General features: G+C 35.0%; 4 protein-coding genes and 1 non-coding gene across 14 annotated transcripts; 3 read left to right on the top strand and 2 right to left on the bottom strand.

Annotated features, from left to right (window-relative positions):
• The first annotated feature begins 11956 nt into the window (after nucleotides 1-11956).
• On the top strand, nucleotides 11957-12062 carry LOC130965009 (small nucleolar RNA R71). The gene has a single exon (XR_009081069.1). It is a non-coding gene; the product is annotated as a small nucleolar RNA R71 (small nucleolar RNA).
• Nucleotides 12063-35537: 23475 nt separating this feature from the next.
• Nucleotides 35538-41631, top strand: LOC130960344 (hydroxyethylthiazole kinase). 2 transcript variants are annotated; one of them, XM_057885728.1, is made up of 5 exons: nucleotides 35538-35879; nucleotides 36017-36135; nucleotides 36730-36814; nucleotides 36950-37489; nucleotides 40971-41631. In XM_057885728.1, exons 4-5 carry the CDS (start codon nucleotides 37001-37003, stop codon nucleotides 41376-41378), a joined length of 897 nt encoding a protein of 298 aa, XP_057741711.1. In that variant the 5' UTR covers nucleotides 35538-35879; nucleotides 36017-36135; nucleotides 36730-36814; nucleotides 36950-37000; the 3' UTR covers nucleotides 41379-41631. The 2 variants fall into 2 exon arrangements, with proteins under 2 accessions (XP_057741711.1, XP_057741712.1); XM_057885729.1 differs by lacking the exon at nucleotides 36017-36135.
• Nucleotides 41632-49761: 8130 nt separating this feature from the next.
• Nucleotides 49762-50146, bottom strand: LOC130957869 (60S acidic ribosomal protein P3-like). Its single transcript, XM_057884710.1, has one exon. It carries the CDS (start codon nucleotides 50140-50142, stop codon nucleotides 49783-49785), a length of 360 nt encoding a protein of 119 aa, XP_057740693.1. The 5' UTR covers nucleotides 50143-50146; the 3' UTR covers nucleotides 49762-49782.
• A 954-nt stretch (nucleotides 50147-51100) lies between these two features.
• Nucleotides 51101-61084, bottom strand: LOC130960968 (dirigent protein 16-like). Of its 9 annotated transcripts, none has more exons than XR_009079314.1 (11): nucleotides 61029-61077; nucleotides 60830-60935; nucleotides 59922-60009; nucleotides 59603-59736; nucleotides 58841-59103; nucleotides 57632-57757; nucleotides 57282-57402; nucleotides 57068-57168; nucleotides 56912-56972; nucleotides 52785-52946; nucleotides 51101-52689 (listed from the first exon to the last, which is right to left on the bottom strand). XR_009079314.1 is itself a non-coding variant. In XM_057886543.1 (11 exons), the coding sequence occupies exon 11, from the start codon at nucleotides 54806-54808 to the stop codon at nucleotides 54044-54046; it is 765 nt and encodes a 254-aa protein (XP_057742526.1). In that variant the 5' UTR covers nucleotides 54809-55871; nucleotides 56912-56972; nucleotides 57068-57168; nucleotides 57282-57402; nucleotides 57632-57757; nucleotides 58841-59103; nucleotides 59603-59736; nucleotides 59922-60009; nucleotides 60322-60442; nucleotides 60830-60935; nucleotides 61029-61077; the 3' UTR covers nucleotides 53890-54043. The 9 variants fall into 9 exon arrangements, 6 of the variants coding, with proteins under 6 accessions (XP_057742526.1, XP_057742528.1, XP_057742525.1 ...); XM_057886543.1 differs by lacking the exons at nucleotides 51101-52689; nucleotides 52785-52946 and adding exons at nucleotides 53890-55871; nucleotides 60322-60442; XM_057886545.1 differs by lacking the exons at nucleotides 51101-52689; nucleotides 52785-52946 and adding exons at nucleotides 53890-55871; nucleotides 60322-60378 and having other exon boundaries at nucleotides 59603-59768.
• A 9545-nt stretch (nucleotides 61085-70629) lies between these two features.
• LOC130963003 (uncharacterized) lies at nucleotides 70630-71499 on the top strand. Its single transcript, XM_057889153.1, has one exon. The coding sequence runs from the start codon at nucleotides 70630-70632 to the stop codon at nucleotides 71497-71499; it is 870 nt and encodes a 289-aa protein (XP_057745136.1).
• Nucleotides 71500-72089: the final 590 nt, after the last annotated feature.

Genomic DNA, 72089 nt, shown 5'->3' with positions numbered 1-72089 from the left:
TCTAGAGGTTTCTCTGGCCTTAGATGCCATAAATGGTTATGGAAAACAAAAAGCAATGCTTTTACCACACCAAACTTAGAAGGTTTGCTTGTCCTTGAGTAAAAGAAGAAAGAAGAGAGTAGAAGAAGAAGAAATAGAAGAGATGGAGGTGGCTTTGTGGTTCGGCCAAGGGGGAGAAGTAGTGTTTAGGTTGTGTGAAAATGAAGGAGTGAAGATGGGTTTATATAGGAGTGGAGAGAGGGGTATGGTTTGGTCATGTAAGGGTGGGTTTGGGAGAGAAAGTGGTTTGAATTTGAATGGTGAGGAAGGTGAGGTTTTATGAAGGATGGATGTGAGTGGTGAAGAGAAAGATGGGATTTGATAGGTGAGGGGTTTTTGGGGAAGAGGTGTTGAGGTGATTGGTGAATGGGTGAAGAAGAGAGAGAGTGGTGGGGTAGGTGGGGATCCTGTGGGGTCCACAGATCCTGAGGTGTCAAGGAAAATTCATCCCTGCACCAAGTGGCGAGCAAAAATGCTCTTTATGCCAATTCTGGCATTAAACGCCGGGCTGGTGCCCATTTCTGGCATTTAACGCCAGCTTCTTGCTCTTTCCTGGTGTTTAACGCCAGTCTGGTGCCCCTTTCTGGCGTTAAACGCCCAGAATGGTGCCAGACTGGGCGTTAAACGCCCATTTGCTGCCCTTACTGGCGTTTAAACGCCAGCAAGGTTTTCCTCCAGGGTGTGCTATTTTTCTTTCTGTTTTTCATTCTATTTTTGCTTTTGCAATTGAATTTGTGACTTCCCATGATCATCAACCTATAGAAAACATAAAATAACGAAGGAAAATAGATAAATATAACATTGGGTTGCCTCCCAACAAGCGCTTCTTTAATGTCAGTAGCTTGACAGTGGGCTCTCATGGAGCCTCACAGATACTCAAAGCAATGTTGGAACCTCCCAACACCAGACTTAGAGTTTGAATGTGGAGGTTCAACACCAAACTTAGAAGTTGGTTGTGGCCTCCCAACATCAAACTTAGAGTTTGACTGTGGGGGCTCTGTTTGGCTCTGTTTTGAGAGAAGCTCTTCATGCTTCCTCTCCATGGTGACAGAGGGATATCCTTGAGCCTTAAACACAAAGGATTCTTCATTCACTTGAATGATCAATTCTCCTCTGTCAACATCAATCACAGCCTTTGCTGTGGTTAGGAAGGGTCTGCCAAGGATGACAGATTTATCCATGCACTTCCCAGTCTCTAGGACTATGAAATCAGCAGGGATGTAATAATCTTCAACCTTTACCAGAACATCCTCTACAAGTCCATAAGCTTGTTTTCTTGAATTGTCTGCCATCTCTAGTGAGATTCTTGCAGCTTGTACCTCAAAGATCCCTAGCTTCTCCATTACAGAGAGAGGCATGAGGTATATGCTTGACCCTAAGTCACACAGAGCCTTCTTAAAGGTCATGGTGCCCGTGGTACAAGGTATTGAAAACCTCCCAGGATCTTGTCTCTTTTGAGGTAATCTCTGCCTAGTCAAGTCATTCAGTTCTTTGGTGAGCAAAGGGGGTTCATCCTCCCAAGTCTCATTACCAAATAACTTGTCATTTAGCTTCATGATTGCTCCAAGGTACTTGGCAACTTGCTCTTCAGTGACATATTCATCCTCTTCAGAGGAAGAATACTCATCAGAGCTCATGAATGGCAGAAGTAAATCCAATGGAATCTCTATGGTCTCAGTGTGAGCCTCAGATTCCCATGGTTCCTCATTAGGGAACTCATTGGAGGCCAGCGGACATCCATTGAGGTCTTCCTCAGTGGTGATCACTGCCTCTTCCTCCTCTCCAAGTTCGGCCATGTGGGTCATGTTAATGGCCTTGCATTCTCCTTTTGGATTCTCTTCTGTATTGCTTGGAAGAGTACTAGGAGGGAGTTCAGTAATTTTCTTGCTCAGCTGTCCCACTTGCGCATCCAAATTCCTAATGGAGGACCTTGTTTCAGTCATGAAACTTTGAGTGGTTTTGATTAGATCAGAGACCATGGTTGCTAAGTCAGAGTGGCTCTGCTTAGAATTCTCTGTCTGTTGCTGAGAAGATGATGGAAAAGGCTTGCCATTGCTAAACCTGTTTCTTCCACCATTATTGTTGTTGAAACCTTGTTGAGGTCTTTATTGATCCTTCCATGAGAGATTTGGATGATTTCTCCATGAAGGATTATAGGTGTTTCCATAGGGTTCTCCCATGTAGTTCACCTCTTCCATTGAAGGGTTCTCAGGATCATAAGCTTCTTCTTCAGATGAAGCATCCTTAGTACTGCCTGGTGCAGCTTGCATTCCAAACAGACTTTGAGAAATCATATTGACTTGTTGAGTCAATATTTTATTCTGTGCCAATATGGCATTCAGAGTATCAATCTCAAGAACTCCTTTCTTCTGATTCGTCCCGTTGTTCACAGGATTCCTTTCAGAAGTGTACATGAATTGGTTATTTGCAACCATTTCAATCAGTTCTTGAGCTTCTGCAGGCGTCTTCTTCAGATGAAGTGATCCTCCAGTAGAGCTATCCAATGACATCTTGGACAGTTCAGACAGACCATCATAGAAGATACCTATGATGCTCCATTCAGAAAGCATGTCAGAAGGACACTTTCTGATCAATAGTTTGTATCTTTCCCAAGCTTCATAGAGGGATTCACCTTCCTTCTATCTGAAAGTTTGGACTTCCACTCTAAGCTTACTCAATTTTTGAGGTGGAAAGAACTTTGCCAAGAAGGCATTGACTAGCTTTTCCCAAGAGTTCAGGGCTTTCTTTAAGTTGTGAGTCCAACCAAATCCTAGCTCTGTCTCTTACAGCAAAAGGGAATAGCATAAGTCTGTAGACCTCAGGGTAAACCCCATTGGTCTTGACAGTGTCACAGATTTGCAAGAATTCAGCTAAAAACTGATGAGGATCTTCCAATGAAAGTCCATGGAACTTGCAATTCTGTTGCATTAGAGAAACTAATTGAGGCTTAAGCTCAAAGTTGTTTGCTCCAATGGCAGGGATAGAGATGCTTCTCCCATAGAAGTCGGGAGTAGGTGCAGTAAAGTCACCCAGCACCTTCCTTGCATTGTTGGCATTGTTGTTGTTTTCGGCTGCCATGGGTTCTTCTTCTTTGAAGATTTCTGTTAGGTCCTCTACAGAGAGTTGTGCCTTAGCTTCTCTTAGCTTTCGCTTCAAGGTCCTTTCAGGTTCAGGGTCAGCCTCAACAAGAATGCTTTTGTCTTTGCTCCTGCTCATATGAAAGAGAAGAGAACAAGAAAATATGGAATCCTCTATGTCACAGTATAGAGATTCCTTGAGGTGTCAGAGGAAAAGAAAAATAGAAGGAAGAGGTAGAAGAATTCGAACTTATCAAGAAAGATGGAGTTCGAATTATGCATTGAGGAGGAGTGTTAGTCCATAAATAGAAGGATGTGAGAAGAAGGGAAGAAATTTTCGAAAATTAAGTAAAAGATTTTAAAATCATTTTGAAAAATACTAATTGATTTTCGAAAACTAAGAGTGGAAAAGAAATCAAGTGATTTTTGAAAAAGATTTTGAAATTAGAAAGTAAAAAGATATGATTGAAAACTATTTTGAAAAAGATGTGATTAATAAGGTATGATTGAAAAGTTATGGTTTTAAGAAAAAAAGGATGTGATTGAGAAGATATGATTTGAAAAACAATTTAAAAAGATTTGATTTTGAAAATTAATGACTTGGCTAACAAGAAAAGATATGATTCAAACATTAAACCTTTCTCAACAGAAAAGGCAACATACTTGAATTGTTGAATCAAATCATTAATTGTTAGCAAGTATCTTTGAAAAAGAAAGAAATTGATTTTGAAAATATATGATTGAAAAGATATGATTTGAAAAAGATTTGATTTTGAAAAATTTTGAAAACTTGAAAAAAAATTTGAATTGAAAACAAAATCTTCCCTCTTGTGCCATCCTGGCGTTAAACACCCAGAATGGTATACATTCTGGCGTTTAACGCCCAAAACACTACCCTTTTGGGCATTAAACGCCCAGCCAGGCACCCTGGCTGGCGTTTAAACGCCAGTTTTCCTTCCTCACTAGGCGTTTTGAACGCCCTGCTTTTTCTGCGTAATTCCTCTGCTGAATGTTCTGAATCTTCAATTCTCTGTATTATTGACTTGAAAAGACACAAAGAAAATTTTTTTTTTGGATTTTTAAAAATGAGACTAAGATCAAATAAACAATGCATGCAAGACACCAAACTTAGCAGTTTGTATACTATTGACACTAACAAAATGAGAATGCATATGAGAAACAACAAAACACTCAGGTCAAGAGAATTTAAAGATCATAACAAGGAAATCATCAAGAACAACTTGAAGATCAATTAAGACACATGAATGATTTCGAAAAAATGCAAGAAGAACAGAAACATGCAATTGACACCAAACTTACAATTAGACACTAGACTCAACAAGAAACATACAAAATATTTTTGGTTTTTATGATTTTGTAATTTTTTTGTGCTTTTTCGAAAATTAAGTGGAAAAGAAAATAAAGATATCAAAATTCTTAATGAGAATTCCAGGAATCATGCAATGTTAGTCTAAAGCTTTAGTCTAAAGGAATTAGACATGGCTAGCCAAGCTTCAGCAAGACATTGCATTCAAGAGCTAAATTGATGAGAATCAATCAGCTTTGGTGATGATAAGAACATCACCTTGAAACACTAGAATTCATTCTTAAGAACTCTGAAGAATACCTAATCTAAGCAACAAGATGAACCGTCAGTTGTCTAAACTCGAAACAATCCCCGGCAATGGCGCCAAAAACTTGGTGCACGAAATTGTGATCTCTAGTTTTCACAACTCAAACAATCCCCGATAATGGCTCCAAAAACTTGGTGCTCAATACCATGGTCTAAACATAATTTCACAACTTCGCACAACTAACCAGCAAGTGCACTGGGTCGTCCAAGTAATAAACCTTACGCGAGTAAGGGTCGATCCCACGGAGATTGTTGGTATGAAGCAAGCTATGGTCATCTTGTAAATCTCAGTCAGGCAGATTCAAATGGTTATGGATGATTTATGAATAAAGCATAAAATAAAGATAGAGATACTTATGTAATTCATTGGTGAGAATTTCAAATAAGCATATGGAGATGCTTTGTCCCTTCCGTCTCTCTACTTTCCTACTGTCTTCATCCAATCCTTCTTACTCCTTTCCATGGCAAGCTGTATGTTGGGCATCACCGTTGTCAATGGCTACAGTCCCGTCCTCTCAGTGAAAATGTTCAACACGCTCTGTCACAGCACGGCTAATCATCTGTCGGTTCTCAAGCAGGTTGGAATAGAATCCAGCGATTCTTTTACGTCTGTCACTAACGCCCAGCCTTCAGGAGTTTGAAGCTCGTCATAGTCATTCAATCATTGAATCCTACTCAGAATACCACAGACAAGGTTTAGACCTTCCAGATTCTCTTGAATGCCGCCATCAATTCTAACTTATACCACGAAGATTCTGATTAAGGAATCCAAGAGATAAACATTCAAGCCTTGTTTGCTTGTAGAACGGCAATGGTTGTCAGGCACGCGTTCATAAGTGAGAATGATGATGAGCGTCACATAATCATCACATTCATCATGTTCTTGGGTGCGAATGAATATCGTAGAACAAGAATAAGCTGAATTGAATAGAAGAACAATAGTAATTGCATTAATACTCGAGGTATAGCAAAGCTCCACACCTTAATCTATGGTGTGTAGAAACTCCACCGTTGAAAATACATAAGAACAAGGTCTAGGCATGGCCGTGAGGCCAGCCCCCATGATCTAAGAACTAGACGTCCAAAGATGATCCTAAGATCTAAAGTGATCAAAAGATGATAATACAATAGCAAAAGGTCCTATTTGTAGAGAACTAGTAGCCTAGGGTTTACAGAAATGAGTAAATGACATAAAAATCCACTTCCGGGCCCACTTGGTGTGTGCTTGGGCTGAGCATTGAAGCTTTCATGTGTAGAGACTTTTCTTGGAGTTAAACGCCAGTTTTTGTGCCAGTTTGGGCGTTTAACTCCCATTCTTGTGCCAGTTCCGGCGTTTAACGCCGGGCAGTTTTGAGCTGATTTGGAACGCCGGTTTGGGCCATCAAATCTCGGAAAAAGTATGGACTATTATATATTGCTGGAAAGGCCAAGATGTCTACTTTCCAACGCAGTTGAGAGCGCGCCAATTAGGCTTCTGTAGCTCCAAAAAATCCACTTCGAGTGCAGGGAGGTCAGAATCCAACAGCATCTGCAGTCCTTTTCAGCCTCTGAATCAGATTTTTGCTCAGGTCCCTCAATTTCAACCAGAAAATACCTGAAATCACAGAAAAACACACAAACTCATAGTAAAGTCCAGAAAATTGAATTTTAACTGAAAACTAATGAAAATATAGTAAAAACTAACTAAAACATACTAAAAACAATGCCAAAAAGCGTATAAATTATCCGCTCATCAGGTGCCTAACTTATTTACTTGTTTCTTTTCTTTTTGTTTGCCCATGTTGGAGCTGGCCATTGGTGGCCCAACTTTTCCACCAATGTTGGCTTTTCTTTTCTTCTTTCTTGTTCTTTCTTTCTTCCAAGGATTGTTATTCACAAAGGTTTCACAACAGTAACTAAGTTCATACTATATAGGGCATTCCCCCCTTTGTTTTTATTGGTTGACTTGCCAAATAATCAAACATGTACCACCACTTATCCTTATTCTATTTCCTACCAACTTGGGTTATTGCTCTCTCTGTTTCAAAACATTTTCTTTCATTTATGAAAAAAGGGAACAAGACATACATTCAAGCAAGGTGAAAGTGAAATAGACACTTAGACTAGCACACTTATAACAATTAAAGAAACAAAGAGACATATTGTAAAAGACTTAAAGACTAACTATACAACTATGAATGAAAACATGTTCTTTCTTATTTAGATGTGATAAACAAGGAGTAATTCCACCTTTCATTCTTTAGCTTGCTTGCCCTTCTTCTTCTTTTCCTCTTCTTGATGATTGCTGGTCTCTTCCTTGCCCTTTTGTTTCCCCTTTTGCTTCTTCCAGAATCCGGCTTTCTTCATTTTCTTTTTCACTGCTTCTTCATGGCGTAATGCTCTTTCTATTTCAAACTCACTTATCTTCTCAAAGTCTTCATCATACCTCCGAATTGCAGGGTTTAGATCAGGCATATGTTATAGTATGTAGTTGAGCTTGGTTTGAACATTCATGTCATAATCACGTTGATTTTCATATCTTGCATTGTGAAGAGTAGTAAATTCTTTGAATGCTCTCATGCCATCAATGTGATGTTGGGCAAGCTCTTGCATTTGTTTCTCTAAACGATCCTACCTCTCTGTTACTTGGTTGATGGACTGAGAGAGTTGAGAGTATTACTCATTGTGTTGTTCCATTAATTTCATCTTCAAATCTTTTTGTTGATTTATGAGATGGAATTGGAAGTGCCTCTGTTGCTCTAGGCTTTGCAAAAATTGTCTTGATAGATTATCAATGGCTTCTTTCATTCCACTCATATCCATAGCGGCAGGTGCTGGAGCCTGAGCGTGTTGTTCCTCTTGTTGCTCCCTTTCTTGATGTTGCTCTTCTTCTTGCGATTCCTCCACTTGTTGTTCCTCCCTCCTTTTTCCATTTTGTGGTCTTCTTTGTTGTTGAGCTGTAGTGACATATGTCATTCGTTCAAGAGTGATTGGCCTGCCCGGGTGTAACCAAATGGGATTTGCATCTTTTAAGGGCACCTTAGCCTTCATGAATAGGCGAATGATGGTGCTCGGGTAGTGGAGCCAAGCTTCAGGAGAGCTCTTCTCATAAATCTTTTCTATGTCCTTGGCAATGAGCTCATGAACTTTAATCTCTCCTCCTACCATAATGCAGTGCACCATAGTGGCTTTCTTGATGTTAACCTCTGAAGTGTTGACATTATCGAAGATGGATCTCTTTACAGGCTCATACATCCCTTGGCTTTTGGGATGAGATCTCCTCTCTTAAGGAACTTTGGTGCTCCATTAGCATCTCTCACCCAGTCAGCTCCGACCACACAAATATCATTGGCAATCTCATCACAATCCGGGTTGCCACTCACTCTCTCATGGTAACTAGCTTTATCAAAGTGTGCTGCCTTTAGGTCGAGAGCCTTCATGATGGATTTTGGACTAAAGTCAACCTCTACACCTCTTACATAACTTTTGTAAGAGGTGCCAACTTTTGTGTCTTTCCTCATTGTATTGGCATAAAACTCCTTAACCATGTTGGTGTTGATTTTTGTGATTGGAGTGGTGAAGGCCTCCTATCTCCTTTTTCTAATCTTTTCTCTTATCTCTTGGCACTTATTTTTAGGAAGTAGGAATGGGATTTCTGAAAGTATTTTCTTGGGTCTCATCCATTCATATTGTACTTCATGGAAGGCCGATTTTAATCTCCATTTATCATAGGGAATTTCTTCTTCAATGGGCTCTTTCCCTTTCCTTCGTTTGGAGCTTGATGAGGTTGCCATGGTTGCTTTTGAGTTTGGCCGACTAGAAAGTAGAGAAGTGGTGGGAAGGAGTGGCTAGTGTACTTGGTAAGATGAGAGTGTGCCATGAGGGTGAAGTAAGGTGCTTAACCAAGTGGGAACAAAAACAAATTTGAATCAAAGAAGGGCATGGTTATGACTTGAAGTTTAAAGGAGTTGCAAGAGATGAAATATGTAGCTTGGGGGTGTGAAATTTGGTCTCATGGAGGCTATTTATAGCAAGGTTTGATGAAGACTGAATGGTAAAGATGCTTTTGTGATGATGAGAATGGATGGCGTGCATGTAAGCTTGAGTGAAGACAAGGATTGCTTCCTTGTTGGGGAGGTAGATTTGGTCATTAAGGTGACACCTAACCAACCAATGTGTAGAATTTTGCTTCCCAAGGAGCAACTTCCAAAGGCATATGACTTTCTTTTTAGCTCTAGGTTAGCCGTGCCTTCCCTTGCCTTGTCCCCTCCATCAATCTCCTCTTCCATGTGCGTATTCACCATAACAAAACAAAAATTATTAAAGTATTATACTTGGCGGCAATAGAAATAAAAAATATGATAACTAATTTTTGAATTTTTGAAAATTTTAACTAGGTGTTCCTTATGCAACAATGAGTAGCCGTGATTCTTGTGATCATATGTACAATCTTGGTGGACACCAAACTTGGTGTTTGGCAATGTGATTCAATGAATTAAATTCACTTCCTAGGATGTACATCTCATGAATCTTATGCATCATCCTAGGTAGTTTTTCACATTAACTTTTTATCCACCAATGATGCAAGTGAAAGCTCAAAAAAAACATCTTATCACTTTTTGACTTAATCATCATAAGAAACACTTTATTCTCTATTGGCATAAACTTAAAAGGAATGCAGAACATGGTTTACTGTCATGAAATTCTTTGCTTAAGATAAATTTGACTCTCTTTAAACTTATATCATTTGCAGAATACCAAACTTAATGTTTGGCTATATACTTTCAAGAAAATGAATAATTATATATCCTAAGATGGCTATATGATCATCATGCTCAGAAAACCATCTTAGAGGGCTTCTAGGCACACCAAACTTAGAAATCAAACATATGCTTCAAGATGCTATATGTATCTGTCAAATTTGTCTATGAAAGCCTAAATTCATGATAGAAAACCATTAATTATTGACATTAAAGCAATAAATGCAAGAAAGCTAAAACATGGGCTGCCTCCCATGGAGTGCTCTTTTATTATCATTAGCTTGACAATGATTCTCTTTTAGGGTGGTTGATGGTAACGTCTTAGGTCCTCTCCTCTCATAGTGAATTTATCTCCGCTTGTTTCCTTGAGAATTTCTACATGCTCCAAGGATAAGATTCTACTGATTGTGTACACTTGAGGCAACTAAGATGGAATGGTAGGAAGATGAGGCGGGATTAGTGGCTGGTGGATTGATATCACCTTGTCCCCAGGGGAAAATCCTCTGTAGGGATCTTCTTGTTTTTCCATCCTCTTGGCACTTTCTTCTCAACTCTCTTTTCTCCTTCAAGTGGTGCTGTAGAGATTCTTGTGTTAGGAGGGTTCTCATTGTCTTCCCCTTTTGAATCTTGTGGCTTCAACTCCTCATTGAGCTTCTTTGCTAGTTGTATTACTTTCACTTCTTGTTTTTTCTATCAATAAGGTCTTTGGAGACTTTGCTTGTGATTCGTTGCTTACTTCCTCCAAGGATGGCTTCTGGTGCTTACCCTTCGGTTCTTTGTTCTCTTGTCTAGATTCATGTGAGGGCTTGAAAACACAAAAGATGAGCTGTTCATCATGTATTCTCAATATCAACTCCCCTTACTCAACATCAATGAGGCTCTGGCTGTAGCCAAGAATGGTCTCTCCAGAATGATAGGATGAAAGCTTTCTTCCATTTCAAGAACAACAAAGTCTGTGGGGAGGAAGTACCTTCCTACCTTTACTAGTACATTTTTCACTACACCTATTGCTTGTTTCTGGGTCTTGTTAGCCAATTGGATGATTACATCTGTGGATTTTAACTCATTGATTTGTAGCTTCTTCATGAGCGACAGAGGCATTAGATTGATGCTTTCTCCCAAGTCACAGAACCCTCTATCAATCATTGTATCCCTATAGCACAAGGGATGTGAAAGCTCCCTATATCTTTTTTCTTTGTAAGCAAGTCCTTCTGGATGAGGGCACTACATTCCTTATTCATCACTACTGTTTGTCCACCTTTCAATGGATTTTTCTTGGTTAGCAACTCCTTCATGCATTTGATATATGAAGGCATCTGTTGGAGGGCTTCAATGAAGGGAATGTTGACATGGAGAGACTTGAATATATCCATAAATCTAAAGTATGTCTTCTCTTTCTCACCACCTGAGTCTCTGAGGAAATGGTGCCTTTGGCATATAAGGTTTTAGGATTTCCCTTTTTTTTGGTTCCTTCCCTTGTGCAGGGTTGATTCCTTGTTCCATACCTTCCAACCTCTCCTTCATAACCCCTTAGTTGTGCTCTGTTGAGCTGCTGATTTCTTCCTCTAACGTCTCCTCATTTCTTAGAGTAATTACCTTGCATTCTTTCCACCTTACACTCCTTGTTTCTCCTCAAGGATTTTTCTCAGTGTCACTTGGAAAGCTGTCAGTAGGTTTAGGGATTTGTTGAGAAAGGAATCCTACTTGGGACTCAAGCTTCTAGATGACATCTCCTTGGTTCTTTATCCTAGACCTTACTTCATCCTTGAATACTTTATTGTCTTGCGACTTCTTACAAAGTTCTCCAAGCATGGCCTCAATCCAGGATATTCTGTCCTTAGATGGTGATGGTAGATTGGAATTAGAGGGTTGAGTATGGCTATTTTGTGCTTGATATGAAGGCTGAGAAGAAGTGTTTTGTGGGGCTTGATATGGTCTGTGGTTGGAGTGTTGGTAAGTGGAGTTATTGTACTCGTTGGAGTTGTGAGGTCTATGATCTTGGTTCTAGGTTAGTTGGTTTTCCCACCCAAAGTTTGGGTGGTTCTTCCAACCAGGATTGTAGGTTTTGGAGTGTGGATCATAGGGTTGTCTTGATGAGTTTCCAACATAATTGACTTGCTCCCAATCATTTCCTTCCTCTACATTCACTCTTTCTTAAGCTGGTGGTTGATTATTGATTGCTGCAACTTGGTTCCTCTCCATCTGCTTGGTGAGCTCTGTTAGTTGATTAGTGATCAACTTGTTTTGGGCCAGCAATGTATCCATGTGATTCAACTCCATCACCCCTCTGGTGGTGCTCTGATCTGAGGCATAGAAATATTCATTATTAGCCACTGTTTCCATAACATCAATGGCTTCCTCTATGGTCTTCTTCTTATTGAGAGAGCCTCCTGAAGAGTGATCTAAAGCCTTATTTGATTCGTGTGACAATCCTTCATGGAAAATGTGCAGCTGTACCCATTCATTAAACATGTCCAGAGGACACCTTCTTGTCAACTCTTTGTATCTCTCCCATGCTTCATAGAGAGTTTCACCATCTTGTTGTTTGAATGTTTGAATCTCAGCCCTCAATCTGTTAACTCTTTGGGGAATGTAGAATCTTGCCAAGAACTTATTCACCACATCTTTCCAAGTTGTCAAACTCTCCTTAGGAAAGGACTCTAACAACTTTACTGCTTTATCCCTAAGAGAAAAAGGAAACAACAACAGCTTATAGGTATCCGGGTGGACCCCATTGGACTTCACAGTATCGCATATTCTCAAGAATGTGGTTAGATGTTGATTGGGGTCTTCTTGGGCACTTCCTCTAAATGAGCAATTGTTTTGAACAAGGGTGATGAGTTGAGGCTTTAACTCAAAATTATTGGCATGAATGGTTGGTAAGGATGCTACTTCCGTAATTTCCTGGGTTTGGGTTGATGTAAGAACCTAGAACTCTTCTCTCCTGCCCAGCATGATTGGCTGCACCCTCTCTGGCATGATTATGCACCTTTTCCTCATGATGATTCTCTATATCTTCCTCCATATTCATATCCAAGTCCTCCTCTTCTTCCTCTAGGCCAATAACATTCTTTCCTCTTGATTTCCTCCTTAATCTAAGGAAGGTCCTCTCAGGTTCACTATCAAAGGAGGTTGAAGTTTCTCCTCTTCTACCTGTCATACACTCAGCAAACACACACAAATAGCAAGTGGAGAAATCTCTAAATTTATGGTTAGAGTGGTTAGTGCAATTGATCAAATAATTAGTGGATTAGTGTGCTAAAGAGTAAATAAATAGGGAAAAGATACTTAAATTGCAGAGAATAACAGTAAACAACTGGAATCAAAACTAATTATCAAAAGAAAAGAAAAGTGTTCAATCTAGTTATCCTCCAATTTAATCATTGTCAATGCAAAATCAATCCCCGGCAACGGCGCCATAAATTTGATGCACGAAAACTTGTCTCTCAATAAATTTCCCTCGGCAAGTATAACAAATTGTCGTCAAGTAAAAACTCACAATAGAGTGAGGTTGAATCCCATAGGGAATGATTGGTTGAGCAACCTTAATTAGAGGAGTGTTCTAGTTGAACTAAACAGATTTGAATTTGGAATTGCAAAAAATTAAATGGAGGGAAAAGTAAATAGCAAGGAATGTAAATGACAGAAAGTAAATGGCTGAATATAAATGGAAAAAAGTAAATTGCAGGAAAATAAATGGGAATGGGGTAATTAAGCATAAAAGTAAACAGCAGAAATTAAAGAGAATGGAAAGATCAGAGATGGGAGTTCATTGGGTTCAGGAGATATTGTGTTCTCCGGATCAAGTTCATTCTCATCTCTTCCTCAATCCATGCAACTCATTGATCTCTTGGCAATCTTAGGTGATTGAATCCTAATTCCTTGGCAATTCATTCTCTCTAAGTTTGAACAATTGCCCAATTCCTTGATCTAATTACTCATGGGAAGAGATGAAGTATGGTCACTGATTATGCCACATGTATTTCCAAGTCAAAGTATTGGTAGGATTATATGTCACTATATCCATCAAACCCACAATTCGGTCCAACATGAGAAAGCATTTCTAGCATGATTTCCTTATTCCTCTTCCAATGTTCAAAGGAAATCCAAGTATGAGTAGCTTTTTTTCCAAGACAACTACTCAATTTGATGAAGATCAAAAGCTTTTAAGTAAATCAAATAGAAAGGAAAGAAGAAGAAGAATGAAAACTATAATTGATCCATTGAATTACAATAGAGCTCCCTAACCTAATAAAGATGGGTTTAGCTATTCATAGCTCAATTCAAATAGAAAATTGCAAAAAGAAGAAAGTACATGAACTAGAAAGAAAAGTACAGAGAAAAGTAATTCAGCGTTTCCCCTTTCAGTGTTCCCAAAAGTTGAAAATAAAAAAGTCCCTAACTAACTTCGATTTTATCTATTTATACACTTTCTTCATTCAAGCTTGAAGTCTTTGGATGTGGGCCTTGGCCTTTGTTGAAGCTAGTTGAGAGTGTCTTCTTAGTGACGTTGATGAGGACGTTTGCAACTGACGTTCATAGTCTGCATGGATTCCATTTTGGTATTGAAGTTGGACTTAACGTTTGAGTGGAACGTTAGGTCAAAGGTTGCATTTTAACACTTGGGCGTTTGCCACTACCATTTGACCCAACGTTGGTGCACTAACATTTGTTCGCCCACACGTGCACGTCGCCCACGCATGCGCGTCAAAACAACATTTTGCGCGTGCGCGTCGCTCATGCGGGTGCGCAATTGGCTAAAATGCTTGTCCACACGTACATGTCATCAACGCGTCCGTGTCACTACAAAATTTTCCAACTTCAAAACTTGAAACTTATCGAGAACGTTGGGGGTAACGTTGGTGAGCCAACTTGGCCACCAACGTTGCACCTTGAGAGCCAACTTTGGCTCCAACTTTGCACCTTTGAGTTAGGAACGTTTGAGGCAAAGTTGGAGGCCAACTTTGGCTGCAACGTTGCCCTCTTGAGCATGGAACGTTTTAGGCAAAGTTGGAGGCCAACTTTGGCTCCAACTTTGGCCTCTTCTCCTTTTCACCAACATTGGAGGCAACGTTGGAGGCCAGCTTTGGCTCCAACGTTGGCCTCTTTTCCTCTTCACGAACGTTTGAGGTAATGTTTGTAAGCCAGCTTTGGCTCAAACATTGTCTTGTTTGCTTCTTCCTTGCCATTCCTCTGCTTCTCTTCACCTATCATCAATCAAACACATGCATCAAAGTCTTGCCAAAATCACAAGATCTTGCATCATTCATAGCATCAAGTAAATTTTTGCACAAATCTCATGAAAATGTACATAAATAACCATGTTTGATTGAATCAAGATATGTATGAACTTCTCATCCAAATGCTTACTTAATGCTCAAGAAAGTGCATGAAACCTAATGAAAACAAATGAAAAAGGCTTGTGAAACTAGCCTAAGATGCCTTGGCATCAATAACATACCTATATCCTAATTTAACAGATACTTTCTTTGAATAGAAACTAAGAAAAATAAAAGGTCAGCTCCTGCAATAAATTGAATTGAACACATACACTTATTTCATTCTATTTATCTATGGAAATTGAAAGAAAAACTCATGACGAAGCAGCAAATTAAGCAATCAACAGTACATATTCAGCTTAAAAGTAGAAATAAGGCAGGAAACTTGCCATGGCAAACAAATAGATGAGAAGATAAAGCATAGAAAAAATTATAGTTAACCAATCAACAGTACATATTCAGCCAATAGTACACTACAAGAAAATTCAACAACCAATAATACGAGGTTAGGACATAAATCAACAGTACATATTTAGCCAACAACATAAATTCAACATGAAAAACAAAATTCTATAATCTAAATCAAGGGAATGACAATAATACGAGGTTATGCACACATTTAAATTTCAATTAAATTAAACAACAATTCTTCACTGACAAGTGGGGTTGACTATATTAGGTCTATAATTTAGGTTTAATTCTTGAATTCTCAACTGATTCCAGAACATTGAATAATGACTTAATTACCTTTTTCTATATAATAAAATAAATTTGTGACTCACTCAATTTCAATATGACTGCATTAGTGCATTACATACAAACAGATGTAGTAGTAATTGCATTTAACTGAGTTGTTATGGCTAACACATAGATCAGACCCTATTATAACTAATCAACCTAGGACTCATCATAATTAAAATTTCACAAGAGTTCAAGACCTCTTACCTTGTCCAACAGTTTTGGAAGCCAAACCCAATGTTAATCAAGTGCTAGAGTGTACCTAAACACTTAAAATCACAATATTTTACTTAGTCAAAAGCCCTAAAATTTCAAAATTTTGGAGAGAAGAACCGAGAAGGATTTCGTGATTTTCTTACCAATTTCTTAGGTGGATTTTGTAGAGCTCTTAACGAGAATCACGTGGCTACAAACGGTGCGGCGATCGGAGCTTCGTAGCTTAAGTTATGAGCTTGGGAAGATGAGGATGAATAGTGTTAATGGGGTTTCTCTTCTTCCCCTTTTCAGCTGGTGTGTGTGTGTTTAAGTGTGTGGTGTGTTGAATGGATTCACTTATGAACCTATATACATGTTGGGTTGGGCCCAACTTGGGCCTGGTCCAACCCATTAGCGTTTTTAGCCCGTTTGGCCTAACTTTGGGCCAAACCTTTAAAACTAACGCCCGGTTTTTCATTTCTAATATTTTTTCTAAGGTTTTCGACTATTTTTAATTTTTCTATCACAGTACCGGACAGACTTAAACTGGTTCGACGGGTTCGGCTTCCAGTTCACGATTTTTCTCGGTTTTTTTACAGAAAATACATTTTTTGACTTAAAAAAATCTACTAAGTCCAAAAATCACATTTAAATCCTCAAATTCTCATTCTAAATTTTTAGATCCTATTTTGGGCCATATTAATTATCTAATTAGACGGTTAATTAGTCTCAGTTCTTACAGGTGTCCATTTACGCTAGTTTTCACTAATTCAATTAGTGAGTGGCTAGGACTTATGGATTTGGATTGATGAAGCTCATTTGACTTTCCTTCAATTGTTAGAGGATGAATAAATGGGATTGATCCTTGCAATTATCATGTTGTGGTTAGTAACAAAGATAGTGATCCTTAACCATCAACCCTTACCAAGGACTTTTCACCATTTGAATTTCCTTCTCTTTGTTAGTTAATTGCCATTTACTTTCTTGTTCTTTACATTTCTTGTCTCTTATTAAAAAAACCCTAAAATATTTCCTAGCCAATAATATGCACACTTCTTTGCAATTCCTTGAGAGACGACCCGAGATTTGAATACTTCAGTTTATTTTTATTGGGGTTCGTACTTGTGATAACCTTCTAAACTTTGATTGGTGGATAAATTGTTGGTTTGGACTATGCTTGCAATGAAATTCCTTTGGTAAATTCTAGACTGACATTTATCCTCACGTCAAACTCTCTTAAGAATAAAATATAGAGCTCTGGTTTTTTTCTCTCTCTACTAGTCCTAAACCCATTACAACCCAGCACTCATAATTAAGCCGGTAAAACCTCCGAATGTTAGAAAATAAATAATAAATGATTTGTATTGTGATTTATTATAGTTATTCATGGTTTTATTTTCAAAAAATTATTTACCAAAAAGTAATTAAAACAAAGTTATGAGATTTTGAGTTTAAAATTAATTATAACTCATATAAATTTCATAAATATTTAAATATTTTCTTATTTAGAATTTAAAACTTTAGTAATTTTATTACTCCTAATTTTATTAGAAATACCTACTCTATACCCTAATTTTATTAAAATTCTCAAATAAAAACCTAATTTACACACACTCTTCAAAATAATTTAAACTAAAAATATATTTATTTTTGAAAAACCTGAAACGGCCTCATTTCAGGTTCTCCCACCCCCCCTTGATGAGAGTGAAACCCTAATCTAATAAGTGAAACCCCCCCCCCCTAAGCCCTCGTCTGAGTCATTTCTCTTCTCTCTCATCAATTTCTCACGGCCTCACCTCGTCACTCGTTGCTCTCAGTGTCTCACCTCTCGTCTCCGGTCTCTCACTTTTTCTCTCTTGGTCTCGCGCTTATCTAAGACTCAGGCTCGTTGTCGCGGTCTCGTGTCCCTGCACTCGCTTCATCGGCGGTAGAAGCAGACAGAACCAACATCTGCTCCCTTGAGTGGTGGTGGTGGTCTTCTTGTTTCGACCATTAGTTCAGTTGGTCAGCTTCCCAGGTGAGCTCCCTTCGACCCAGTTCTTTCAGACTTTCAGTGTTAATTTCGATGTACTTAGGGTTTGAAATTAGAATTTTATGATGGTGGACTGGTGGTTGTTGTTGTTGTTGTTGTAGTATTTGGTATTTTAGAATTATTGCTGAACCTGAGCAAATTTTTTTTGTTGCTGGATAACATCATTGAGTTTAATTTTTGTTGTTGGATAACATCACTGGGTTGAATTTTATTGCTGGATAACATCACTGGGTTGAGTTTGATACTTGAATAGTTGAATTTGTTGTTGTGTTGCTTAAAAAATCACTTAGCTAAATTTTTTGTTGCTGTAAATTTTTTTGTTCCTTTGCCAAGAATATTGATTTTTTTGTTGAGTGGAAAATTTAGGATGGGTGTATAGTTCCTATGATGAGGATATTGATGCTTTGATAAGCATGTGCTTATGCCTTTGGTTGGTAATGCAATAGGATTTTGAATTTCAGCAAATTGTTGATATTGGCAAAACTCTGCCATTGTTCATGGAGCTTCAAAACTTAGGTGATAGGATGTGAAGAACCATGCTCTGCAAAGTGTCTTGTTTTCAATGTTGCAGGTCTCATTTAATTTGAGTTGAACCATTTGGTTATGTTGGCAGTGTGATTTCCTCACATGTTTATGCTAACTGAACAATTTGAAACTATAGGTACTAGAGAAAGTAAAGCTCAAATTTTTTAGACAAAATTTTTTAGAATTGCATTAATTGACATCATATTGTTATTGATCTTGTCCTAGATATTAATTGATAATTTCATTTTATAAATATCTTTTGATCTTATAGGTACTTTACATCAATAAAGTGTTGGTGCTGAAGGTTTGAAAAATATTTTAAAGCTTAGGAGGAATGGATCTGTTGTATCTAATACAAGTAGTGTTGCTTCTTATTGTGTTGCAATATTATGCTTACTATTTCAGATTTTGTTTGTAGCTCCTTTAAAGCGCATGAGTATCTTGTGTTTCGATAAAAAGCTATTTGTTCAATCACTTTACAAGGTGATTTAATTTTCTTAAACTTCTATTATCTCATATTTGATAACAACCTACTCTCTTACATAGATTTTGGAAAAAAAAGTTCTAAAAATATTTTCTTTGTGCAGGTCTTGGTTTCTATCTCAGAAACAACTCCCATCATTTTATACATTAGAGATGTTGAGAGGCCTGTTCTACAATCACCAAGGTTATACAACTTGATATATAATACTTCACTATTTTTGAAAATTGGTAGGCATTTATCCTTTTTCATGCTCTTATTGACAAAGAATCTAAGTTATAATTAGTGTTATATTTTGTTTCTAATTTTTGTTTTGGTTTTTTATATCTTATTTTTTATATCTTGTTTCTTATGTTAAACAGTGACAAGTGATTTGTGCAAAAATATTCTATCATAATCTAGAAACAGTTAGTATAAATGATCATAATTATTATGATTATTTAAGTTAATAGTGTGAGATTATGCAAATTTTTTTTAATCAATTGCTTTGTCAAGGTCTAAACTCTACTCTTCAATTGTTACATCGATAGGTGGAAGCCATCAAAAGAATTGCTGAGTATGTTGCTCAACTGAAAAAGAGTTGGGAAAGGACATGGTATGAATTTTAGAGTTTGTATTCATTGTTGAATATTACGAGTATAGTTTGTTATTTTTTCTGCGCATTTTTAAAGGAAGAACAAATCTTGTTTCTTAAGCTAGTATTTTTTGGTTGGTGGTCTTTTCAGGTGTGTGGCACTTATTAGAAGCTTCTCCATGAAAAAAGAGCTGTATGAACATGATGGAGTTTGTAATTTGTAGTTTATATTTTGGATATTTATAATTCCCTGTTTTTTTTGTCCTATGTATCTATCTAGTTCATTAGGGTTCTTCAATGTGTCTTGTTAGTTTGTACTTTAAAGTTTATATGTTGAAGATTTATAAAACAATCTTAGTTAAATGAAAGACATTTCAACTATCTATGTTATTATATATTATATAAATGTTAACTTGCTGAGTAAATTAGTTAATATATTAATTAATTAAAAAATAATATAATTTGGCAAATTATACGTGTAATTTGTATTAAAAAAATTATTACAAAATAAATAGTGTTTTGTAACTAAAGAAAAAAAATGTTACAAAATTAAGTTACATTTTGTAACAAAATTTTATGATAAGAAAAAATATAGTCACAAAAAATATTTTGAAGATCAAAATTTGTTACGACTTTTGTAATGACTTTTGATTTTTTGTATCAGAAAAATTTGTTACAAAATATTACTTTAAATTGTAACAGTTCCATTTTTTGTTACAAAAATTTTTTGTAACGGGAGATACTGCAACGGTCCTTTTTTGTTACAAATATTGCTTTTTTTTGTAGTGAGTCACAGTCAACAGTTGGAGCCTCAGGAGGTGCCCCATCTACACACCCTAATAAACAGTAGCTAGTGAGGGATGGAGGTTACTAGTATGTTTTATATTTACGAGCTTATTTAATTTTATAGTATAACTTGCATATATAGTGAGAATTATTTTCTTAATAATACTTGGCACCCTCCGAGATCGAGGAGAGAGAGAATAATCACTTGGATTTTCCAGAACTATTGTAGGTGGTTCATACCCAAGTTTAGTATGACTTGCATATATAGTGAGAGTTATTTTCTTAATAATAGTTGGCACCCTCCAAGATCGAGGAGAAAGAGATTAATCACTTGCATTTTCAAGAACAATTGTAGGTGGTTTCAGGGGCGAAGCTAGGTTGAAGTTGAGGGAGGGGCCAAAAATTAATCTTGTAATAGAAAAAGAGTAAAATAAAATTTTTAAGGGGGCCTAAAATAAAATTTGTACACAATTTATAAAGAAAATTTAAAGTTTGGGAGGGGCCATTGCCCCCCTTTGGTTATATGTGGCTCCGCCCCTGGGTGGTTTATTACCCAAGTTTAGTAGGCTCAAGATAGTATCTGCGATCTTCGGTGGTGACTTTTTAAGGTAATTAATATTTTTTTAAACTTCAAATTATAAACTTATTTTGATATGATTCACTGGTCTTTGATATTGCAGGACCACTTTGAGTTTGTCCACGGGAAAGAGCAGAAGATGTACAATGCTTGGCGGGTGAGAGCTGCCAAGCGCCTCTGGGAGATACTAGCAAACACCTGAAACAAGTGTGCTCTTACAGATTGGATCTTAAACGATATCCTCACCCAGCTAAAGTTGTATTGGAACATAGGGGATTATTGGGCAATCCGAGCTAGGGTCCGAGCCAATCGAGCATTCCAGATAGATGGATTAGTGCATATCAGAGGGTCCACCACCTACAAGGAAATCGAGAAGAAGATGGTTTGTATCATTTAAAGTTTTAATTGTTAACTTAATTTGTTTATTTTATTATTAATAAGGTTGAAACTAATATAATGACTTCTTGAAATTCTAAACCCTATGGGCAAAAGATCTAACTAGGTCACAAACCTCGTTAGAGCAAGGTCTTTTAGATAACGCACATAAGGAAGGATTACTGGGTAAACAAACAGTTTGAGGACACTTCTATAAGCTCAACAAACCTAAATATATCTAAACAAATTATATTCATTTGTTTATTTAACTCTGTGTTCATCAATATTATTTGATTTTAGATTGAGTTTGACGTTCGGCTAGCCAAGGCCTAGCAGGAGCATACAACTCAAATTGCACACAAATTGCACAAGGCCCTAAGCCTCCATCCATATCTAAGGATAAGATATGGATGCAGACAGTTGGCAACCGCAAACGGGGGAGGGTCTATGAATGGTATGTCAATCCATCATGACTACTCCGCAATTTTTTTATATTGAATTCATTGCCAGCGGAGGTGTGGATATTAGAGAGTAGGTTACCCTACCCAACAGGGAGCTACAATAGGACATGGAGTAAGAGCTACATCAGCATCAAACGAAATACGCAGAATTGGAGGCACGCTGCCAACAGGAGCAAGACAAGTGGAGGCATCCTCATCAGAGATATGAGGAAAAATCAAGAGCCTCTAGGAGATTGTCGTCTACCAGCAGTTTGATCTAGACTAGTGGAAGAATCCGGTCAAAAATATATACTCCTTCATGTGAGAGAAGCTAATTAAGGAGTGATTCGTTCAACGGCTCATCCGATATGCCATCTCTCTTTTTGCCTAGACGTTCTCCAGCATCGTTTGGTTGTCAGCTGCTGATGCCACCTGTGCCACCAGCACCCCTAGGACCACAGGATGGAGCCGACAACGACGATGGTGACTTTATCTCAGATTATTACATGTAGTGTATTTGTATTTTCGACTTTGATGATATTTTTGTATTTTTCTTGTTTCGATGTATCTTAGTTTCAAATAGTCTTGTGAATTTATTATTTATTCAGTTTCAGCTTGAATAAAAAGTCTTTTACATATATGTATATATATTATTTACAACATTATAGAAAATTTAAAAAAAATTCATTTTTTACTTTTACTATAGAATTAATATTTTATTTTTTTAACATTACTGTTACCGACAGCGGGACAGCTATCAGTATATTAAAATAAAATTTTTTCATGTTTCATTTTACCAATGGTCATATCCCGTTGATAATATTGATTGGGATTTACTGATGACAATTTCACTGACGATCTTTTATCGTCAGTATGACTGTCGATAAATTTAATTAACAATGCTTTAATCGTGAACAAATCCATCAATAAAATACACGATTCTTATAGTGTGCTTTTAGTCTTTTGACACTGCCATAAGCCTAGCTTCACCGAGAAAGCATGATCTAAGTTCTCCTCCAAAACAGCAGTCTAATTCACTTCTTCTTAATTGTGTGTAATCAAGCTAATTCTCTCCTTTGGGAACATATTCTCCTTTCTACCCACTGATTCTAATATCATCTCCCTCTCCCTTATATCATTGTCCATGTTCCTTTCTTTTACACTCAAGCTTGTAAAACTATCAATGAATTGAAGCAATCCGGCACAGCCTTTTTTCTCCTAAATTCTTGATTAGCATAGGATCCTCCATCACCTAATCACCAATTGCCCTCTGTAATCTCAATTCTGACAGACTAATTTGGTCTACCACTCTAAACCACTTTGGTCAACCCATGCATATAGCACGAAGGGCATTTTCCATTGTCCCCGTAGAGAAGAGTTTATCAGCGAACAACTTTCCCACTACGCTATTGAAACATGTTCCTAATCCCTCCACTGATGTCCTCTTGATCCAATTGTACTAGATCGTCATTCTATACATCACTGCCATGGGACATGTTCTGCATGGCTCCTAGTACTGTGAGAATACAAGAATTGTGTATGGCTATGAGACTAAACCTGAAAGTCATGTTTCCAATGATAAGAAAACGTTGACTTGACGGCACCAGAAACACTATTTAGGTAAAATCCTAACAGAGCATATTTGACTTAGCGGCACTTTTTGAGTCACTTAACTTTTAACATTTATATTACAATATTATTTTTTTGTATATTTATTTATTTATAAGTTTATATATTATTTTATTATAATTATTCTGGTTGAATTGCTGCAATTGAATCGGGAAAATTACTAAACCAATAAACTAATAGCTAAAGTGATTTGACGACTGATTTAACTTTCAAAACCTTAATTGATTTCTTCTTCAAAATATATATATGAAGTGGGAAGATTCTCACTTATTCCTTAAAGAAGTATGAAAAAAGGCATATCATAAAAAAAATGAAGAAAATAATCAAACTAAGGTAACTAAATCTGATCCTAACTAAGACTAATCATGTCCTAGCTAAATCTACTTAACCTACCTATCTTTTAATGGGGAAAAAAAAAACTATTAATGATATTGATATGAGTGTTGTAGTTGTCAAGTGGCACAAGCTAAGGTTGTATTTAGTTTGAAACTTCAACTGCGAAAGCTTCAAGATTCATGGGCATTTTGGGCCTCCTTCTTTGGTCTTCCAGTTGTTATAGCAAGGGCATAGTTCTTTGTTGCCGTAAGTTCCTGGCGGTACACACAAGCATACCGCACAGCACTTATTGCAAAAGAATAAACATGGCTTCTTGTGATGCGTCTTTGAACACCTTTCATCACACCGAGGAGCACACTCTGCAATTGTGTGTCAACTAATCAAAAATCATATCAATCACTACAACAAGATTGAAAACAGATTGTAAAGGAAGAAAGTGTTTTTTTTTTCTTTTCAATTAAAAAAAATACAAGTACATTCGATATCATTCGGTCCACCAAAGATAGATCATATTCGCAGTTAAAAAAAATTAATCAAAGAACTCATAACCTTTTAGAATCGAAAAAGTATATGAAACTAATTTTAGTTAATTAATGTTAGTCAATTTTTTAATTCTAAAAATTTTTATTTTGCGAAAAATTTAGAGTTCAAGAATTTATGATTTAAAGTTTAGAATTTAAGAAATAAAATAATTTAAAAAAATTGATGTTAACTAAACCAATTAGTTCCTAACATTACTCTTTAGACTATATTGTTAGTATTTACCTTCTATGTCAACTTTCTTCGATGAAAACAGTGAATATTAATTCTTAAAATGTCCAATATATATATTTGGAATATAAATAAAATTATATAACTTGATTATTCATTTGTCATGTATTAAATAACCAATATTCTTATAATCCAATGTCTTAATCTTTGTCATATCATTTTAAAAAATCTTTTGTAACATTTTATTTGGGTAAAGTTATACGAGGTGAATCAATATATACCTTCCGGTTGAAGACTTCCTTCAGTGGTGCCATTCTGAAATTTAAGAAGAGGATAAAATAAAAATAAGATTAATTCAAAGAAGAAAGCGCATAGTTATATGATATAACTATTCAGAAAAGAGGGAGTAAAATTTTTTTCAAAAATCAAATTAAATCTTTTTAAAAGTTAGTACTCCTATACTATGTTTGCTAAATTGGCAAAATAATAATCTTAAAAAGTTAATATACCTTGCTGCTGGATGCTGGATTAGTTGCCGGAGTTGGAGCTCCAATTGGAGATGCATCTGTCTTTGCCTGAAAGCATTATCATTGTGGTAAGCAAATATATCGAGACATAAGAAAAAATTTCAATGATTTATTAAAATTGAACGATGATTATGACTTACATTGGTGGCTGCAATAAGCAACACCACAAGTAAGCAGAGCATAACAATGCTTAGTTTTCTGGCCATTGTTCACTTCAATTAATTATCTGATCGCATACGTGAAGCGAGAAACAAAGAAAGAAAGATTATGTGCTCTAATTTCTAAAATTAATGCACATTCATTGTCATATATATAGGTGGAAGTGGTATTGTATGACTAGAGAGTCAACATTATACATAAGAGGTGGCGCCCAGTTCGTAAAATAAATTTGTTCAATTCTAACGTGACTATTGCGTAGTCCTTGCCTATTAAGATGTCCAACCACACTTTCTCTTTCTAGAAACTTACCTCCTCTTTTTTCTTTTTTTGTTTTCATTTTGTTTTCTATTCTATAGTTTCTCTCCAAAGTTTCATTTTATGCAAGTATCTTTCTATATTAAACAAAAAATCATTTTCTATTGGAATTAATATTAGTGGCAATATGAGATCAGTGTTTTACTACGAGTTCTTAAGACCGTCGTTTTAGCTCCATGTACTCTGTAGCTTTATGGTTAAGATTGCACGCACAAGAAAATAAAATAAAGTTCAAATTTTCATTGGAGTATGTTAATTGTGTGCTCAATTTATTTTAGCTTCAATAAATTACATATATGGAATCTCACTTTTGAAGGAATAACTAAATATTGTCTAGATCATGATTAACTAATTCAAATATCTTAAAATTTAGATATCTAATTTATAAACACATAGAATGTGATAACATTAAGCTAAAACCTAAGTACGCAAATATAAGCAAATAGCGCAACTGAGCTACCTTCAGAAAGTGGCTACATTGCACAATCAAGATGTTAAGGGTATCTTGCAGAACAAGAAACAAAAAGTTTATAAAGATAGTAAGTTTTAGTTAGGACTCTTTTCTTATATTAAGTGTTAGGTTGTTAGAGTCAGCAGCCAGTTTTGCTGAGTTTGCACCACAGTATGTAATATAAATAAGAGTAAAGTATCGTTTTTGTCCCCAACGTTTGGGGTAAGTCTCAAAGTTGTCCCTAACGTTTCAATCGTCCTATTTAAGTCCCCAACGTTTCAAAATTGACTCAATGTTGTCCTACCGTTAGGGATCCGTTAATAAAATTGACGGCGGGACAAAATTGAAACGATTTTGAAACGTTAGGGACTTAAATAGGACGAAAACGTTGGGGACAAAAATGATACATAGAAATAAATTTTAATTTTATTCTTCAATAATAATAATTTTTTACTATACATAGTATTTAATTATTTTTAATCACATTTACACTTAATCACATCACTTTTATTCTAAATAAAATTTTTTTTATTTTATACTTAAAGTAATATAATTTTTTTATAAATAAATAAATTTTACACTTTTATTCTAAATAAATAATGTAATATGAATAGAATGAAAGTGTAAAATTATAAAAAAAAAATATAAGTAATGTGATTGAGTAATGAAAGTAAAATTACATTATTTAGAATGAAAGAGTAAAAGTATAAAAAAAATTAATTTATTTTGAATGAAAGTGTAAAATTATAAAAAAATTATAAGTAATGTGATTAAGTAATGAAAGTAAAATTACATTATTTAGAATGAAAGTATAAAATTTATTTATTTATAAAAGAATTACAATACTTAAGCATAAAATTATAAAAAATTTATTTATTTAGAATGAAAGTGTAAAATTAAAAAAAAATATAAGTAATGTGATTAAGTAATGAAAGTAAAATTATATTATTTAGAATGAAAGTGTAAAAGTTATTTATTTATAAAAAAAAAATACATTACTTTAAATGTAAAATTATAAAAAAAATTAATTTATTTAGAATGAAAGTGTAAAATTATTAAAAAAATTATAAGTAATGTGATTAAATAATGAAAGTAAAATTACATTATTTAGAATGAAAGTGTAAAATTTATTTATTTATAAAAAAATTACATTACTTTAAGAATAAAATTATAACAAAATTAATTTATTTAAAATAAAAGTAATGTGATTAACTGTAATTTAAAAAACGATTGAATATTATGTACAGTAAAAATTAATATTATTGAAGGATAAAATTAAAATTTATTTCTATGTATCGTTTTTGTCCCCAACGTTTTAAAATTGTCTCAATTTTGTCCCGCCGTTAATTCTATTAACGGATCCCTAACGGCAGGACAACATTGAGTCAATTTTGAAACGTTAGGGACTTAAATAGGACGATTGAAACGTTAGGGACAAAAACGATACTTTACTCTATAAATAAAAGTAGAATGTATGTTTACAGATAGAACAGATTTACTGAATGATATACAAAGTGTAGAGGTTATTCAGTTACAATGCAAAGCTTTCTGCTCTATTTTTCTTCTTGTCTAATCATAATTCAACTCAGCATCTCTTGCATCTTCGCTCATGAGATTTTGTCTAAGGTTGAAATTATTTTTCAAGATCCATGAAATAGAGAGTTAAACAACTCATGAATCAACTCAAAACAATCAAAAAGCGTGGTCTCTCGGCCTCAAATTATATTTCTAAGATAAAGCACCTGACATACTCTTTTGCAGCATTGGACAGTCCTTTATCCTCAGAAAAACACATTGAAACTTTTTTTGAAGGTCTCAATGAAGATTATCAAATACTGTTGACTATCATCAATTTTAAACCTGAGTCATTCTCCCTTTGAGAAGTAGAAACCTTGATTCTATCTCATGATGATATGCTTGAGAAATTCAGAAAGCCAGATAACCTTGTGGCTCAAGCACAATTAAGACAAACATCTTTTTTATCTATTCCTAATTCAACTCGTGATTTTTGAGGAAAAAGAGGTAGAGAGGGTCGTTTTACTCGAAGAGGTAGGTTATTTACAGGAGCTTCAAGCCCACAATGGCAAGTTTGTGGCAGATTAGGTTATATAGCATGGCATTGCTACCATATATTTGATCAAGAACTTTCTCCATCGTTCCAAAAGGGTTAAAATTTCAAAAATTCATTTCCAGCCATCTTTTCTACAGCATCAACCATCTTTTTAGCCTCACACACCTCCAATTAGAATTTTACACCTCCTCTACCATATTCATCAATCCAACTGCATACTTGCCGGTCCCTTCTTTAGTTTGTGATCTATCATGGAATCCAGGCATTGGTACTTCACACCATGTGACACCAAATCTATCCAATCTCTTGACTTGCTCAAAGTATAATGGTCCAGATAAGGTTAAGGTAGATAATGGTGTAGGTATGTGCATTTCTCATATTCGCAATTCAATTTTATATGATTTTGATTCAAAAAGATTATTTAATTATAATAACCAATAATACTCCTGAAATTACCAAGAATTTAATCTCTGTCTCTAAATTTGCATAAGTCAATCAAGGTTTTTTTTGTTTTTATTAAAGAAGAATAGACAAAAATAAAAAATACACGGTAGACAGATATACACTCTAATTATTTTAATATGTTATCTGTACACACCAATATTAAGTTTAATTGTCATTTCTACACATTTATTAGCTGAATAACTTTTCAAGTTGCTTTAAAACATTTCTTTTAAGGATTCTTAAATGTCAAACTATGATTGGATGCATTTAATAAACTGGTTTAATAGTTAAAAGATTAAAAACCAGAAAAAACCGGTCTTTTATAATAACATCAATAAACTTAATTATTCGGACCATAACCGTCAAATACGGTTCAATCTGACCCATTTACATAATCAAACCGGATCATGCTTTTTTTTTCTTTCTTTTAACTTGCAAGAAAGACGTCGTTTAGCAATCCTAAGACTCCTCCCTCAACGTCAAGCTCGAGTTCTATGGCTGACTGCATGCTCTTCCGCCCAAGCTCTCTCCCTCTCTCGGCTCTGGTCTCTCTCACTGTCTCTGCTGTCACACTCAAGCTCATCATCGCTCTCTTAACTTCGGTATCTCTCACTGTCTCTGGTCTAGCACTCAGTCGTGATCGTGCGCCATTCATGCCCTCATCATCGCTGACGGCAGACGCAGCAGGTCCCAGGATTTGTCTTCGTCACTCTTTGTCTAGTTATCGTCTCGCAGTCAGTCCCACGCCTTCGTTCCGCTCGCAGTTGTCTCGGCCCCCTTTCACCACAATTCCTCTTGGTATGTTGCAGTTCCTTTCCATAACATGGTTTTAATTTATCAATTTAGATGGCAGATTTCTTGATCACCAAGATAAAAGGAGCATCTAATCTTCCTCTCCCGCACTCAAAGGAGACAGAGCCAATTTTCTATCACCTATAGCTTCTAAGCTTTCCCTCTCAAGAAGGTACATTTCTAATGAATTGGAAATGTCACATGAAATTCTATCTATTGAATGCACAAGCTCACCGGAACTTAGCAAAACCACAGACTCTAGATCGCCTCAGCAGCCTCAAGTAAGCGAGAGATTTGATATTGCTACCTACAAGGCACAATAATTGTCCCGAAAAAGTTCAGGAAATATAAGCATCAGAGCCAAAAGAAAATGGAAAATCTGAATCAACTTTATTTTGCTAAAAGGAGTAAGCACATGGAGATGCACAAAGAGGCATTACTGAATGCAAGAAACACCATCATATTAGTTGCTGTTTTGATTGCAACTGCGACTTTTGTTGCTGGTATTGCTCCTCCTGGTGGTGTATACCAAGAAGGACCAATGAAGGGGAAGTCAATGGTGAGTAAAACAATAGCTTTTAAGGTCTTTGCAATAAGCAACAACATAGCACTATTCATTTCTCTATCTATAGTCATTGTTCTTGTTAGTATCATTCCTTTTAAGAGGAAACCACATATGAGACTATTGAGTATAGCTCACAAGATTATGTGGGTGGCTATTGCATTTATGGCAAGTGGTTATGTTACAGCAACATGGATGATCTTGCCACATAGTGAAGGGATGCAGTGGCTATCGGTGATCCTGATAGCACTTGGTGGTGGCTCTCTTGGGACAATCTTCATTGGTCTTAGTGTGATACTGGTTGAACGTTGGCTGAGGAAATTCAAGTGGAAAAAGACAAGAAAGGAAGGTGCAAATTCTTATAGTGATAGTCAAAACTCAGATGTTGAGAGTCAAAACTCTCGGGACCGGCTACTTCTGACGCCAGCGACGACGAGCTCAGGGAAGGCATGCGAGCGCGACTGAGTGCGAGACGATGACAACACACGGAAGCGACGAGGACCTTGGGTGCGAGACCGGAGACGAGAGACGGAGAGAGCTTGAGATTGCGAGAACCAATGAGCAAAGAGATGAGGAGCTCGAGCTTTAGTGAAAAAGGGAGAGAAAGGAGATGCTAGGGCTAGATTTTTTTCTTTTCGGGTCAGCTTCAGAGATTAGTGAGAAGTTGGGCTTGGGTTTGGATTTGGGCAGGGACAAGAGGCTAGGGTTGGGGTTTGTTTTTTAGGAATTTAATTGTAATTTTATATTTTTAGGGATTTAAATGTCTGCAAAACAACCAAGTTGGGTTGGTCTAGTGATTAGCTCACTAGTCTGCTTAAGCAAGTGTCGGGGGTTCGAATCCTGCACAAATATTTAAATATGATTTGGTTCATATTGTGTAAATAGATCAGATCAAATCGAGTCTGATAATTATAATGCAGATAATTGGGTTTATTATTGTTGCTATAGTAAACCGATTTTGTTTTAGTTTATTGAAAAATAAATTATTAACCGGTTTAATAAAGATATCCAATAATATCATGACACGCGTAAATGTCTTAAAAAAAGACATATTTAGTATCTTTATCAAAATAGTCTTCTTTAATGATACAATGAAAACTAAATGATAAATTATTGAATTTATTAAATTTGAATAAAAAAATTTACAAGTGACTTAGAATTTTCATTTTCTTCTTTTCTTCTCCAAAATTTACTTCGAACAGAGCCCTAACAGTTATTTTTGAGTTGCATTTCTTGATCTACATTCACTTTTTGGAGAAGAAAGGAAGAAAGTGAAAATTCTAAGTCACTTGTAAATATTTGTATTCAAATTTAACAAATTCAATAATTTATCATTTAGTTTCTATTGTGTCATCAAAAGGGTCACGGTCATATAATGCACAAAGTCATCTAGCAGTCACTATTTAGACAATAAAAAAATAAAAATGATAACAAAATTTAATATTAATGTATACAGATAATTTATTAAAAAATTAAAGTGTACATTTATCTATTATGTAAAATTTTATGTGTATTTTTGTCTATTTTTCCTTTTGATAATTTCATGCTTATCATTGTTTTGTGAAATGCCAATACACTGAGAAGATTGGTTTGCAAGAATATCATAATGGAAACACTTATTGTTTCACCAATGTTGCTGTACCAAGAGCTCTCAAACCTAATGCATCCAAGATACTTAAAAGTTAAAACTTTTAACTTTTTTAGGATGTTTTTTTCAATCTTCACTTCTATATTAGGGTTTTTTCTTCGACGTCCGAACTTATATTCTATATATTCTATCTTGTTACGATTTATGCGCAGGCCATACACATCTAGAACTTCTCTTCATAAATCCAATTTTTTATTTAGGTCTTCCCTTACTCTCCCTTAAGGACGATATTAATCGACAAAAAGTATGCACCATGGCACAGACTCTTGGATATGCTCTATGAGTACTTCCAAGAATAATGTAAAAAAGTATGGACTTAAGGATGATCCTTGGTATAATCCTATACCAATAAGAAATTCCCCTGTCACGCCACTTTGAGTCTTTACACTAGTTGTAATCCCATCATACATGTTTTTAATTGCACAAATATATGTGATCCTTACTCTCTTCCTTTTCAAAATCTTCCATAAGACCTCACTTGACACCCTATCATACGCTTTTTCCAAATCAATAAACGCTATATATAGATCCCTTTTATTACTACGATACTTCTCCATCATCCTTCTTAAAAGGTATGTAGCTTTAACGGTGGATCTACTTGGCATAAAACTAAATTAGTTCTCTGTTACTTGTATCTTTTGTCTCAATTTCCATTCTATCATCATTTTTCATAACTTCATGGTATGACTCATGAGTTTGATTGCTCTATAGTTTTCGCAATTCTGCATATCCCCTTTATTCTTGTAGATAGATATCAAAGTGTTTTTTTTCACTCATCTGACATCTTCTTTGACCTTAAAATCTCATTAAAAAGCTTAGTTAACTAATTGATGTCTTTCTGTTGTTTCGGCCTTTACTTTTATCTTTTACTTTGTAAACTAACTTATTTACCCTCGTTTTTTCATGAAAATGTGAAATCACTTACTCATTTAACACTACATCCGAGCATCAGTGCAGCAGCTCTTGCTCATTTGATATTATACACGAGCCATACAACACGTTATTTTCGGACAACCTAACTTTAGCATAATAACAATTTAAATTTTTGTTATGAAAATTCAACATCTTAATTTTTCTTTTAAAATAAGATAATAAATATAAAGATTAAAATAAAAAATTATTTTATTATCTTATTAATACAAAATACAAATAAAATAAAAATTATGAGGGATTTTCAGTTCACACGTCACAATGTCACATCTCAATTTCTCTTTTGTTTTCGATAATTTCAATCTAAATTTCAACTCACCAAAAACGTCATCCACAAAAACAGTAAGAGGAAGATAAATAGCAATACTGCAATAGCATCAGAAATTCACTTGTGTGTGTTGATCCTCCTCAAGAATCATTCCTGCTGCCGACAAGATCTTCGATAACGGAAGGATTCGAAAAAATGAATTTAATTTTGTATGATAGCCAAAGACACTTGTGTGTGTTGATCCTCCTCAAGAATCATTCCTGCTGCCGACAAGATCTTCAACAACGGAAGGATTCGAAAAAATGAATTTAATTTTGTATGATAGCCAAAGACGGATATACCGAGGACGAGTGAGGCTTGGCCACCAATTTTTAAAAAAAAAAAAATTAATAGTAATAAGTTATTAAGTATGATTTAATAAAGAATAATGGAGAGATTGAACATGATGTAAATTATAGGATTCAAGCAAATTGGTCAAAATGACAGAGTCTGATTTTATATGTGATAAAAAATGCTTTTAAAACTTAAAGATAAATTTTATCGCACTGCTATCAGACCGGCTATGATTTATGGTACAGAGTATTAGGCGGCCAAAGAGGAATATAAACATAAGTTAAGTGTGGCAGAGATAAAGATGTTGAGATGGATGAGTGATCATACGCGATTGGATAGAATAAGAAACGAAAATATAAAAAAGAGAGTTAGAGTAACACCTATTGTGAAAATGATGATAAAATCGCGTTTTAGGTGGTTTAGACATGTGTGAAGAAAATCGAGAGAGCACCCAGTCAAGAGAGTAGGTGGATGAGATGGAAGACAAGGAGTGCAAGACAGAGAAAACAAAAAAAGACCATCCATAAAATGGTCAAATGTGATCTACATGTAAACAGTCTCGGTAGACATGATATATGATAGAGTTCAATGACATCATTTAATTCATGTAGCCGACATCACCTAATGAGACAAGACTTTTGTTGTTGTAGCATTTATATTAAATCAAATATAATTTTACATTTAATCAATATTTAAATATTATTATAATTTATTATTAATTAATTATTTATATTTAAAAATAGTTTTTAGTGAGTAAAAATATACACCAAAATATATTATTAGATCTCTAAACTAAAAATATAACTAAAAAAGAAAAAAAATAAGTTTTCTAAATACAATATAGTTTTGGAAGTTTATCACCTATTCCATTTTTTGTTCCAATTTATTTAATCATTCAGATTTAATATAAAATATATTAACGGTTAAGATTGAAGTCTAGAAAACATGTTGTGGGTGTGTAATTTGAGTGATTTATAGATGGTGTTCAACTGATAATTTCTTATCCAATTTTCCTATGATAAAATTGACATTAGTGAAAAGATTTTTAAGACTTCTTTCTAAATCCAGCCATAGCTAAATAAATTATGCGAGCCAAAGCTGCGTATTACGTAATTTTTTTTAAATGGGTCTTGAAACTTTTACAATATTAGTAATAACATATATTGTTTGACTCAAATAAAATATTAATATAAAAGACTGTAAAATTGCGTAAAATTAAAATATATTAATTTAAACATATATATTTTACTTCATTTAATTTTTAAATAATCGCTAAAAATAACGTAACATATAACAATTAGAACAAGACTCTGATAATACTAAAATTTGAACTTAAGATTTCATATGTTTTATCTAAATTTTTTATCATAAAAATATTATTAGTATTTTATTTAAATTCAAATAAAAAATATTTACATATTTGCTTACGTTAATTTGTATAATGTAACAAATAATTTTTATATTTAAATATAAAAAATAACTTTAAATCATGGATAAAATTTAGAATTTATCTGATATGTAAAAAATTTTACATGTACATTTAATCACAAATATCATATTATAAAAAATAATTACTATTTTTATTGATCGCGTGAATGGTTATCCAAAAATAAAGGATGTGGTTACACGAATGTGTAAAACATTTTACACTGTTTCGAGCATAAAAAATTAAACTTTATATTGTATTGGTTTAATTATTTTGTCGATCCTTATAGTTTGAATTTTCAATTAAGTCCATATACTATTTTTTCTTTTCGATTGAGTCATTATACCATATCAGATTTTATAATTAAGTCCCTGCCGTGACAAAAATACTAGAATTAACATAATATTCCGTTAAACAGAATAAATATGTCTAATCTTTGACTTAATATTTTGTATAATTTAACAGAATATTTCAATAATTTCAACATTTTTGTTACGGTAGAAACTTAGTTACAAAATTAGTATTTTTGCCCATAATGTTATTTTTGTCCATATTGATTTATCTGTATTTTTTAGTATTTTTATGTAATAAATAATATAATTATTTAGTATACTCAATTATAAGCAGATAAATTTATTTTTATTTGTTGGTGTGAATGTTTTTTTAAGATGATATTCTATGGTGTAATTTTGAATTTTAATTATAATTTTTTTAGTTTATGTTTGGAAATAATTAAGGAAAAGAGTTAAGAAAAAATGATTGAGAATAAAAATACAAAAAATATAATATAGAAGTATAAATAAACTTTATTAATTATAATATATTAGAATGTATGCCAAATAAATATTTGTTGTTGTGTTAAAGCTAAACATACTTAGAGATATTTTAAATAATTTATTTGATCTAAAAGATATAAAATAGAGTAATATTGATAAAAGATTGAATATGTTTAAGTAAATCTAACGTTATATATTCTGAATATTTATAATTAAAAGTTGTTATTATAGCCATTTTAATTAAATATTAATTATATTTAACTATCATATTTTAATTCAATTGAGATGATAAATATAAAATTTAATTGATTAGTGGTATATTATAACGGATTTAAATTTTAAAATTATTGATGATAAATGATACTCATAAATAGATACAAATGTTTTAAATATTAGAATTTATATTTTTTAAATCATTACTAGGTTGAAATTTATTTATTTATTGTATTAAAAAATTATAAAGTTATTATTTATAAAAAATTATTGATAATTTTTACAAACAATTAAGCCAGTTATTGAAAGCCAGCAATTCAAGGGGTAGCGAACCTCTTATAGCTGCCCATTTATGTCATTTAATGTCTAATTTAGAGAATTTTAGAGTCTTTTAAAAAGTTGCTAAATGACAAAATTAATATGGGAACCTTTTCCTATAGTTTTATTTCTCTGGTCCTATCTCTGCCTAAGGAGTTGTGAGTTGTGAGTTGTGACTCTTGCTCTCTCACCACCCAGTCTCTCTGCCTTGTCTCTGCCGCTGTCAGCCAGCACTCTCGCTTAGAAATCCGACGTTTCAACCTCGGTTCTCACCGTTCGGCATCGTCTCTCACCACTCTCCTCTCGGCCTTCCTTGCAGACGTGTCGCCTCTGCCTCTACGCTTCTGCCGCTCGCAGTGCGGCCGTGGCTCTGTCTCTTCGCCTCTGCTTCTCGCCGACTCACGGTGCCTTCCTCCGAGGCCCTCACTGGTCTCACTGCGGCGACCTTCCGTTGCTGTCGCTAACTCCCCGTTCCTTCTGGTAGGCCGTTGCCTGTCTTTACCTGCTGTGCCTTTTTTTTTTTTAATTTTCCCCTTAATAGTACTTGATTCTGTGATGTTAGGGTTTATGTTTTGTATTTTTTGACACTGATTTCAATGTAATTTGGCTGATTGTAGGTTTAGTTTGACTGTTATAACACTGATTTGGCTGGGACTTGACTAGTATCCCTTTTAACAAAAGTTCTGTTGTAAAGTTATTTTGGTTGGAGCTTCTGTTCTGAGATATAGTCCAAATTGTGAGTTCCTTTATACACCGACGATTTTTCCTTCTTTTTTTCAATAGATAATACTCTTAGAATTAACAATGGTTTGCATTACGATAATTCTCAGATGCGATATCGAACCAGTAACCACAGTCCAGTATATATTACTTGATGTTCTTTAAACAAATCTTCCATTAATCATATGTGATTATACATATAAATCAAGATACTAATTGTTACTTTCAACAATCTTATCTCAACTGTAATCTCAGAAAAGCAGGTGTCCATCACAGTTTCAGCCACCCCGGTTTCAATGTGGACACAAAAAGTAAATTGAGATGTCAACGTATTATAGACAAATCAGTTACCAAATAGTTCTTTATGCACTATCATCTGTTAGCAGAGTTAGACAATCAATGAAGTTAAAATGCTCAAGTTTGAATTTAATGACTTCATGATTTTTTGTGGTTAAAATGAATGGTTTTTGTAGAAGGTTTCAATGCTCTTGTTTAAACATCAAGATAGGCAAAGTTACCTGACCAATGCTTAATATCGCCCAGATCTGAGTAGTTAATTGTAATATTTTGTTAAAACTATTAATCAATTTGTTTAAATGGGTTTGGACAGGTAGAAAATTAGACGGTAATGCATGCCTGAGAACTGTGCCTATGTTTCAGACAACAGCTGCAGTCTAAAATGTTTTGTAGCACAGGTAACATAAACAGGGTATTTAAAATAGGGTGCTGTCATAAGAGTAATTGTGTCATAGACTCGTAGGTCAAATGGTTCTCCCCTTAATTGTTCCTTATTAATAACCTCCTATCCTTCTATATCCATTTGTTGACAGGCTAACTCAGGCCTTATATTTTAAGAGATTGCTAACACCCCATCCTTATTCATGGAACAACAAACCCAACCCAACCCCGCCACCAACATCAACCCGAAAGCCACCAACAACCACAATCAACCATCATCATGGGCCAAAAAGGCATGGCGCCTACTCTCTGATGTTCGAGCTCAGTCCCCACTGATCCAGTGCATCACCAACTTTGTCTCTATGGATCTCATGGCCAACACCCTCTTGTCTGCTGGTGCGTCCCCTGCCATGCTTCACTCTCTCGAGGAGCTCAATGACTTCACACCTTGCTGCCGGGCACTCTGCATCAATGTTGGCACGCTGACGCCTTCCTGGCTTCCCTCCATGAAGGCTGCTGCACAACTCTGCTCCCAACTGGACACACCGTGGGTGCTCGACCCTGTTGCCGTCTCTGCCTCTGGTTTTCGTTTGAAGGCTTGCATGGAGCTTGTGGAGTTGAAACCTGCTGTCATAAGAGGGAATGGTTCTGAGATCATTGCTCTCTCCATGGCTTTCACTCAACCATCCAAGGTAAGAAAAATTGGTCTATTCTTTTTCGTTCCTAGTAGAAGTGAAAACTGAAAAGGTTGCTTGGTTTTTAAGCATAATTGTCTCTCTTAACTATTTCCTTTTTTAATAACATATTTAATTTAGTTCAATTCAATGATGTTATGTGTAGACTGTAGACCACAATATCAGTCAATATCATCTACTTGCTATGATGCTATTAGAATACAAACTGACCCCATAGTCCCATTAATACAGAGTGAAAAAGGGAGTATCCTATGTATTTGAGTAGAGGTGGTAGTGTTCATGGAGTATGTGATAATTTCCTCAAAAGAATATCCTGATGTTAATTGTATCACTGAGGATATAAGGCAGTGAAAGTAAAGTAACCTTTGTGAGAATACACTGAATTATGGGGAACCTTTTTTAATAAAGTAGGAAATAGTGCCTCTGTTTTCAGGGTATAAGAAAGGGTAGAGAAAATGATTCCACATGGTTTTATGTTTTAAATTGCTATCTGCAACCACAGTTTAAAATATAGCCAGCTGTGAATGTTCAGATGCGAGGTATAACAGTTGTCTAATTTGAAAATGCCTGTGAGGTGCACCAAAACTCTTTTAAGTAACTAAGCAAAAAGTCCCTGTAACTTTGAGATAAAAGGGTGCCTCATCACAACGGGGTTTTGATAGTGTTGATAATTAAGTATATAGTTGTCCTTTGGTAACAATATTGTAAATCATGTGTCAATTCTATTTGTCTAATTTGATTGTTACAATGTCAGTCTTTCACTAAATCTAATTTCATATTTGTACTGCTAAAGAAAAAGGGGAAAAAATAAAGACAGTTAAATGTAAATGACTAAATATTCAGGGATTTTAACTTCTAAAATAATTCGGGATTCATTTTGTTTGGATTATAGACAAATTCACTAAAGGACTGTGATAGGAAGCATGAAGAACGACTAGAAGGAAATGGTATTTGTATGTATTTATCACTACCTCTCACATTGATATTAAAGAATCAGTGAAGAGGAATTTGGAACAAAACTTATGAATAAAAGGCAACAAAGAAATGGAAATACAGGGCACTATGGAGCAGCTCTACTCTCCCAATTTCTAACCAATATTCAGCCTACCTCGCTACTCTCTCACATCCCTACAAATAACCCCGTTCTCCTCTATGATGACTGCCATGCTGGCAGCTATGGGGTTTGCAGAGTGTCTGTGCATTCTGTTATGGGAAATAATGGTATGTAGATCTGAGCTGCTACAAGATGTTCCCCCCTTTATTTTTCTGGAAATAACTCATTAAAAACCTGTGAAGGGAGTGAGAGAAAGGTGACAACAGAGTCCTAAAAACCAAAACATAAACTAGATACAAAGTAAGGGAAACTAGCAAAATTTTAATCTAATAATATACTAAACAAAAGAACTACTAATTCCCTAGCTTCTCAATGCTTTTGGAGCACTGCACCCGTTATTTAATCCATTTGTAGCACCAGCTCATGCGGCAGCACCTAAACCAAGGTGCTGCCAACATCTGGAACAAGGCACAGTTTTAGCTTCAGCAAATCCTAACCTGAGTCATCTTAAAATAATAACAGTTCCAGCAATTAGCCATATTCTCTATACAAAGTTACTAACATCTAAGATGCAAATCTCCTCCATTCCCTTTGACATAGTAATCAAGAATAATGAAAATCTACACAATTCTCGTTTTGGTTGCTAATTTTCACATAGGCACAGTGTTTTTAAATGGCGGTTATGGCGGCGCCATAACGGTATGGCGTGGCGGGTTTTGACCCTGCCGCCATTTATTCGGTGCCGCGATGGGGTTATAACGGGGGGCGCCATGGCGGCCGCAATTGCGGTGGCACCATGGCGGGACACAATCTGCATGGCGGAAATAGCGGGGCTTTCTCAGGTTTTTCAAAAAAATTTGAGGGTGGCTTGGGTAATTTAATAAACCTAAGTCAGATCTCACTAACCACTAACCCTAATTTTCAGCCCCTCATTCAAAAACTACCTCCTTTGCCTCTTCTTCAAAAAAATCCCTCTCTTCGTCTCTGTTCTCTCATCCCTGCGACCCAGATTTCTTCACCACGCTGCCCTCGCCGCCGCCCATCTAGCCGCCCGTCGCGCCGCCCGTCGCGCCACCTGACGCGCCGCTCGTCTCTGTTCTCTCATCACTGCTGCTCATCACTGCTGGTTCGTACGTGTTTCATCTTCTCTGCTCCTGTTTTTTTTTTTCTTTTCTCTCTTCCCTGCTGCCCTTTCTTTATCAATAATCAGTGTTAAACTTCTCTTCTTCCATTTTTTTCCATTCAGTATACTATGTCCACTTCTAGACAAGCCGACAAGCCCTTAATTCTAATGCCCCTACCCCTGCCTCTGCTGGTCCTACTGTTGGTGCTGCTCCTGTTGATGTTTATTTACTAAATTTGCTACTCTATTTACTATATTAATTGGATGTTTTATGACTAGAAAGTTGCTTATATAGATAGATTTTATAGTTTATTATATTTGCAATTTTCTGCATGTTTTTTTGTACATATATGTGTATTTTTTAGGTAATCCGCCATTTCCGCCATTTTCCGCAACGCCATCCGCTATAACTTTATGGCGGATTTTTGGCTCACCGCCATGAGCCGCCATCCGCAATCAAAAACTATGCATAGGCATCAACTCAAGATCTTTCTTGTGTTCTAATTTTCTTCATAGTGTCATCCCTATTCCCGAGCTAATTTATTTTCTCATTCCCAGTGGTGATGATACATACCTTTGCTCTCTATTCTGCGTTTTCCTAGTGCGGTTTCTATCACACTCCCAAAGACATAAACATGGACCATAGTGTTTTAAATTCTTCTGTTCCTTTAATTCTAGAAAATTGTTAATTGATGTTTGCAATTTAGCTATATTTTAAAGCATGCTGACGCATTCTGTACTAAATTTGATGATTTGGAGAATCAAGTTTAATGGCTCCTGCAAATGCAAGTACGCTGCCATAGTTGCAACATTCTTAGCTCTTGACTCTATTATATGATATGTCACATTGTTCATGCAACCGGTGGTGTGGAAAGGGTGTTGAAAAATATAATATGTGTAGCCTTTCTAGTGGTAAAAGTTGGCTTCCATGACAATTAAAATGTTCTTATATCACTGAATTATTTGGGTTTCAATCACAATCAAGATTAGGTATCTTAGTGCTCAGTCCTTCTCTTTTATCTGGGATTTGTACAGGCTATGTAACATAGACAGAGTTAATCGACATTGATACCATATTCTGAATTTTCTTCATTTACCAAAATGTTGATGATGCCTAGTTGTTGTACATGATTAGCCTTATAACTTCAGATTTTCTTTATTTTTTCACCTTTTATTTATTTATTTGTTTATTTGCGGAAAAGGAAAGAAAATCTAGATGTGTCAAAAACTTAAAGTAAAAGGTCTTTATTTGTTCTCTACCCTTTTATCTGAGAAATTCTATCATTTCTCTTTGTAAATAGGTCTCCATTGTCAAGGGTACAGACAGCATCCATGAGTCAGTGGATGCAGTGGAAGCTGCAAAGTTATTAGCTAAAAGCAGTGGTGCCATAGTTGCAGTATCAGGAGCCACCGACATTGTCACAGATGGAAATCAAGTCGTTGGAGCTCACAATGGGGTGGCATTGATGCAAAAGATAACAGCAACCGGGTGTTCAGTTACGGCACTTATTGCTGCCTTTGTTGCTGTTGACAAAATCCATGCTTTGGATGCAGCAGTATCAGCATTAGCGGTATTTGGTGTCACCGGTGAGCTAGGAATGAAGAATGCTAAAGGTCCTGCGTCTCTGCGAATGCATTTGATAGATGCCCTCCATGGGCTTGATGAAGCTGCTTTGGAATCTCATGTTAATATCACAAGTTTGTCTTAAAATGCGAAGATCTTTGTTTCAAATGGGTAATTATAATTTTATTTATACTCACATGTAGATGTCTACCGTTGGGATTACAAAGGATGCGACATTTTTTTCCTTTTTTATAATTTAGTTTAATCAGCCATTCCAATAAATAGTTCTATTATTTCAATGATTTAAATCTTCGTAAGATTTTTATTGATGTATAGGAATTAGTTTGGTAGAAGTTCTAACAGATAGCTTGTGAATTGTTTATGTAACATCCTATTACATAGAGTTTTATGCTTAAGTTGTAAATCAATAGTGACGAGATATTACTACATTTAGACTTAGAAATACATATATAGTTATAGAAGGATAATATTAAAATTAGGAGCTTGTAAAGAAAATTTAAACATCGAAATCGTTACACACATACGGATGTGTTAAAGCGATAAGTGTTGTATACATAAAAGCAATTATACAAAGATTCAATAAGTAGATACATAATAAAATATATACATAATAATCATTAGTCTAGACCCATGAAAAAAATGTTGGTTAGAATTTTTCATCATTAGATAAAATACAAAATATAAACATATCTCTCCATAAAAGTCTCTAAGAGAAAATTAAAGTCATATATATTATGATTTCAAGAGAGAGAATTTTAAAGTCAAAATAAAATCCCAAAAACAATGTCTTCATTTCACTACCTAAATTTCACACTCTCTCACCGAGATGCAGTACGTCCTGTATCTGAAAAATAGAATAACTACAACAGGTGATAACTTAAAGATTCCTAGTAAGATAACAGTTCTAAATAAAAATTACATAAGGAAACATGAATCCTCTAGGCAATCTTGATCTCCAACTTCGCAGGAATCCAAGTCTAAGGTCTGAACTAATCCGTACATGGTTAAATTGCTAAGATAAAAGTACTTTAACTACCACTAGTCTTATCTATTCACAACAATCATCTTCAGCGTTCTCAGTCTCTATACTTTTAATGGAATGCAAACACAAATAAACAATCATATCAAACAAATAAGAACCTTTAGAACAAGTAATACAATTAGCAATTAAACAAGATTATCAAATAGGCAAACTAAAATAATTATGCACACCCAAACAATTACAAACAAATGCACATGATGCATGCCTGTCCTACTGGCCGTGAGCTCATGTGTCGGTTAAACTGTCAGACCCGACACATCCGGTAACTAACTGGACATTATCTTTCTATCGTGCATCTCCAGGAGAAACATAACACACACATATATGTATATATAACAAGGAGGGGATCCGCAACCTTCCAAAAGAAAATTCTCAACCTTCTACCATCTCATTGGAGGAAGCACTATTTGGGATATAGTGCTTACTATACTTAACAATCAGAGAGAGACTGTGGTACAACAATAGGAAATTATTAACTTAACTCGTTCACACCACAATCAGAAACTGAGTTGAAGAAAATTCTTAACCTTCTATTCAATCCCCCAATGTATTAAGAGATGGAATCTTCAACCCCACTTGTCCATCATAACACAAGAGAGGGAATCCTCAAATTTAACTTGTCTATCCGTGAGCGGAACGAACCACGATTCCCACAACATCGATAACACAAGCGGGATAAAACCCACGTCCTTGCCACGCAAGCGGGACAAAACCCACGTTATTGCCAATTAATAATCACATGTTCAACCAATTTCGGAAGATATAACTCATTATAACCCCATTCATCTATTAAAGAAATCAACCTCATCAATTCGTGAGCGAGACTATGCCACCAACCTCACCGTGAATGGGACGAACCATCATCCCTCATCAATTTAAAACATTTTATTTTACAAATTTATAGGGGAGTATACCAATTTAAATTCATTAATTCCATCCCCAATAAAGTCAAGGTAAAAAATATGGTTTTCATTGTTCATACAGAGGTTACAAGTTCACTGGAAAGACTTAATAGTTCAAAAACAGTATTTTTGAAAAATCAGCATAATCGTGCGTACACATGGAACCTATCTCGGTCCCTTGACGGTGCGTGAATGGTGTGTACGTAGGCATCGTACATACGCACAAAAGTGCAATGATGCGTACACAGCATAGATGCCTATGCAAGGAACCTGGTTCGACTACTAACTCTACAAAATCTGCATAATTGAGTTTTATCTATCAATTTTCAACCACTCATAACTGTTTGGGTATTGTTTTGGTCCCTCACGTTGAGGGTCGAAATCGAACCCGTCCCTGGTGTATATTTTGATTTAAAATCATCCTTAACGTACTTTTTTGTATTAAAATCGTCCTTTTTTTTAAAAATTAATTTTATTCCTAAAATATCCATACTTTAATAAAAAATTATAAAATTAAAAAAAGAAAAGAACACGTTTTGGGGGTTGGGGGGAGAAAACGCGTTTTTGGGGGGTGGGGGTGAAAGGAAATGCGAAGGGGGGAGGGGAGGGAGAGGGGGAAGGGGATGGGGGGGGGGGGGGGGAGGGGACGCCGCCGGCGGGGATGGGTGGCCAAGCGCCGGTGGTTTTGCATCTGCTTTTTCTGCTTCTTCTTCTGCTGCATCTGCTTCTGCCGGCGGGAAGGGGAGGGGGGACGGCGGGGGGATGGTGCCAGCGGCGAAGAGAGGGAGGAGGGGAAGTGGAAGAAGCCGGAGAAGAAGAGGAAGAAAATGACGTAGGGTGGGGGGAAGGGAAAAGGACGCGGGGTGGGGGGAAGGGGAGAGAGGGAGGAGGAGGGGGAAGGGGAAAGGGGGGAGGGGGACGGCGAGCCACTGCCACCTCATGCCTTGCCGCCTCACTTCTGCTGCCTCACGCCTCGCCGCCTCGCTTCTGCCGCCTCACGCCTCGCCGCCTCCGCCTCCGCCTCACGCCTTGCTTCTGCTTTCTTACTTTCTGTTTCTGTTTGGTGTTGTTTCTGTTTTTATTTGGTGTTGTTTCCTGCTTTCTTGGTGGTGGTCTTGGTGGTGGTGGTGGTAGTTGGTGGTGGTTGTGGTTGTGGTTGTGATTGTGGTTGTGGTTGGTGTTGCTGGTGGTTGTGGTGCTGGTGCTGGTGGTGGTTGTGGTGGTGGTGCTGGTGTTGCTGGTGGTGGTGATGGAGGAGGTAATTGTGTTGGTAGTGGTGAGGGTATTTTGGTCCAAAAAAAATGAAAAGGACAATTTTAAATTCAAATACGACTTTAAGGATGATTTTAAATCAAAATATACACCAGGGACGGGTTCGATTCCAATCCTCAACGTGAGGAACCAAAACAATACTTATCCCTAACTATTTCTACAAAAATATTTTTTCTTCCGTTATTAGACGGTCTTAAAGTAAACATTCCTAGTTTTAATTCAAGATAAATTTTATTCATTTTCAAGTTCCAAGTACCAAGTTATGGCCCTCAAAAATTGACCAAAATTACCAATTTATACAAATTTTATGTAGCATTCAAAATTCACACTACTCAAAACCTTTTCTTTTTGAAAACATGTCCAATAGCCTCATCCATGTCCAAACCTAAGGAATCCATCTTTCACTCTTCAGCAACTCATCCAACATTGAATTTTCACCTAAATTATCATTTAACCTTTCATTAACTAAACTTACACAATTTTTTCAAAATTAATAATTAATCATTCCAAATCCAATTTTACATACTATCTAGAAGGATTTCAACCTCAACAGATACACCACAACACATCAATACATATCAAGAGATATAACTTAATCAATCACGGCCTCTGACCCAAAATTCATTCAACATTCTAACAATAATTCAATTTCACACATTCATGCTAAAAAACCATTAACATCAACAACATCAATTCAACAATATCTTAAGGTCAACTAACCTAGGTTTTCACATAGCATTATATAGTGATTATTCGAAACCAAAACCTGTACCTTAGTGATGGCAGTTCCAACCTCTTAAACTTTTCTCTCCGATCAATCCAAGCTTTAATCAACACCAACCAAGCCAAGCACTCAAGCAACTCTATTCAATCTAATAATATCCAAATTTCACATGGTTCATACTAAGATTTTCACATAAAAGAAAAAATAGAAGAAAAGATTCCCTTACCATACTCTACATGATCGTGGGTTAAAACCCGCTAAAAATTAAGCTTGAGCTTCTCCTGAAATATCAATCACTAATTTCAATATACACACTACCCAAAATGAAAAATCAGTAAAGAATAGAGGAATGAGGTAGAATTCTTGCGATTACTCATCGCAAACGTGGTATAGAAACGTAGAAGGAATTGAGAGGAACGCATGGCCGCAAACAAATTGTCGATCAGGGCTTCAATTTGTGAGAAAAGTAAATTTAAAAAAGGTGAATAGTGAAGTTAAGATTTTTTCTTTTCTCTTCTCATAAGCTCGAGTTCTCTCTCTCTCTCTCTGAAACAAATGAATAAAATTAAAGAATAAGGTCACATGCCTAGGACCACTAAGTGAGGGTCTTCCATTAACCCTACTTAAGACCAAAATTTTAAAAATAAGTGTTTTGATTTATATTTTAAATATTTTTTTGATTATTTTTATATTTTTATTTTTCTCATACACAGTATTGGACATACGTAAACATATATAGTTAATTATGATCCGGTATATATTTTTCCTAAATAATTATATTTTTGCATTTTAAATAATTTTCTGAACTCAATTTTTATTTGTAGATTTTCAAATTATAAAATTTAAATTTTTTGTTTTGACTAGACGATTAACCCTCCTAACTAAATTTTAAGAGTGAATACCCTATCCGCCTCCTAACAATTATCTCGAAAGGACAACGAGACCCCCAAGAAAAAAAAACACCCAATTCGGTCCCTGATATTTTTTTTTGGACTGATTAGCTCCTGTGCCAAAAAAATAACCTGGATTTTTTTGGCACAGGAGCCTCGTTGTCCTTTCGAGATAATTGTCAAGAGTCGGGTTGGATTTTTTTATTGTTAAGGGCCTCGTTGTCTTTCGAGGTAATTGTCGGGGCTATTTTGGATTTTATTCAAATTTTAATCAATTAATTGATTGGTTAAAATTTTCGGGTCAGTTTACTTGTACGTTCCCACTTTGTTTTCGTCTAATCTCTTATTTTGAGGTATTTGGCGATTCTTGCATTTGAAATCCCTCTTAAGATAGTTTCCATTTCGGGAATATCTTTGATGGGAAAAGTATCTTTTGGATCTTAATGGACCAAGTAAAAATATTCTTAATGTGTAGAAATATTCTTAATGTGTGGTTCAGATCAATTCTATATATAAATTTTCTATAATGTTACATATGACCCGATACTTACTCTAATTGCAAACCAGTATATTGTGGTTTGGTTGGACCAATGACATTATAACAGATTTTTTTTTTAATGTTGATATTTGGTTTAGTGGGTTGAATGAATATTGGACCATAAAAAATTTTAATGTTCAAAAATAATTGTGTTTGGGCTTGTTACATATAAATTTATATTTACCCTTTATTTTTATTTTACAATAAAAGATATATTATTAATATTTTATATATTTAGTTAACAAAACATATATATTCATTAAACGATATGGGGCAGAGCATGAGATGGCTATTAAACTAGACATGAGCAAGGCTTATGATAGGGTCGAATGGCATTTTTTATGGTATATTATGGATAAGCTGGGCTTTGATGCTAAATGGATTAACTGGACTAAGGAATTGGTAACGATTGTTTCTTACTCTGTCATTGTGGAAGGTCAACCTTTTGGCTATTTTAGGCCAAATAGGGGCATCCGACAGGGTGACCCCCTATCTCCATATCTCTTTCTTTTTTGTGCAGAAGGGCTTTCCTTCTTGCTACACAAGACAGAGCAAAACAGATTAATTCAAGGAGTTCAAGTTAATCGGAGATACAGTTAATCACCTTTTGTTTGCTAATGATTCAATCCTTTTTTGTAAGAGCGCACCTAATACAAGCCAAAGTATTCTAGAATTGCTAGAGATCTATGAGGGTTTCAGTGGGCAAAAAGTCAATCTGAATAAGTCAGCTATCTTTTTCAGTCACAACACACCTCAGAACACAAGACTAGCAATTGCTCAGACACTAAATATTGAACATATCGGAGCACAAGACAAATACCTGGGACTGCCCTCTATAGTTCAAAAATCCAAGAAAGCAACATTTGGAGCTATCAAGGATAAAGTTCAGAAGAGGATTATGGGTTGGAAAAGAAGTCTATTGTCATCAGGTGGTAGGCACACGCTACTGAGAGCGGTGGGGGAGGCGATTCCTATTTATACACTCTCTTGTTTCAAGTTCCCGGACACGCTGTTGACTGAGATTCATAGCATGCTCTCACAATTTTGGTGGGGTCAAAAAGGCGCAGAACGAAGAATGGTTTGGATTAAATGGGACACAATGACGAGACCGAAGAAAGATGGCGGGATGGGGATCAAGGACCTAAGGGCGCAAAATTTGACTTTATTGGGAAAACAATGTTGGCGTCTAATGAAATACCCTAATTCTACTCTATCAAGAATGCTCAAAGCTTAATATTTCATATATACAGATTTTCTACATGCAGAGATAGGAAGCGTACCGTCGTGGGGCTGGAGAAGTGTTCTTGAAGGGCGCAAGGTGATCGAGAAAGGCTTGTTATGCAAAATAGGCTCTGACACTAATGTTCGCATCTTCCATGACCCCTGGCTCCCACCACCAGTGCCCTTTAATGTCCCTCAAAATGCACTCACAATCTCGCCAGATCTGCAAGTGTATTACGTTAGTGCGTTACTAAATCCTGATAGAAGCTGGAATAGAAATCTGATTGAGTCGATTTTTTCAGTTGATATATGCAATAAAATTTTTTCAATCAAACCAACAGAGGAGGAGGATGAAGTTAATTGGTGCTGGACAAAATCTGGTATATATGAAGTTGGGTCAGGATACAAAATTGCTTATGGATTCTTTCATTCTCCTACTTCATTGAGGCCCCAGAACATACACAACAGAGTCTGGAATAGCATTTGGGAGTTAAAATTACCACATAAAATTAAGATTTTTCTATGAAAAAGTCTTCATGAAAAGCTTCCAGTGTTGCAACAAGTCCACAGCCGGTTCGCATCCACTCCTGCCACTTGTCCAAGATGCATGTTGAAGGCTGAATCAATTTCTCATGCTTTGTTCCAATGCCCCCTATCTTCAATAATATAGAGACTAAGCTTAATAACCCCTGACCTATGGATGAGAGAAGAAGAGACATTTTTCAATTGGTGGCAACGAGTCTTATCCTGTGCAGCGACTCAACTAGACGGTAGACAAAAGGCCCTCCTCATAGTGGCGCTGTGTTAGAGCACTTGGAAAGCGAGGAATCGGTGTGTTTTTGAGAAGGTAATAAGCCCGGTACCAGAGATAGTGAAAGAAGCCAGCAATTTAGTGCGTGAACTCGTGAGCCATACCTGATAGATGCTGCTAATTTTCTTTACTCTTACTTTACTCTTCTTTAAACTCTTAGTCTTTCCGTCAATATTGGTGATAAATGGGAATACCGAATTCTTTTGTACTTCCTTATGGAAACACTTTTATTTTATATTAATAAAATAACATTTATCTTTGAAAAAAAAATTAAACGATATGTGAGTAGTAAAAAATTGTATATAAATTCGACATCAAACAGAATAAACACACAATATAATTTTTATTAAAATATCTTATAATTATAAACAAAATAAAATATAACACAAATTATTGATAAAATAAAAAGGTGTTTTCTTTGTTTTTACAAAACTAATAAAAAAATTAGTCAAACAAAAAATCAATAAGAATTGTGGAGCATTCAAATTATGAGTGAAAATTTTTCAAATCATCGTCCAACATTATACCAATTATACTATTTAATATCTAACTCCTAACAAAAATAAATATTGAAATAATAATAATAATAATAATAATAATAATAATATTATTATTATTATTATTATTATTATTATTATTATTATTATAAAAAATTATTTTTATATTATTATTATTATTGTGCAAGTTAGCATGTTTTTTTTCTAATCATAGCCAAACAGGCCCGGGTCAAATATAACCCGCCCAATTTACAACTGGAAAGAAACCCCAACGCAATCTTCTTCTTCGCAGTGCCGTGCCATCTTCCTCATCAGCCACGCCGTCCCCTCCCTCGGTCTAGGATGGTAGTAAGCAGCATCTATAGAGATCAATTTATAATTGTAAGAACTAGAAATATCTGCTGCAAGGGAAGATCATAATCTCCAGAAAGTTTGTGAATTGATATGTTTAGCTTTGACATATGGTAAATAACTGTTAGAATATATTAGGATCACAGCAAAAATATTTGATCGAAGAGTATAAAATCTGTTGCAAGCCAATACACAAAAAATGGTACTACTATAACACAATTAATAGCATTGAAGATTAAAGACCTTTTTGTGAGCTAAATTCAGGTAAAACGAGAATTCTTTAATCAAAGAGTGACATTCCAAAATCTTCGTCTTCCTCTTTCTCGACCTTCTCTTCTTTCTTCTCGGCAGCAGGGGCGGCGGCGCTCTCTGCGGCAGCACCACCAGCAGGAGCAGCAGCAACAGCACCACCTCCAACGAAGACTGCACCACCCACAACCACCTGGAAGACAGCAGAGGAGGGAGAAACGAAAGAGAAAGAGGACTGAACGGAGCCGGAGGAATCAGCGGCGCGAGCGGCATTGACGAGCTTGCGTTGAAGGTCGTAGGTGGAGGAGGCGGAGTCCTCGATGTCGCCGGAGTGCTGCTTCACAGTCCACTCGGCGCCGGATTTGCGGAGAACGAATGTGAATACTTCCATGACTGATGGCTGATGGCTTCTGTGTGTTTCTAACAATAACAAATTATATTTTCTCCAAATTTACCCCACATGTTACTTTTTATATTTGTGAACCGATCTCATATTTTTTTATTAATTTCTTTGATTACCTGGTCCATCAAGGTCCAGAAGATACTTTCCCCACCGAAGAAAGCTCCTTCAATTTCGGTTTTGTCTTTGGTGGGGAAAGTATTTTCAGACCTTGATGGACCAAATAAAAAGATGCTAATTCAATGGCTAGGATTGCATCCGTACAACAAGTGTTAGAAATTTTATGTTTGACCCAAAATTTAATGAATTTGCAGACCGGTTCAGTATGGTTCAGTTGGACCAACTATTTAAAGACCGGTTTTTTTTGAAAAAATAGATTTTTTTTTACCATCTATTTTTTTGTAACATGGGCTTAAAATAATGTAATACAAATCTATACTCCCAAAAATTACTACCCATCAAACACTACATATTTTAATCAAACACATATTCTCCTGTACAATTTCATCTTTCATATTGAAATGTGATTTTTTTTCTGGAAAAATTTGAAGGAAATGGAAAAGAGTTTCTAATAAATTCCAAGTGATTTAATTTATTTTTAATAGGAATAACAATACATATTATAAAAAAAATTAAAATAATAAACAATACACAAAAATTACAATGATAAATTTTACAATATCAAACAAAAAATATTCTATAATTGTTTTATTCTCAGTATTTTTTTATTTAGTATTATTTTGGACGATAATATTTTATTACTTATGACTCTATTATTATGTATGATCAATTTTTTATTTATTTTGTCATTTTTAATAAAATCAATAATTTATATTATAACAAAATTATAATAAAAAAATTAATTTAAAAAAATCAAAATATAAAAGAAAGTATTAAAAATAATAAAAAAATGTTGGAAAAAATTATTAAAACCAATAATGACCAATAATAAACCTAAACACACTTTAAGTGCGCAAAAGCTACCGTTTCTTGCGTCGAGTGAACGTGCTTTTAGAATACAAAATTATGTCTACGTTCAGAGAAAAAAAGTTACCAAACATTTCAACGTGTTTGCCAAACTCATCCTTAATAGTAATAGCGTGTCAAATACCATAATCTCTTGTATGAACAGAATGAGTAGTCTAATTAATAAAAAAAAGAATAGCAAGATTGATCAGCTTCCAGCTTCTTCGCAACATCGGACCTGCAGTATTGTGACTAGCTCAATTGAGATAACCTGGAACACCCCAACACCTTCGGGCTTGAAGTCAGGGTTGTTTGTGTTCCCATCTTTCTCTGGCTCTGAAATTTCACCAATTTGTTTATGTGAATCGCCTCCCAGCACATCAATTGCAGGCACATTTGATTCCACATCCTTAATCCAACTCATCAGCTTGTTATGAACATCAAGGGAGACAATATTCTTGCTGCTGAGTAACTTTATCGAATTCTCTGTCTCCTCCATATCTCCATTAAATTTCAAGTACTGTCACCAATTTGTTAAAGGTGGCATCATCAAATGAACCATCCTGCAGACCTTGCTCCCAACTGCTACCGATTTGTACAATGAAGTTCCCATCAAGGTCGGTAACCACCTGAATACATTTTGGGATTTGAGGTTTAATTTGAAGTTAAGAGAGAGAGACAGAGACAGAGACAGGGAGCACCCACTATACGGTTATGGTTGCTGTCAGAAATAAAAAGCCTGTTGTTGAGGATATCAATTGCTAGCTTTCCAGGGAACTTCAATGGAGATGCTGAAAGCCGAGGATCATTATCTTTCTCCAAATTCAACGTAATTGGTGTATTATCCAACAAATTACGTTTTCCATAAAACATCAGTGCTGCCTCCACAAAATCATCAAGATCCTTTCCAAAACAGGAACAATGCAAAACTTTTTTAAATCACCACACTGTAATAAGCTTAATAGCTATAACAAGAATGACTACAAGTATCAGTATATTTCAAAATTATATTTCATTAATTCAACATATCAATTTGAATCAGTACCTTCTTGTGACATGCATACAGTTTATACAACAATAAGTCCAGAAATTCAGGACAACAACTTTTCCTTTCAGATCCTATCAAAAGATAGAATCACAATCCAATGAGTTATTGCAAATCTTTTATTTGGATTATAACACAAGCTGAAGAAAGGTACCCTGCGAGCCAATGCCAACATTTTGACCAAGGATTTAATTTATGCAATAAGTTCTGAGGCTGACTACTTCTTCGACACGACCATAAAGCTTTTGCACTTATGATTGAAAGGTACATTTGAAACTCATTAGAGATGAGATATTTTACCGTTATCAAACATGTTAAAGTTTTGAACTGGGTAGCCTTTTAAGATTTTATAACTATACATAGTGACATCATGCTATAAGATGCAAAAATAGATAAACTGGTGAAAGTCTGTGACATCATCAAATATTCATTTCAAGGCATACATTACCTTCTTTCTGTTCCATCGATGGTTGGGTGACTCCAAACAACAGATTCTATATTGCTTTGGGTGAAGCATATTGCATTGCCTGTGGTATAGCGGTTAAACAGCTAGACATGATTGACTTCCATACCAATTGTATTGTATGTATACCATGTATATTGCTACTCAGTTTAATTGTACCTTCCAGTTACTAATGGTGAAAACAAGGCAAGAGATAGCAATACCAAGACTCATGAACCCTCTTATCTGCAATGGCATGTCTATCATCTTTTTCAACAGCAAGCATAGCAGAGGAAGATTGTGCAGAATCATTTGATGTTTTAGATCCCTGAACCCTCTTATCTGCAATGGCATGTCTACATAAGACCTCACACAACATAATATCTACACTCTTGAGCAGTATCCAAGAACAATTGTTAGAAAACAGCTAATCCTGAGATGTACTTTGATAAAGCAATAACTATAATATATTAAGTGATTCAACCAGTAATAAACAAAGCATCTTGCAATAAGAGATATTGAGGAATTTAAAGTAAGCACAAAAAAATAAAGAAACATGAGTGATAGAAAATTAGGAATTTAAAAACCCTAAATTGAGGAAAAATGTGAAAAGATGTAAAAAGACCTAATATGCACTGATGGATGAACTTGGCCATGCCGGACTTGAAGACGAGAATATGGAGGCGACACTCGAGGAAGTTCTCAACAGTGAGAGAGAGAGGGAGGATATAATCGAGCTTGTTCTGCGTCTCGTCAAGGAGGTCGTAATGGAACATCCTTAGAGGCTTGGGCGTTGCGACCAGATCTGGAGAGGCGATGAACTGCGGTGGCGACGGCAAAACGACGACGGCGAGGCGAGCTCTCTCTCCTCTCTGAATCTCTCTGTTTCGCTCTTTTCTCAGATCTCCTCAGCCAACGGCACTGAGTCCACGCCCAAACTGTGCTCCGAGTGCTTCACATCCGCCGGAGCAAAAGCAAAACAAGCGGCAGAACTTGTCGGGGAAGACGACGCAGCGATGACACCGTGCAGATCTCCTCCCCTCAACCATGACGTGCCGTTGGTGCTTTCTTGTAATAAGAAATTCTGAAATTTTTTCAAATTTCTCTCAACCGTTATTTTACTTTAATTGTGAACCAACCCATGCATTTTTTATTATTTGAATTTATAACCTGGTCCTTCAAGGTCCAGATTATTCTTTCCCCACCGAAGAAAGCTCCTTTCACTGTAAATCAGCTATATTATACTACCAAATTTCCAAGTCACAGGTTGCCAAATTAAAAAAAAAGAAGAAAAGAAAACAAATCACCATATGGTTCTTGGGGTTACAATGAAGATTTCTGATACATTCTGCAACAAACTGACAAAATACAAGACCAATCTCACAGTCATCTACAATCAAACAGCACCCAGTTGTTCTTATATTCTTGACATCATAGTTTTAGTAGTTCAAATGGACAGTGATTCTTAGCAATGTCTCTGCTCCATCAGTGGAAACCTGTCCTGGGGGGATAAGAGCTCTGAGCTCTGCAAAACCGCTTGCGTTCTTGAACTTTCCTGTGCCCCCGATCACTGATAACTGCGACATGGTGCTCCCTATCTTGTAGAGGCCATAGAAGTTAAGGCTGTCTCCATACTCCCCTCCTTCGAACAAGGCGGTAAATGTCATCATCTGTCTACTCCCATCTGCCGAACTCGCCACGTACACTCCTTGAGCTTTCCCAACTATTTGTGACCCCAGCTCTGGTTGAGCCGTTAAAACATCATCAATTACAGTGATTGTGCCGAAACCAAGTCCCAAACCATCAGGTCCTAACTGCAACTGGGCATTATTCTGGTTGTTATTGTTGCCTGAGTCTCCTGCAAAGCTTGTACCAGCCAAGCCGGTTCCAAGTGGGATCCCGAATACTCCGTTGACAGTTGGAAGAGCACCATTGGCATTGGGGACAGCAGTCTGACCTTGCGGGATGTTGAATCCTATTGGCATCGCAAAAGGCACTTGCCCGCTGTAAATGTTGCCCAGCAAGCCGGTAACCGGCCTAGCTGTTGGGCTGCTTCCTCCTTGAATGTCGTGCATGTACAACTCAATGATTGGTTCTTTTCCCGTGGCTGCAATCGGGTCAATTGCGGATACACCAATCACTTCCCATTGAGCAACGGTAATTAACATTGCCATTGAAGCTGTAAATAATGATCTTATCAACATCTTGTTTCCAAGTATTTCAGATGTAGATTTTGCTACTTCTATTTAGTAGAGTCCTTTTTTGTTGAGTGCAACTGAATACAAAACCTTGGTATTATATAGTTGAGAATGCATGGGTGAGTTTTGGAGTGGTTGTGAGAAAGGGGATTTCATGAAGTGGTTGAATTTAGTAAGAACGTTGATTAGTTGAAATGAGCCACATCCTTATCTAGTGGCATTTTTTAGGTGTTTATGAAAGAGAATATTTGTGATGAAATTAATCAGGTTCTTCGTGAAAATGCATAGCGAAAAAAAGTTATTTGGTTTAACCACTCAATCCCTTAATGTTTTTCTATCACTAGATGTTCTAGGATTCAGAAAATGGATTTAGATGGTGAGGTACAACTAAACCAAAGTCTAGTGACACTATTATAGTTGAAAATCAAAAGAGAAAAGTACGATAATGGTATTTTCAATTAAGAGCAATATCACATTATTAATAAAATTTATTATTTTTTGTTAATACTTGACCAATAGCCAAGAGATATTTTTGTACTAATTTAAAATCTTAAACCATAAATTTTAATAGTATAAAAATAAAATATATAAAATATTAACTAATATTAATAAAAAGTATTTAATTTCTGATATCTCACTTTCAATTATTGTAATTACAATATTAGTATAGTATTTTCATGTGAACGGTTAATGTTCCCAAATTATATTAAATTTTATTTTATTTAAATTTTCTTTGAATTACTCAAAACTTGTTATTGTTTTGAAATAATTCTATTTACTAAGGATATACTTAAAAATAATGTATTATGTTTTTGTAATAAAAATTTAATTTGGCCTCTCAAATTCCATATTTGTCTCAATTAAAATCTTTAAATTTTAATTAACTTAAAATGGTACTTAGGACTTAAGTCTAATAATTCACTTTGGTCATTTAGTTTGGAGTGAACACCCAATTCGATCCCTATCCTTTTCTTTGATGGACATCGCGACTCTTGTCCAAAGAAAAAAAGGACAAATCGGTCCCTGTCCCATACTTTCATGAGACGTCGCGGTTCTTCCATCATCTCTCCTGACCAAAACAGACGAAAATTCTACGTGTCAGTTAACGCCATACAAGAAAATAAGTTTTCTGTCACGCTTTAAAAGTGTGCCGAAAAATGCAAAAAACCGTGCCGATAGCTTTTCACTATGCTTTTTGAGCTATCGACAAGCTTTTGAAAAGGTCACATCTGCTAGCGTGCCAGTTGCTCTATCGCCACGCTTATTTTGTTGGCACACTTTCATCTCTTGCCACGCTTTTTTTAAGTGTAGCCATAGGTCTTAATCTATAGGGTGCACATATCACCACGCTTTTAAAACGTTCCAGAATGTATGCTTTGAGTACTCTTTAAAAGCGTGCCGATAAAAAAAGATATGACTACACTTTTTAAGCGTGCCGATAGCTGAAACAATGGCCACACTTTTGAAGCGTGCCAGGCCTGTGGGATATGGCCACGTTTTAGTAGGAGTAAGTGAGTAACAAATCTACTATTCTCCTACATAATTTTATATGATCTGCCTAATTAAAGAGAAGAATAGAAGGAATATTGACAGTAGATTAAGAAGCAGTGAATTCCATTCATGTGAAAAATTTAGAAATGTAACAACACTCTAACTTTACATATGCCTAAAACCAAACCAATGAAATCAAAATTATAAGCCTTTTTGTCTGGGTACTGGAGAATACATAAATCAAACAAAATGTTAAATTTAAAGACATTGGCAAATGATAGAAAAAGAAAAGTGTTAATAGAGTTGAAGGAAAACTACTAACAGTGTTAATAGGATCAAGAGTTTGTATTGAATCAACAACCATAGCTCGAGGGGAAAGGAATAAGAATTGAAATTGACAAACTGCATTAGATATTCCCAGTTAAGCCATTAAGGTTAAACCCTAGAGCATGCTCTCAAGTTTACAGAACAAGCATCAAAAGCATTCTAGTTTTGTTAAGTATGCACAGATTTTAGATGCCCAAAAGACATAAGCATGCTAACCTTCCCATTTACACTAACAAAAATACTTGAACACCTTCCAATTAAAATATTAGCACGGATTTGTTAATCACTTACATGGGCAGTGATGATAGAGTCATCTCCTTCCTAATCATTGCCAACAATAACACCTTTTCTCCTGTTAACGAGGTAAAAAAATATCAGTAATTGTTAAAATTTATCGAAATATCCATTTGAAAGAGAAACAAGGATAGAATAAAATAAGAACCCCACTTGTTAATGTCACCAGCAACGACTCCTTGGAATTCTGTTGGTACTTTCAGCTCAACAAGCATAACAGGTTCTAATATAACTGGCCTGGAAGCTGTATAGCACTGATACAAATATCAAAGAATATGGTCATTACTATGAAAACAAAACCATGGACAATATTATCAGGATGATATGTGCAATGTTATAAAATATGGATGTCAGAATTGTAAAGAACCTGTCTGAAAGCATCGATAGAAGCCAACTTAAATGCAGGTTCACTAGAATCAACAGCATGAGCAGCACCATCTGTCAAGACAACTCTAAGATTTTCGACAGGATGTGCAATTAAAGCCCCCCTGTATGAAAGCAACATTACGTTACCATAAAATGAGTATTGTAATACTATCATGGCTGAATCGCATAATAAAATTGATATTTCGTAAATATGCCAATGAATGAACTTTGACTTCCTCAATATTACATTCTTAGTCCCCATAAATTACTTTTGAATGCTCACTTATTCCATCATTACATTTATCGGTGGTCTTTAGTACATTCATGGTCAATGATGAAAATTTCACTCACGAGTTGGCGGCTTCCTTAAAACCTTTTTCAATTGCAGGGATAAAACCTGATGGAATAGCTTGCCCAACAAGGAGGTTTTCAAATTCGAATTTAGTTGGTGATCCTGCCGGAAGTGGTTCAATATACCTGCAAACACAGTGAATTCACTAAGAATCAAGAAACAAAAGGTGATTAGGGATTAGTTGGATCATCACAAATTCACAATCAGCTGCTATCATAAAGTAAGATACTTCATATGGAAGCCATTAGCCCAGAACCACAGCAAAGAGAAGCAGGCTTTAACCAATTTGTTTTAAATCTCAGGATTATTACACTTTTATTGAGAAAAGAAAAAGGATATTTATACACAAGGAGAAGTCTGGAAGTAAATGAAAATCCCTATCTAAAATTTGATTGCCCTTGAATACCAGCAATTTTCTGTTCCTAAGAGACATGCATTTAGTTTGGATGACATTGTTTGAAAATCACGATGTATACTTTCTTCGTTTATTAATTCACAACACCTTTTATTTAACAAAACTTTCTTGACTAACTTTAAAATTTTTTAATAATGCATCAACTTAATTTTATTTCTAACTACACAGAAAAGAATATAAAATGAGATACATTTGTTTAAAAACTAACATGGACAAAAATGCCTCTTTTGTCAGGCGCTTATATTAAAAGGAACTTCTCAAAAAGTAATTTATGAATAAACAATTTGCTGAAAGATTAATATAAGTTACTTTTTTTCTATCTTTTAGAAAGTACTTATTGAGCCTAATACAAAAAATATATAATTACACACTACAACGGCATATTTATGTTGTAATATTCAGTAAGTTAAAACTTGGGGAAAAATAATTAAAGAATCTCGTAATGATCAAACAGTTCTTCAAACAGTGCCTACTCCCTAATTTTGCCTTGCATGCAAGGTCTATGCATATTTAAACATGCTGTTGTTTGAGATAAAGTTAATCAAGAGCGAGTCACAGTCATTATATTTCTTGCAAGGTTGGTTCACATGATTTCTATGCTCCAACCATAGGGTATTGAAAATTGTAATTGCAATTAAACATTTTTTGGAGTTATATCTTTGATGCTAACAGTTTTTATTAAGTATCACTCCTAAAGTTGTAATTATTGTAATTGGATAAAGGTAAACTATGTCATTGCAAGTACAACAAATTTGCCACTTTTATGATCAAGATAAATAGAATAGAACATTACCTGCCCACTCTCTGGGTCTAAACCAACACGGAATGTAGGATCCTCTTTCTGGAAGCGATTCAAAGCTTTTGAAAACTATGATATACCAAGAAAATCAAATACTTGATAAGCTGGGACAGGGTGGTCAGTGTGTTACATAAAGAAACTACATACTTGCCCTCCAAAATCTTTTGAAACTGGCTGTACAGCTAATGACATTACAGGTTCAGGAACATTCATGGAAGTCATTGTGTATTTAACTGATCCATCAGTAAACGTATCTCCTAATAACCAATGGATGGACAAAAGTTAGACAAGTAACATGTATTAAGGCCAATATAAAACTAACTTAGGCAACATATTACTACAAGATTAAGTTCAAAATAGAGTGTAATTCATTCTCTACATCAATAGGCAGAGACTGCTAACAACAAAAGACTCAATTATCAGAAATTCAGAATGTTTAACAGCTGTTGAGAAGGACTGACGTAATTAAGCCTTAAAAATTTGATCAAACTATACAATTAGAACCTTACAAATTAATTTAAAAGATTTAACTTAAGAGTTTCCTATGGGCATTGGTTAAGAGAGAAAATAGAAAAGTTTTGGTTTGCATTAAGTGCACAGAAAAATTAAAAAAATTAACATTTACTTGTTCTTATAGTATTCTTAGCTAGTGCCTTAACACTTGTTAACAAGACCCTTAATTAAATCTTTGAATAAATAAAGGTACAATATAGGATTCCAGACATCAATAGGTTAGGGCAAGGACAAAAGACGAACCTGATGCACAATCAACACCAAATACAGCAACTATTTGCCCTGCATGAGCCTCTCGAACGTGGCAGGGCTAGAAGCTGATGGTGCTGACCTTGCTGCACCACTCAACTTGATGGGGTTTCCAAGCATCTCTGAAACTGGTCAAAACAATAGCATCATCACAGACACGCTGAAAAACACACATACACATTCAACAATTACAAGAAAGTGCTTCATTGCTTAGTTCAGATAGGGTTTTCAATGCACTAAAATAAAAAATAAAAATCCAAGCTTATTAAAATTGAAAAAACAGATTAGAAAAATAAGTAGGAGAGGTGATTACCGGAAGCCATGTTGTAGGGTACGGATCCGAGTTAGGGTTTTGATGGTTGGAATCGGTGAGTCAGTGGAACTCTGAGATAAATTAAGAACTGCAAACAATTACATGCAAGGCAGTGAGGCCCTTATTACATTGTGTTTAATGAAGATGGATTAGTGAACCTAAATGGCAAGCAAAACAGAAGCAAATTAAGGCTGTTAATTTGTTCATTCTTTCACAAAGTAACAAGGTTTAATCATACACAAGCAAATTAATAATCTATTTGGACAGAACTGATCACAAAGATTAATAAGCTCCAGCTGAATTTAATCAAGCTTAGTCACACACTGGATTTTCACCTTATAAAGAAGGAAAACCAGCAGTAATCTTACCACTGAGAAAGATAAGAGAGGGAAAAACAAACCTTGCCCTTCAGTATCACGACATTGAAATTGCTGCCGCTCACAAGGAAGCGGTAAAGCTGATCATGTTACACCAAATCAAAACCGTCCAAATCCATAATTTGATAAAGAACAAATAAATCTCTAAAACAGATCAAAATTTGCACAATTAAAATCAGAACCAAATAAGGATAACAAATCAACAATAATCAGAACATGTTTCAATTAAAATCAGAATAAATAAAAAACAAACAAGGAGAACAAAGCAACAATAATCAGAACATATTTTAATTAAATTCAGAACAAATCAGACCCAAACTTGGAGAACAAATCAACATTATATGTAATTAAAATCAAAACATATCAGAACCAAACAAAGAGAACAAATCAACAATATTCAGAAGTTCAGAACAACAGATCAACCTTATAAATTATAATAACAAGTTCTGAACAAATCTAGCATTATAAATTATAATAACAAAGCTTAGACCTTAATCCTAGTTTAGAAAAAAAAAAGTTTAGAAGCATTACCAGAACCAGTCCACCAACTCTTGCTCTGACAGAGATATCAACTCCCCCCTCACAATTTTATTGATCCCTTCCACCACAGCAACTGTTGAGAATGCCCAACAACTCCCTTCACAACAAAACCCAAAACATCAAATCAAATTCTTTTAGGGGAATTAATATTATAGAGCATCAAAATTAAACCCTAATTTAATGTGCTAACCGCATTGGCCTTGATCCTTAAGGGGGGAGACAGCGCCCTTCTCCCTCCAATCAACAGAACTATCCTTAAATATGAATATTGAGTTTCCATTAAATACTTTTGATTCTAAATTATAATTTGTTATATTTTTTAAGAATATTAAATAATTAATTATTAATATAATGTACAAATGGTAAAATTAATCAAATTATCTTAAACTAGTTTTGTTAAGTATAATTTGGTAACATAAAAATTAGGTATACTCTAACAAAGTGATGTGATTTAAAAATAAAAAAATTATAAAAAAATACACATTTTGTAATAAAAAAAATACTGGAAAAAGAAAAAAAAAATTGAATGGTGAAAAAAATAAAATCACAAATCATCTTAAAATTTAGGATTAAAAATAAGTTAAGTGTGAAAATTTGAAAACTTATCATTTAGGGTTAAAATTTGAAAACTTAGGAAAAAAATGTTAAGTGTAAAAAAAAATAAGTGGGAACTAAATTTTAGGAGAGGGAACTCTATCGGCACGTTTTTCTTACGGTGTCAAAATAAATACACTATAGCCACGCTTATAATGTAGAGACCCTCAGTTTTAAAAATATAAATATAAATAAATTACAATTTACTTCATAAATTAGAGTTTTTTTATTTTTAGAAATTATTTTATTATCAGTAATTGAACTAATTTTATAACTATTTGAATTCAATCAAATTCATATTCTTATATATATATATATTTTATGATGAAATATTTTACATAATTAAAACTATAATTCCAGTAATTTATAAATAATAAAACTTATATGTATATTTTAATTTGAGTAATTGATATTTTAATTTAAAAATAGAGTTTAGATCATAATATTATTATCGAGTTTGATACCCGATGATATAAATAAATATCGGTACTCTTTGATGAGCTTAGCTTTGCTAATATTTCACTAAATATCTTTCATCCTTAAATTACTAATATCATTTATATTAATAACTCATATACATTTAAATTTATATATATTATTGCTATAATTATATTATTATTATTGTTACTATTACATTTATTATTATTACATAATTATCATTACTATTGCTAGTAGTATTATTATTACTAATAATAAAACACGAAAATAAAAGGCGGCTTCGATTATGCATTACGTTGCATATATTATTATTATTATGCATGTACGCATATATATATATATATATATATTAAACAATAGATAGCCGTGGTTTCATTTTCGACATGGTCATCTCTCCGCATTTCACGCCAGTCCCAGTCACAGGTGGTGCCTCTCCTCCACGATGGCATTCCCTCCACCGTGGTTTCTGATCTTCAGGGGGTGCATGTGCTCCTCTGTCAAATCGCTGTTAGTCATCCGTTTCATCTCCTCGCTCACGCAACCTACCTTCCCTTTCAGCGAGTCTTTCACGCAACCTGCCTTTTCCATCGATTTCTTTGAACAAGTAATGATTACTTGAAATTCTACGAGCTTTGCTTTCTTCTCCTTACTCTGCCCTACGAAGCTCTGTTCAGGAGCCTTATTTTCCTGGGACTTGGTTCGTCGCCGTTCATCCAGCTTAGCCATTTTCCAGTGGAGGCTCAAATGGAAGATATCCGATCAATCAATCAAGTGCGTTTAAACCTATTTTCCTCTTCATCCTATTTCTTTTCCTTCATTGTGTACATTCTTCTTATCAATCTTGGTTACTGTTGCAGGGTTAACCCATATTCAATTGCCTAGGGTTTGAGAAATTCCTAATTGTGCAAAATGTGATCATTTTTTGTATATGTTCCATGGTTAACCGAGATTCTATTGTGTAGGGTTTCTGAAATTTTTAATTGTGCAAATTGTGATCATGTTTGCTATCTGTTCGATGGTTAGGTGAGATTTTATTGTGTAGGGTTTGTGAAATTCCTAAATTTGCAAATTCGGATCCTTTTTGGTATCTGTTCCACTGTTATTCCAGATCTTATTGTGTAGGATTTCTGAAAATTGTAATTTGAAAATTGTGTATGTGACTTGGTTTTTGTGTGGGTTCATGTTGTTAGTTACATTCTTTTCCAGTTGTTGTTAATGTTGAGTATAGTCTATGAATCTATTTCATCTTCTTTATTTTCTTATTTAGAATTTCATGTGATTATCAATTCTCCTATTTCTATCTCTTGAATTGTTTGTTGCATGTGGTTTGTCTATTTCATCAAAATTTGGCTATTTATAATCATTATAAAGATTGTCTTTTTACTTACCTTATGTTATATTTATGGATCATGGGTTTGATTTTCTGAATGATTGTCTAGCTATGCGGTCTCTACCTAATCCACTTTCTCTATGATGATGTGATTGACATAGTTTTTTCCAGCAAAGTCAGTTTATAGACCCAGCTTCTCCTATTCAAGTTTTGCATTCCCAATTTCATTCTCCCCTATTCAAGTTTTGCATTCTAATTTTCATTCTGATTCAGTAATGTTTTTGAATTATTTGGGCTGAATGTAGCAATTTCTAATTTTATTCTGTATTCAGAATCAAAATTTATAGAGCCAACTTTTCCTATTCAAGTTTTGCATTTCCAATTTGGTTCTTTGCTATTCAACTTTTCCATTCCAATTTCCATTCACATTTACTAATCCCTTTGAATTCTTTGCACTGAATCTAGCAATGTATAAGTTTTTTTGCATTCAGAAAAAAAATTCTCTTATTTATGTTTGATGTAAAATTTTATGAAGAACTTAAATAATTATATTGATGAAACCTTTTGTTAGTCAAGTCACTTGCATTTCAATTCTTTATTTCTTAGGCAAAAAAGTGTTGTATATTTCACCTCTTTCATACAAGTAGAGCTAATTGTCATGCATTTGTGTGCTTTATTTAATTATATCCAAAGTAGACCCATTAAATCCTATATAGAAAAGTGATGAATCTATTTTTTATTTTTTACTTTGTGTATATTCAACAAATCCATTGAGTTTTTATAATGTTTTTCTATTCAGAATCATGTTCTGTTATTTATCTTTGATTTTAAATTTTATGAAGCACTCTCATAATTATATTGAGAGTAGACCCATTGAATGGAATATTAAAATTTCATGAATCTATTTTTATTCTTTAATTTTGTGTATATTCAACGAATCTATTAAGTTTAGATCAAGTGAATTGGTGGTTACATGTGGTCTGTGTGAATCATGATGAGGGAATGAGTTTTCTACCTAATCTGTTTTATTGGTAGTGATGTGATTGACAAAAATTGATGTATAGCTTGCTGGTTGTTCCTTTATATAGTTTGATTTGATTTTAGGTCAATTCATTCCCAATTTCATTCTCTCCTATTCAACTTTTGCATTCCAATTTCTATTTTGATTCACTAATCTATTTGGATTTTTTGGGCTAAATCTAGCAATTTCTAATTTTATTTTGCATTCAGAATCAAAATTTATAGACCCAGCTTCTTCTATTCAACTTTTGGATTCCCAATTTGATGTTACTATGGAATTCTCTTCTAGGTAGTCAATTTTGATTCAATAATCCCATTGATGGATCTTTCCTTTTTTTTTTTAAGCTATGTCCATCAAATCCATTAAGTTTACCTAAAATGAATTGCTGGTTACATGTGGATTGTGAGAATCATTATCAAAGAATTGGTTTTGTAGCTAATGTATTCTATTGGTGGTTATGTGATTGTCAGATTTTTATTCATGTTTGTGTATACTTTTTTTTCCAATTTATCTGTATACTTTTTTTTTTCAATTCATTTGCTGTTTCCAATGTATGCCTACCTAAGACATTTACCAACTCTCAATGCCATGAGTACAATGATTGTTTGGGGTAGTTGATGACTGCCTTCCCTATGGTGAAATGACATGTAGGTGTACTGTAGCAGGTATGGTGTGATTTGGTCCGTATTTCTTGATTTCTTGAAACTTTCACTTGTTCTTATTGTTTTTGTGTTGGTTCAGGTTTTGCCCCTCTCATTAGTTTTCTCTACTATGGCATTGAATGGAGATGGATATGGAGTCATATTTTGTTTTTCCTGCATTTTCATATTCAATTTGAATTAAAAAAGGTGAGACTCTCTCATACAGGTAGAGCTAATTGTGATGCATTTGTGTGCTTCATTTAATCATATCCAAAGTAGACCCATTAAATCCTATATATCAACTGATGAATCTATTTTTAATCTTTTACTTTGTATATATTCAACAAATCCATTTAGTTTTTATACTATTTTCTGTATTCAGAATCATATTCTTTCATTTTATGTTTGATTTCAAATTTTATGAAGCACTCTCATAATTATATTGAGAGTAGACCCATTGAATGCAATATTAAAATTTCATGATTTTTATTGAAGTTTCTGTATACTTTTTTTCCCATTCATTTGCTTTATCCAATGTATGCCTACTTAAGACATTTACCAACTCTCATTGCCATGAGTACAATGATTATTTGGGGTAGTTGATGACTCCCTTCACTATGGTGAAATGACATGTAGGTGCACTGTAGCAGGTATGGTGTGATTTGGTCCCTATTTCTTGATTTCTTGAAAGTTTCACTTGTTTTTGCTGTTTTTGTGTTTGTTCAGGTTTTGCCCCTCTCATTAGTTGTCTCTATGGCATTGAATGGAGATGAATATGGACTCATATTTTGTTTTTCCTGCATTTTTATATTCAATTTGAATTAAAAAATGTGAGCCTCTTTCATACAAGTAGAACTAATTGTGATGCATTTGTGTGCTTCATTTAATTATATCCAAAGTAGACCCATTAAATCCTATATATCAACTGATGAGTCTATTTTTAATCTTTTACTTTGTATATATTCAACAAATCCATTTAGTTTTTATACTATTTTCTATATCCAGGATCATGTTCGTTCATTTATGTTTGATTTCAAATTTTATGAAGCACTCTCATAATTATATTGAGAGTAGACCCATTGAATGCAATATCAAAATTTCATGAATATATTTTTATTTTTTTATTTTCTGTATATTCAACAAATCCATCAAGTTTAGATCAAGTGAATTGGTGGTTGCATTTGGGTTGTGTGAATCATGATGAGGGAATGGATTTTGTACCTAATCTGTTCTATTGGTGTTGATGTGATTGACAGAAATTGATGTATAGCTTGCTGGTTGTTTATTTATATATTTTGATGTTTTGATTTTAGGTCAATCTCATTCGATTTTATATTTATTTAGTCAGTGGTGATGTGATTGATAGGAAGAAAGTGGCTTTCTCACAATCAGATGGCTTCACTCCACTATTTGTGTTACTAGGGAATTCTCTTCTAGGTAGTCTATTTTTTGAGTGGTGATGTGATTGATAGCTTCTTCGTGATTTTTTTGCATCTTGATTTGCATTTTGATGAAAGCTTTTGTTAGTCAACTCACTTGCATTTGAATTCTTTATTGGTTATGCAAAGAGTGTTCTATATTTCGCCTGTTGCATAGAAGTAGAGCTAATTGTCATGAATTTTTGTGCTTCTGTTTTAAAGGAATATGCTTTTGCCACTCCCATTCAAGTTTTTTCGTCCCAATTCCATTCTCTCCTGTTCAAGTCTTGCATTCCCATTTCAATTCTGATTGAATAATGCCATTGATGAATCTTTTTTTTAAGCTATGTCCATCAAATCCATTAAGTTTACCTAAAATGAATTGCTGGTTGCATGTGGGTTGTGAGAATCATTATCAAAGAATTGGTTTTGTGGTTAATGTATTCTATCCGTGGTTATGTGATTGACAGAAATTTATGTATAGCCTGCTGGTCATTTATTTATTTTTTGAGTTCAACTGAATTGCATTACATTTTTTTTCTTTGTGTAAACATTATTTTATATATCAGCTGTTGGATGGACATACAGCTCTTTGGGCTGAATTTAAGAGGTTCATTGAGAAAAGAATGGCCTTGTGCCAGTAAAATGGCTCCATGGTATTGTTTATTTAACTAGCACATCTCTTTATCCAAAGAAAAATCTATCCACAAGCTGCTCTTCCCATGAAAATGTCTTCTGCACACATAATAAGATTGTGCTATTTATTCTTCATTAGAAATTTGGCAATCATTATCAAGGTATGATGTTTCAATCTCACCCATTTCCTGAATGTTGATGTGATTGACAGATTTTTATTGATGTTTCTGTATACTTTTTTTCCCATTCATTTTGCTGTTTCCAATGTATACCTACCTTAAGACATTTACCAACTCTCATTGCCATGAGTACAATGATTGTTTGGGGTAGTTGATGACTGCCTTCCCTATGGTGTGATGACAGGTAGGTGCACTGTAGCAGGTATGGTGTGATATCTCATTTTTTGGTCCCTATTTCTTGATTTCTTAAAAGTTTCACTTGTTTTTGCTGTTTTTGTGTTGGTTCAGGTTTTGCCCCTCTCATTAGTTGTCTCTATGGCATTGAATGGAGATGCATATAGACTCATGTTTTATTTTCCCTCCATTTTTTATATTCAATTTAAATTAAAAAAGGTGAGCCTAAAGCCCTTGATTTTTTCTATAAAAGGATGGTTGGTGATGCACATTCAATGCACAAACATTCTGCTTTGTTCTATTTCCTCCTAAGCTCTGTCTACATCAGAATTTTTCTGTTTATATTTGATCTATTTCATCAACTCTATTTACCTCATTTGTTTCTTTTTTTTTCTGCCATGCCTCCTCCATTTGATATGATTTCTAAGATGCATCCTCCTAGAGAGGCTTGGAGGCTGAAAGTTAGGGTTCTAAGGCTTTGGGTTGTACCCTCTTTTGGGAAGCATGATATTCCTAACTCAATGGAGATGATTCTCCTTGATGAGCATGTTAGACCCTATTAGCTTCTCTTTTAAATATGGTGTTACTTGTTGTTTTTTAAGTTTTCAATTTTAAATGATGTGTTTCACTGATCTGATTTCGTTCTTTTGTTGGATTTCCAATGTGGAAAAATTCAAGCTACAGTTAAAAAATCACTCCTTAATAGGTTTAGGGATCATATAGTTGAAGGTCAAGTTTATAGAATGACATACTTTACTGTTGTGTCAAATTATGGTAGTTATAGAACAACTTCTCATGAATTCAAATTGGTTTTCCTTCACCGAACCACTGTTGTAGCTGTTGATGAAGATGTTATCCCTAAGACTTATTTCAACATGTTTTCTTTTTCTGAGCTGCTGAACATGACCCAAGATTATGATTTTTTAGTTGGTGTGTCTATCTTCTTGGTTTGCTGTTATTCAAGTTTTTTTAACAAATGGTTTCAATATTTAATAGGTTGTGTTTATTTGATATAGATATCATTGACCTTTTAACTTCAGTGGGAGAAGAGAAAGAATATGCAAAAGAGGGAAACATTGTGAAAATAATTGTGCTTGAATTAAGTTCAAAAGAGTATGTTGATTGAGTCATTTCTGTTGGTTTCTCTTTGTGTTTTAATCATCTTTTTTCCTTGTTTTCTGTTTAATCCTTTGTCATGTTTTGAGTTTCAGTCTTACAGTGTGATGTGCATTGTTTGGGGACTATGTTAATCAAGTAAATAATTTCCTTGCCTCTGGCTATGTGGAGCAGCCTGTTGTAGTGATTCATCTGTGGCTTAATGGGGAAAGCAACTTACAAAGTGTTGAAATTGTTGATGAATTCATCTGTGCTGAGCTACCTAATCCCCTTAAATTTCCAGCTCTTTATAATATCGTCACCAAGTACATGATCCATGGTCCCTGTGGTCGACTTAGACTAAGTTCTCCTTGCATGAAAGATGCTAAGTGCTCAAAATTTTATCCGAAAAGATTCGTTGATCAAACGAGCTTTGATGAAGATGGCTATCCGATATATAGACATTGTAATATGGGTGTGATAGTGAAGATCAACGATGTTGATATTGACAACAGATTTGTTGTGCCTTATAATCCATTGCTGTTAATGAAATATCAAGCTCACATAAATCTTGAGTTTTGTAACAAGTCAAACGTGATCAAGTATCTTTTTAAGTATATCAATAAGGGTCCGGATTGGGTGACTACAACTGTTAGAGAAACATATCATGTTGGTGAATCTTCTCAGGTGGTTGATGAGATCAAACAGTATTACGATTGTCGTTATTTATCACCGTCTGAATCCATGTGGAGAATTTTTACTTATGATATTCATCATAGATGGCCGTCAGTACAGAGGTTGACTTTTCACTTGCCAAACCAGCAGCATGTTGTATTCGATGATGCTGATATCATTACTCATGTTTATTTGCGCAACAAAGATTTGCTGACATGTTTACGGGTTGGATGATGGCCAACATGCGGTTCCCGGATGGGTGGTCTTTAACATATGTTGAATATCCAGGAAAATTTGTCTATTGTTTGAACAGTAGGGAGTGGAAGCCGAGACAGAGGGGATTCTCAATTGGAAGATTGAGTTTTGCTCATCCCTCATCTGGTGAACTTTTCTATATGCGGATGCTTTTGAATGTGCAGAGAGGTTGTACCAGTTTTTGAAGTATAAGAACCGTGAATGGTGTTACTTATGATACATTTCAGGAGGCATGTTCTGCCATGGGATTCTTGATAGATGATAAGGAGTATGTTTCTGCTATTAAGGAAGTCGCCGAGGTAGTGTCCGCTGCACAGATAAAGAGGCTTTTTGTGATGTTATTGCTATCTGGTTCCATGGGAAGGCCTCTGTCAGTTTGCGAACAAACTTAAGCTTATTTGTCTGATGATATTCTTTATCGCAGAAGGCATGAGCTGCAATATCCTGGTAAGAATTTTGTTCATGGTGATTTTATTATATGACAAGCAGTCACACACGGACACAGACAATGCAGAAATTATATTATCGTGCTAATATTTATTAATTATCATTAAACGTAGATCTAACGATGAGCCAGGACGAGTTGCAAACATTTTGTTTGTTGGAGATTGAGAAACTATTGCAGAGTAATGGAAAATCATTGAGAAATTATGCTGGCATGCCGATTCCTAATAACTCTTTAGTCTCTCAATTTAGCAACTTGATGCTGCTACGTGAGTTACAGTATGACACTGTTTCTTTGACTCGTGAGCATGTTGCAAATGTCTTAAAGTTAAATGAATAACAGAGGGTGGTCTACGATAAAATTATTGATTGCGTTTTGAATAAGAGGCACGGATTCTTTTTTGTGTATGGGTTTGGTGGCACTGGAAAAACTTTTTTATACAGGGTTTTGTCAGCTAGATTGCGATCTGAGAAAAGGATTATTATAAACGTTGCTTCTAGTGGTATTGCTTCTCTGTTGTTACCCGGTGGTAAGACGTCTCACTCTATGTTCAATATTCCTGTTGAGCTGACTGAAGATACTGTTTGTCAGATTAAGAAGGATAGTGCAAAAGCTAAGGTAGTCCGATACTTTTTGAGGCATCGATGACTAACAAATTGGCATTTGAAGCGCTCGATAGGATGTTACGTGATATAATGGTTTCGGTCTCTGATAGGAATAAAGATTTACCTTTTGGTGGGAAGGTGGTCATTCTCAGTGGTGATTTCAGGCAGGTCTTGCAAGTTATTCCAAAAGATTCTCGTGCTGAGATTGTCATGGCTTCGATAAATTCTTCTGTCCTCTAGAAATATTGTGAACTTTTGTGTCTGACGAAAAATATGAGGTTAACAATGGGATTGGAACAATCAACTCCTCAGGAGTTAAGGTCATTTTCAGATTGGATACTTCAAATCGGTGAAGGTCGATGTGGAACAGTGGTCAATGATAAACTTTTTGTTGATATTCCTTCTGATCTAATCATTCCTGTCTTGGAAAATTCAGTGGAATATATTGTAAATACAATCTATCCGAATTTGATTCAGAATTTTCGTGATCCAAGTTTTTTCCAGGATAGGGCAATTTTGGCTCCGACTGTCGATAATGTTGAAGAGATAAATAATTATATAGTTGACTTGTTGCCTGGGGAGGAGAAAAATTATCTCAATGCTGATTCGATATGTGGTAGTGATGTCTATTCTGATGTTGATGTTGATTGGATAAATGTTGAATTCTTGAATCAAATTAGGTGTTCTGGTCTATCTAATCATTCGTTGAAGTTGAAAATAGGCGTGCCTATTATTTTGTTGAGGAATATTGATCCAGCTGGGGGTTTGTGTAATGGGACTCGACTTGTTGTGCGAGATTTAGGGAGAAATGTGATCGGTGCGGATATTGTTTCTGGTAGCAATGTTGGGGATAAAGTTTTTATCAATAGAATGAATATGATTTCCAGTGATACGGTTATACCGTTTAAATTCCAACGCCGTCAGTTTCCGGTTTCTCTGTCGTTTGCGATGACAATAAACAAAAGCCAGGGTCAGACATTATCAACAGTTGGTTTGTTCTTGCGTCGTCCTGTGTTTTGTCACGGTCAACTTTATGTAGCTGTTTCCCGAGTTAGGAATAGAAATGGTCTTAAGATTTTACTTTGTGATGATAGATTAGCTGATCCTATCAGGACTGAGAATGTTGTATTTACGGAAGTTTTTGATAAGATATAATGTAGTTTCTTTTTATACATTCCAATCTTATCTGTGTAATTTATAGTTTTGTTTTGGTCTATGTTTTCTTTAGAGAGGGACAGTTTCTTTGGGGTATGTGTAAAATTGTCTCAACCATTTTGTGTGCACTAGATGCACAATTTTTTATGAACCATTAGATTCTATTAAATGAAAATCAAAGGATGTTATGAAAGAAGAGTATTCATATGATTTATAAATATAGATATATTACTATATATTAGCATACGCGTGGTTTCATCTCCGATGTGGAGAGCTATCCGCGTTTCAAGCTCACAAACATCCAAGCTGGACGTTCTTCTCCAGCATGGTGATGAATGGATTTTTGATGGTATAGAATTTTACAAATGAAATCTCGTCGAAGTATAGTCTCTAAACCAACAATAATCCTCTCATACAAAAATTTGTTTGTCACAAGTACAAACCCCTAAAATCTATAAACCGAAGTATTTAAACCTCGGGTCGTTCTCCCTAGGAATTACAATAAAGTGTCTTGTTATTGGTTGTGAGTTATTTTGGGGTTTTGATATGAAGCATGAAAGATAAATGGTAATGAAAATAAACTAACAACT

The sequence above is a fragment of the Arachis stenosperma genome, chromosome 2 (assembly GCF_014773155.1).
Source record: "Arachis stenosperma cultivar V10309 chromosome 2, arast.V10309.gnm1.PFL2, whole genome shotgun sequence".
NCBI classification, from domain to species: domain Eukaryota; kingdom Viridiplantae; phylum Streptophyta; class Magnoliopsida; order Fabales; family Fabaceae; genus Arachis; species Arachis stenosperma.
The sequence above is the reverse complement of the archived record's forward strand: the minus strand, read 5'-3'. Positions and strand labels throughout refer to the sequence as shown.

Bases quoted from the DNA above. Each gene is read 5' to 3' on its own strand.
- LOC130960344 (XM_057885729.1), top strand. From the start codon at position 37,001: ATGGAACAACAAACCCAACCCAACCCCGCCACCAACATCAACCCGAAA. The intron at 37,490-40,970 runs GTAAGAAAAATT...CTTTGTAAATAG, and splicing joins CTTTCACTCAACCATCCAAG to GTCTCCATTGTCAAGGGTAC.
- LOC130957869 (XM_057884710.1), bottom strand. From the start codon at position 50,142: ATGGAAGTATTCACATTCGTTCTCCGCAAATCCGGCGCCGAGTGGACT.
- LOC130960968 (XM_057886541.1), bottom strand. From the start codon at position 54,808: ATGTTGATAAGATCATTATTTACAGCTTCAATGGCAATGTTAATTACC.
- LOC130963003 (XM_057889153.1), top strand. From the start codon at position 70,630: ATGGGATTGGAACAATCAACTCCTCAGGAGTTAAGGTCATTTTCAGAT.